General features: G+C 40.3%; 4 pseudogenes; 1 reads left to right on the forward strand and 3 right to left on the reverse strand.

Moving 5' to 3' along the window:
* Positions 1 to 5,604: 5,604 nt before the first annotated feature.
* LOC118631543 lies at positions 5,605 to 7,219 on the forward strand (annotated as a pseudogene).
* A 13,481-nt stretch (positions 7,220 to 20,700) lies between these two features.
* On the reverse strand, positions 20,701 to 35,332 carry LOC118631867 (annotated as a pseudogene).
* Positions 35,333 to 51,707: 16,375 nt separating this feature from the next.
* Positions 51,708 to 52,316, reverse strand: LOC118631785 (annotated as a pseudogene).
* Positions 52,317 to 52,569: 253 nt separating this feature from the next.
* LOC118631749 lies at positions 52,570 to 53,909 on the reverse strand (annotated as a pseudogene).
* Positions 53,910 to 72,089: the final 18,180 nt, after the last annotated feature.

Below are 72,089 nucleotides of genomic sequence, written 5' to 3' on the forward strand. Positions count from 1 at the left end.
TGGCTGTGACACATTTGTAAGGAATTGTACAAACGAAAGTCTGATACAATTCCTACACCATGGGCTTACCATCAAAAAGAAACATTGGGGAAACATTCAGTAAGACCGAAAAGAAAGAGGTAAAGAAAAGACCCAGGGAGAAAAGAACTTCAAGAAGGAAATCTAGGCCAGGGAGGAAAGGGGCATTGAAATGTGCATTGCTATTTGGGGCTAAAATCACCATCAGGTATTAGAAAACTGCTCCAATGCTTCAGGGAATATAATATTCCAGTGGATCAGACGGAAAAGGGGGCAATAAAGGGAACTGTAAGTCCCTTCAAGTCAAAGGCTATGGTTTATTCCTCTTTTTTTCCCCTCACAGTTCCTAGCAAAGAGTAGGAACACAAAACACATAGTAGGCTCACATTAATTGTTAATAGAAGAATAAATGAAATCATTATTTAAATCAGTGTGGCTTAAAGGTTTTGGGGGGCACACTGTGACAGCTAGGCAATGTACACAAAAGGTTTTGTGTCAACTAAATTCACCAATGCTAATATCACTTACACGATGCAAATGGCCCGTGAATAAAACTCCTTGAGGAAAACATAGGGAAACAGATTCTTGACATTGGTCTTGGCAATGATTTCTTGGATAAAACACCAAAGCACAGGCAACAAAAGCTAAAATAAGCAAATAAGGCTACCTCAAACTAAAGAGCTTCTGCATAGCAAAGGAAACAATCAATAAATTGAAAAAGCAACCTATATGATAGGAAAATAAATTTTCAAACCATATGTCAAATAAATGGTTAATATTCAAAATATATTTTTAAAAATCATACGAATCAATTATTTGCAAAAAAAAGTAAATAATCGAATTTTTAAATGAACAAAGGAACTGAATAAACATTTATCAAAGGGGACATACAAATGGCCACCAAGTGCATGAAAAGAAGTTCAGCATCACTAATCATCAAGGAGATGTAAACAAAATCCACAATGAGGTACCACCTTATACTTGTGAGGATGGCTATTATCAAAAAGATAACATATAATTGTTGGTGATAATGTGGAGAAATGGGAATCCTTATACATTACTGGTGGCAATTTAAATTGGTACAGCCATTATGGTGATTCCTCAGAAAATTAAAAATTAAACTATCATAAGATCCAGCAATCCCACTCCTGGGCACATATCCAGGGAACAGGAACCTGTGTCTGCCTGTACTCTCTTGCTCGGTGCAGCACCATTCACCACAGCAACATACACAGAGGTATGTGAAATAGAGTTCATTCTTATGTTATTATTTATTGTATTTTTTTCCCATGCAGACAACTGTAAACCTACTTTTGCCCCACCCTGTATGCATATATACAATAGAATACTATTCAGCCATAGAAGGAGGAGGAGGAGGAGGAGGAGGAGGAGGAGGAGGAGGAGGAGGAGGAGGAGGAGGAGGAGGAAACCCTGCCAGTTGCAACAACATGGGTAGGCTTTGAGGGCATTATGCTAAGTGTAATAAGCTACTCAGAGAAAGACAAATGCTGTATGGTATTGCTGCTTATACATAGAATCTTTTTTTCTAAGCCTCTTTATAGAAACAGAGAACAGATTGGTGGTTGATGAAGGCTGGGGTAGGGACAAATGAGTGACGTGGATTAAAAATAAAAATTTTTGGTTATAAGACATTTTGTCCTACCCCTTGCTTTAATCTCCCCTCCTGCTCCTTATACTTTTTTTCCTAGCTCAGAAAATGGCACACAACCATTCTGAGGATCTAAAGTACAGCGTGGCAATTATAGAAAAAGAAGTTAACCATGGATGTGTCCATTATGTTGCTCTTGGTGACCATTTCACCATGTGTACATATGGCAAATCACCACATTGTACACTTGATATATAGACAACTGTATATCAATTATTCCTCGATAAAATTTAAATAATGAAATAAACATTCAGAGAAGTCCAGTAATAAAGAGAAGATTTAAGTATTATTAATACTATTTTTCTCAACTCATATAACCTCAGAAGAGAAGTATAAGAAATTGTTGAAAAAAACTATTGACTCCAAGAGTTCAGGGATTGTGTCTTTTGACTTAATGGCTGTATCTTCTCCAGAGCCTACGAGAATGACCAGACACTGAGAGTGCTCAGTGAATATTTGACAAATGAGTGAATGGAGACAAAAGGAGAAAAGACTAGGATCATTTTTTAACTTCATGAATCTTGGTTCTGGATCCAGGATAAAGGAGATAATAAGTCCATTATTTGACAGGTTGAGGATGAGGTAGATCTCATAAAATCCAGATGGAAATTTCCAGTTGGATAGCTGGGATCAATCAAACTCAAAATTTGGGATGGAGCTAATGTTTTAGGAGTCATCAATGTAGAATCAGTTTCTAAAGCTTTAGGATAGATGAGATCACCCAGAAGAAAAGAGAAAAACATCAAAGAGACATGATTGAAAAAAAAAATTTAGTTAGATGCTAAGAAGTACTTAATGCCATAGGAAGGGATCCATCCATTGTCTTCCCACTTTTTGTTCTACCCCTTGCTTTAATCTCCCCTCCTGCTCCTTATACTTTTTTTCCTAGCTCAGACAATGGCACACAACCATTCTGTCCAATAGTGCAGACACCTGTGAATCATTCTCACTTACAAGGTCTCCCTCATCAACACTTCTAGACTCCAGCCAGAAATCTGTTTGACATTGAATGAATAGCACCACCTGATAGAATAAGTAACACCAATGACAAGATTTTTCTGCCTTTGCATAAAACTCTACAGCATATTTTTAAAGATACTACCTATTTAATTCTCACAACAACCCTGTAACTCACAGCATCATCTTCCAGAGAAGAAAACTGAAGATAAGTAACAACACTCAGATTACACACCAATAAGAAGATCTAGAAATGGAAATAAAAAGACAATTAGCTGATCTTTCACATCAATCCACCGATATCTCTTTAGTACTTCTATCATAGACATCAAAGAAATGAAAGAAGTGTAATCAAAGAAATAGAAATAAAATATATGTAAGTCCTAACAAACTCCAAATGCTGGACCCCTGAAAATATCAACAAGCCAACCTGAAGACAGGCAAATAAAGATGATGTGGCAGACCACCACCGTGACAAAGTGTTAGTAGCATCTTGGAGGGGACAGGCAAACAGCATATTTAGGAGGTTTTGGAATCTAGTTTAGGACAGATCTTTCCATGTGGGAGCTTGCCAGGGATTATGTTAAGATCATGATATAATGGTTTAGGATTGGTGGACAAAGCAAGGAGAGGACATTGATGCCCAAGGAGAAGAGTCTTGGGAAAGCTATCTCTTCAAAATGTTATTTGCATTTGAATAGCGCTTTCCACAAAGTTCCAGGTGTGAACAATAAACTTATTTTTATCTTCCTGGACAAGAGTTTCCTGGGCTATAAAGTCATGTTGATGAAAACAGTAGGATAATAAAGTTCAGTGAAAAGAACCAAATCATGGAGTTATGTCTATATTGATGGCAAGCTGTAAGAATATACATGGCTTTGGCTCTCACGCCAAAGTTGTATTGTATAATGAGTGGCAACACAAATACTGTGGAGTGATCCAGATTTAGGTTTAGAAAAACACTTGCTACATATGAACTCTGTGGGCTCAGCCAAGTTACTTAACCTCTTTGAATACCATCACACAATAAAATCTTAAGATGGTTTTTTAAAAAAATGCAATCCATCAGAATTCAGGAAAGAAAGAAAATAACAAGAACCAGGAGTACTTTGAAAGAAAGACAAAATGCTGAAGTAGATCTAATTGCACACTTTGGTGAAGAAAGCACAATAAAGGAAAATATCTTTCTCAAAGAGCTACAAATCTCCTAGATACCCATGCTTTAACTTCTGTTCCATTTGAGTCCCATTTTTGATGGAATGGGATGAGAAATAACCCTTTAACTATCATCAAATGGAAGAAGGGAAAGGGTGAAGTAATAATCACAATTTATTGATAAATAATTTTTACCCCTGTTACTAAGAAGAATATTTTAAATCAAACATTGGAGTTAATTATAATCATAATAAGCACCACTTAAGTTCTGTTAGTGTACTGACCCTCTACTGTTGAAATGTCAGCTAGTCCCAGGCATTCAAGAATACGTGCTAACTCCATCTCCTTTAAAATGTTAACTGAGTTAAAACAAAATGTCCTTATTCATAAGTACAGATTTTCTTATTGCTTTAATTGTGGATAATACATGGCAGATCAAACAGAGATGCCATGACCACCAGCTTAAACATGAGAAAAAATATTACGTGAACAATTTTTTTTTTATCCTCACCCGAGGACAGTTTTTTGTTTGTTTGTTTTTTATCCTCACCCGAGGACATTTTCCCATTTTTTTGTTCAGGTAGAGTGGGAGAGAGAGAGAGGAACAGAGAGAGAGAGAGAAACATCGATGTGAAAGGAACACATCGAGTGGCTGCCACCCGCACAACCGACCAGGGCCGGGGACAAACTGCAAATGAGGTATGTGCCCTTAGTGGGAACCGAACCCGGGTCTCTCAGGACCACAGGTCGATGCTCTAACCGCTGAGCCAAACTGGCCAGGGCCCGAGGACAGTTTTTGATATTTTGTTCAGATATAGTGGGAGGTAGAGAGAGAGAGAAACATCAATGTGAAAGGGACACATCGAGTGGTTGCCATCTACACCACCCAACCAGGGCCGGGGACAAACTGCAACCGAGATAAGCACCCTTAGCTATAGCATGAACAATTTAATGAAGTGTGCAAAATAAATGAGAAGGCATTTCCTTTTTAAGTGACAAAACTTTATAAAAAACATATAACATGGCTAGTTATTTGATCATTGAAAAGGTATATACCTTGTCACACACACACAAATATTTTGAACCAAACAGTCCTGTCATATTTGGTGAGAAAAGAAAAGACAATAAATAAAGTGGTTTTGTGCTGGGCGGCAGCCTGACACCAGACCTGAGTCAGAGAGCAATTGGGAATAGGGACTTCAGAAAATGAAGCTCTCATTCCATTGGGAAAACCAAAAGGTTTTAGACACAGAGATTCACTGGACTGGTTTTGGCAAAACTCACATACTTTGTCACAGAAATCAGGTTATTAAAATTGGAGCTGAAATTGGAATTGAAATAGTGCAGACACCAAGAACCAGAAAAACATTCCAGAACTAAGGAGCCAAACGTTCCCCTAAAGGAAATGGAATTGAAAATCACTGCTGTAATGAAACACGAAGAGATGATATTTGGAAATACGTCAAAGAATCTTTTATATTTTAAAAAATTAAGACTGTTTAGTAAAATAAAAATATCAATTTACTGGAAAGACATTCTCCCTGGATAACTAGAACATGTTTTTCATGGCAATCAAGTGTTGATTGGGTGTAAGGAGGAAGAAGTGCACATGTGAAATGCCAATCTGAATGAAGTGTTTTAAAAATTAAGTTTCAAGAGACGTGAGGGCATTAACTCACTTCACACACTGGGCTGATTAAAAGAAATGGAACCAGTCTGTCCCAGTCTTGCGTTTCCCTGGCGCTGGGGCCGCTACCTTGCGTCTGGAGAAGGGGGAGGAAGGGGAGGAGGATGGGAAGCTGGTGCAGCTGCGGGTGCTGCTGAGGAAGGAAGTCCCCAGACCGCAGGGTCCTGTTCCACAGTTACACGTACCTGGAACCAGTGGCCGGTTACTGTGAAAACTACAAGCAGTCAGCAGATAAGCACCCAGCCCTAGGAGAAACCAAAGCCTGCACCGCCCCGTCCTTACTAAGTGCTGCCTGTCTGATGAATACCTGGACAAAAACCTACAACAGATGCTAGATACCCAGGTATCCCAGCTACAGTTGTCACTCATATTTCACAAACCTTTGATGTTCATAAAGAGAAAGTTGCAAGGAGAGAAATGGCATTTGACTACCAATAAAAACACTTCAAGGATACGCAGGATTATTGCTCCAGCCAACCTTGAACAGCCAGTTCATTAGTTATATTAGAAAACCTATTGACTGTACAATGCTAGATGATATTGGACATGGAGCAAAGGTGAGTACCCAGATTATGAAGATGGGTGGGCTTCCAGGACCAACACCTCCAGCTTAGAGACCCCCCATTCCCTCTATGACAGGAAGAGACACTTGGGTGCCACTCCCCCTACCGCACACTGAGGCCAGTGCATGTTCCAGGGGTACCAAATAATTACTACCTAGCCTGACCCCACATGGCTCCCTCGCAGCAGAGCCCTGTGAGGACAACTTCTGTGAATCAAAAAATCTGAACTTACAGTGGCGGAACAGTGGAGGAAGCCACCCAAGTACTGTAGTGGGAGCGGCAGTCAGGAGAGCAGTGAAGTGGGCGTGTAGGAGTCCCCATTGCTGTTCCTACCCCGCCTCCCGGTGTCTTTCCAGGTCATCCTGTTCAGTTCTGCAGCGTGAATAGCCCTGCTTCTCGCCATACTCCCCCAACAGTAGGGGTGCATTGCCCTATAAATGCCCTTCTTCCACAACTTCACAGAAAAGCCTTCAGAGTCAAATAAATAAAGGACCTTTTTACAGCCAGAATCCAGTATCTCTAGCTCCTCCTTCTCCCTCCATCCTACAGGTAACTCCTCAGTGACCTTTAATGGGATCTGTGGCCATTGTCCAAGAAAATATTTCCGATGTAGCACCACCACCACCAGCTGTGGAAGAACCAGTGTCTGGTGAATCCGCCCTCCACTTCTTCGCCTAGAAGATGATGAAGAGGAGCAGTCAGCATGGCTAATAGTGATCATTATGCTGAAGAGAGCCCACTGTGAGCTCCAAGGTCTTATTTGGACATGTTGTGGCAATTTATGATCGATTATGCAAAAGGCAAGAAAGGTGAGCTGTCTTTTCAGGAAGGAGCCATTATTTATGTGAAAAGAACGACGATTTGTGAGGGAGTTAGAAATGGGGTGATGGGCGTTGTCCTGGGAGTTATGCTGCGTCTATCTTGCAGTGATCTGAGTCCAGCTCTGCAGGGCTTTCCCTCGTGGGAATAGTCAGAAGGTCCCAGACTTCCACAAGGCCCTGGATTCCCCTCCAGGGAAATGAATGAAGGATACAAATGATTAAAAATCACTTAGGTTTTTTTTATTTTATTTTCGGTTTATTCCTCAGTATTAAAACAAAAAAGCAAGCTGAGTGTGAACAAATGGATCTTTCTAACAGGGTTTGCACTGTGCTGAGCTGCCTGGACTGAAATAAAGTGACCATTTCTGAAAATAAATAAATAAAATAAAGTCATTTCCTCCATTGAATTTGTTGTGTTTGGGGCCGTCCCTATAGTCACAGAATTGCTGCCCAACTATATGATCTGATCCAAAGAAATACCAAAATCCACCTGGCAAAATATAGCCCTACTCATCCGCCTACACCTTACTCTCCATCCTCTTTGGTCCACAATTACTTCCCTGAGGTTCACAGCATAAACTCATTGACCTTCTGTCTTTGGGGGTACATCTGAGATCACCTTATATAAGTAATTCCAGCAAAATAGTTGAATACAGAAACTGAGGAATGTTGAAAATAAGACCAATTATCTTAATATGTAGCAGCTCTCATCTACGTGGTTAAAAATCTGAGTATTTTATGTCTTGGAGTAAAGTATTCTGTCCTTCTCTGCCTTTGCCATGTTATTGGTCTCCCACACTCCAGCCATCTCTCCTGTCTGAGGGGACCATGTCCCACTCTCCCCTTTTCCTCATGTCCACAGCACAGAACATGCCTCAGAGCATTTCTAGATTTTTTTTAAATGGTTGTGTTTTGGTTCTAATGTGATGAAAAATATGATTCCAGCAAATTTACACAATTCTGTTTGACTACCACCATTTTGTCATCAAATAATGGCAATGTTTTATAGTCCCCCTGGAAAAGGTGATTTGCAAGAACTCTGATCCTGTTATTTAGGAGGTAGAGTCTCCGCAGTGGTTTTAACAAATGCACCACTTTCACTGGCCTATCTAGAAATGGTTTGAAGGTCACAGGCTGACAGCAAGGAACACAATGGTAAGCAGAGATCTCAGACATCACTGTAGACTTAGGGTGAAAACTTAGGTCACCTCTTAGGATGTAATCACAATACATTTACTTCAATATAAGAATCATCTGAGAATTGGTTATAGTAAATAAAATCTGTAACATCACATTGTAGGGACTACTAATATTAAATAAATCTCCAAATCTTTAATTAGAGCAAAGTATGGATTATTTAAAATTGCCATTTCTCTGGCAAGATTTTTAAATTAAAGACAGGTGCAAGAATATTTATATATATATATATGAAAGCATAGATGTGCCAAGAGAAACTATTTTCTTGGCAACTGAACATAAAGAATTCATTCTAAAAATTATATCTGTAGAAAGTAAAATTGTGTCTGATGTACATAGCATAAGTGAAATCGTGTGAATCGCTTTCTAATTGTAACATGGAAAAATGAAGGGGACAGGCATAGGATTATTTCCTAGCAAGTTAAATGTACAAACATTAGGAATAAATGAGGATAGGAATAGAAATACAGTACATAAGTACATGCAATAAAGCCATAATAAAAATAGGTTTAAGAAAATCAGATTATATGGTTATAAAATAGAATTCTAAAAGTTTACTCCTCACCCTGGCTGGTTTGGCTCAGTGGTTAGAGTGTTGGCCTGCCATCCAGAGAGACCCGGGTTTGGTTGCCGCTAAGGGCACGTACCTCGGTTGCAGTTTGTCCCCGGCCCTGGTTGGGTTGTGTGGGTGGCAGCCACTCGATGTGTCCCTTTCATGTCGATGTCTCTCTCTCTCTCTCTCTCTCTCTCTCTCTCTCTCTCTCTTTCCCACTCTATCTGAACAAAAAATGGAAAAATGTCCTAGGGTGAGGATAAAAAAAAGTTTTCTCCTAAATTGGTAGCAATAAATTCAAGAATAAGTAGAAGAAAGTCCAAGTGAAAGTACCTAAAGCCAGACCTCTGAAAAGTAAATGATTTTCTTTTTAATTAAACATATGTAGTATTTATTGACTAGTCCCAATTCTAGGCATTTGGGAAGAGAAAAAGAACATACTATTTTAAAGTACAGGTTTCCAACCTTCAAGGACTTTATCCACATGAAAATACTTGGAATTGGCTTTACTTATTTTCACCTTTATTTCTAATTTATCCTTAAGCTGTTCCTTTCTGCCATATTGAGAAATTTCTAGAAAAAAACCTACTGACAATGTTAACAGGTCAGCATTCCAAACATCTCATCTTTGATGCTTTTCATAATGTGTAGCCAATCACTATGTCCTGGCCAACACTACTACACCAATATTCGCTACAGCACCATCTGAGAAACTGTAGCATAGACCCAGGAGCTGCCTTGGTACCACGTCATCACCATGTGCGTGTTAGACAACAGAGGCAAAGTCCATGGCTTCACTTCCATGAAGCTATCGCATGCCTTTTCTGTAGAAATGTCAGCAACTATCACACACAACGTAGTTTCTTTACTCTAAGATGGAGGGAACTTTTCTTTTCAAATTGTAAGTTTTGTGATGTTACTTATTCTTTGGTATTCTCTTCATTAGACTGCACGTCAGCGAAAGTGTAAAACTTAAAAGCAAGAACACAAAGTTGGCACTGTGAAACCACTGGCCAGTTACATGGATACTTGATGAAGACCGGATATTAATGCAGAGCTGTCTGTATGGTTGCTGTGAAACAACGAATTAGAAGTGAAAAATTAAAAATAAACAAAGAAAACTTTCCACTGCTGTTCTTATTCACATCCAGGGTGAAGGTCAATTAGGTAAATGGACCATTGTTTTTCTCTGCCTCTGGAAATAGCCTCCCGGGACCCAGCAGAGAAAGAGACACTCATGGAGCAACTGATGATTCTTACAGCTCATAGTAAGCTCCATCCTAGCCCAGGCAATGAGACATCTCAGACTTTTTGGATAAGTTTCACTGAGCAGGGAACCAATAACAGCAAATGAGAGGGACCTGGAGACAAATACTGAGTGTTAGCCCACCACTAAACAAATGAATGCTGAAGCAACAGCTAGTTCAGATAGGAAGCAATTCACCCAAACAAGATGAAAAAGATGAGTAAGCAACATACATGAACGTCATTTTTATAATAGACTGATAAGCACCCATGAGAGAATTTATACCTTTGTGCAAAGCAGCAAAGGAATTCTTTCCATAAGGGAATGAGAGATATTAAAAGAGATACTACCCACAGCATTAGCAAGAGAAAAATAACATGTGACCAGATCAGATACAATAATACATGAAAGCATTTATTAATATCACCTAAGACCTTGTAGATAATTAGCATATATTATTAACTCTCTCTACACCAAAATAAAAGATATACAGTAATCCCTCAGTTCTTATCCATGGTGGATACTTTTCAAGACCCCAGTGGATGACTGAAACCACAGATTGTACCAAACCCTATATATACTATGTTTTTTTCTATACATACATGACTACAATAAAGTTAAATGTATAAATTAGGTACAGTAAGAGACTAACAATAACTAGTAACAAAATAGAAAATTTGTAACAGTATACTATAATAAATTGTGTGAATATCCTCTCTTTCTGTCCAGTGATTTTCATATTTTTCAGTCCAAACCTATTCCTGAATTTGAGTAACCATCTCTTACTTGCAGTGAATAGCTTGGTGTTGTTCATTTCAGTAGGTCCCTTGCTGAAGTCTTCTAGGCTTAATGCTTTCTGGTGCAACATATACCACCAATTGAAACATGTTTTCTGTTTATGCCTTCCACCAACAGATTTAATGCCTTTTCCACCTTAGCAAAGCCCTTACTGTGTACCGTGGCCATACCTTCTGCAGTTTAAGGCACAGCAGCAAAACTAGCACAGATTTCCTCTTCCTTCTTCACAATTTCATAGATAGATTTATTCTTACCATAGATCTTAGCACCCTAAGCATGCAATTTTACTCTTTCCTTATTAAATCGAGAACTTTCACCTTTTCACTTAAAGGAAGCACTTTACAGCCTCTCTTTGGCATATCCGAATTGGCCAGCATCACTACTCCTGAACTTTGGGATCACTGTCAAGTAAAATAAGGGTGACTTGAACGCAAGCATTGCGATACCACCACAGTCTAATAACCCAGAGGGCTCCTACGTGTCTAACGTGAGGGAGGGGCCACCGCATGGAGACGCTGGACAAAGGCATGATTCACACCCTGGGAGGGAGGAAGCAAGATAACGGGAGATTTCATCATACTACTGGGAAGGGTGCTCAACTTAAAATTTATAATTGTATATTTCTGGAATTTTCTATGTAGTGTTTTGGACCATGATTGACCCCAGATAACTGTAACCGAGATAAGTGAAACCACAAATAAGATGAAACTATAGCAATTAAAAGTTGACATGAGCTGAAGGATAATTTTTCAACCCTTACTCATTTGTTATTACTGTTCATCCATCTAAACCTTGCTTTTTTAAACAAAATCCTAGAAGAAATACGTGCTTCCCTCATAACTCTTTTACGTTTCAATTTGCATCAGATTAAAAATCCATTGTCAAGTATGATGAAGTTATAAATAGCAACTACTGATGATGATACAAGCCGGCTGCGACTATGGATTATTGTTGATGTAACATTATGATGATGTCTATTCATTTGCTCATTCATTCATTCATTCATTAGCATACATATATTGCATACTCATGACAGGCTGGTGGAATCGGAAAAGTAGGGACATGGAGATAATATGTAAAATTCCTTTGAAAAGTATAAAGCACCATAGAAATAACAAAGATGCTGATGCTGATAATGCTGATGCAATCATAGCCTATTGGGGAAAAGACAAAATAGTTTCTTTAAATAAAGGAAAACTTTATCTGTCTACTAAGTATAGGAGAGGGATCATTTATTCTCATTATTTATTTATTTATTTATTTAGATTCTGTATAAAGTTCATTTTTCTGGTTCAGATCAGTTAACATAGGATTATGGGGAATGCTTTGTTTGAGTGAGAAACATGTTTTTTCTTCTACAGACAAGGATTAATTAAAACCATCATTTGTAACAGTTTTATTTCACTCAGAAGATTTCAGAATGAACTTTTCCTGTTTATAGACAACTCTCCATTTCTGGGCAACTAAATATCAAGCTAGCTGATTTCTATTAGATCCCTGACACTGTGGCATAAAAATTGACAAATCAGTTTAATTATCAGGAATGAAAGGGAACATGTAAGGTGAAAATCAGGCAACAATAGTTTTGAGAGGATGGGTTCCTGTGAAAAACAGAAAAGAACCTGTTGTGGCATTATTGTCACTGCCCATTTGCACATGAATTTGGTCAGGGTTGTTCATATTGTCCTTTCTTCCACTGAATCATGTACATTGTTGTTTTGACAGGTGTTGTCAACATGTTTTAAAATGTTTTTGGTTTGCCATCAAAGGAAAGGTTATTGTGACTCAGAAAGATATGGAAACAAAGCAAGGGTGCTGGGCTTGATATTAGGGAAACAAATATTTCTTGTTTGAGGAATGACTACAATGTTTTCTTTGAAAAGCAACAACTAAATGCATTTTGCCACAGAAGATGCTCACAAGTGGTGGAAGCTGGGATGTGTTTTGTTCCTGAGCAACATGCAAAAGCTGGCTTATCACACACCAGGGAATGCTAGGAAGGGCAGAAAATATTATGCAATCTCTTCAAACATAAGAAAGAAATTTGAATGCAAAAATAGGCTGAGGAGGCCTAATTTTGCATTCTCCAGAGTTATTAATAAGACATTGACTCATCTTTTAATTGCCAGCTCTTTTCCTCTCTTGGGAAAATAATGGTATGTCTTAAAATCATAGTGTATTAGATCCAATAAATACAGCTGGTGAATATTTGAGGAGACAGCATGTAAAATGTGTTGCAAATGTGCAGAGAAAGGGCCAAAGCAGGTGGGGTGGAGGCTGCAGGGGATGAACTAGCAAAGGTGACGTGTATCTAGCCATGCAGGGCAACATGGGAGATTTGTTCAAGAGCAAGGGAACATGAAATGTTTCTGGTGGGGATGGGATTAGGGCAGCGATAGAGGAACAGACTGACATTTTGAAGCTCACTCTGGCTGCAGCGTGGAGCAGTGGTCCCCGTGGGCCTGAAGAGAATGGCTCAGGTGCTGGGCAGAAGTCAGGTATGGAGCTCCAAGCCGGAGACAGAAAAGCTACGACATGGGAGGTGACGGTAACATGAGAAATAGATATTATCAGGAGATATTTACAAGCATTTTAATAAGTGCATGTGGCTGAGGTTATTAAACTTCTGTCTTGACTCAGTTTTGAGTCCCAGAATGCTCAGTTCTACTCCTTGGCAGCTAAGTCCACTCCCCCCACCCCTTTATAGGGCTCTCACTCTCCGGGCCACTAATACCCCAGACCGAATCTCTCCAAGGCAGGCCAGACGATCAGGGACAGCCCCTGTGCCCCGGAGCCCACGGAGATGAATCAAGCCAGCCAATCCTCAGCCCGCTCCCTGCCTCGCCTGCTCCTTCCTGCGGACACCACGGTACAAAGCCTCTCCGCCTGGCCCTCCTCCTCCCTCCGCCTCCCGACTGACCTCGGTGCTCCCCCTGGTGGCCCTGCCCGGTGTGCTGCGTTCTCCCCAGGGAGCTGTGAGCTCAGCAAACTGGAAAACTGCTTCCAGTTTCTCTCCTTCCATCTGGCCTCCCCATACTCACTCAAGGCAATACGGTTAAAACGGTATAACCTGTTAAAGTCTAAAGGTCAGTTTGAATTTCGGTAAGTCTCAGTCAGTCAAAATAGTAGTTAATGAGGTGGGAAGGATAGTAGAAATCTACGTGTTACTCAAACACTTAGTGACTCAGAGACCAAACTTATGGAAAACTCATAAGAAGAGACACCCTCCCCACCCCACCCCCAAAACAATATTCTTTCTACCAAATTTTCACACAAATAGCAGAATTACTTGGCATTTCATGTTATTTACTTGTAATTTCATGTTATTTCTCATGTCCATCATCTGCAGAGATGTTAAGAACAATGAATAATTATGTGTTCAAAAAACAAGCAGAGAGGCAGAGAAGAGGAGTAAAAAGCCTGTGTAACCTTACACGTAGGTAAGTAATATTTGAATAATCATGCTTCACTAGAATAACTTAGCTCCTGTCCATAACAGAATATTGATAAATGTTTGCTTGAGTGAATAAAAGAACTGCCAAGATTATTTAGTTGCATAAGGCCATTACATTAACATTAAGTACAGAATGAAAAGCTCATGAAACATATAACTCAAAAATGTATTACACTGAAGAAAATAAGACCTGTTCCTTTGACATGTGTTCATCTGCTAAAAATCCCAGAGTTGTGTTCACAGTTTAACCCAACTACATATATACATATTCATGTATGTGAATAATTTTGCACATATTCAGTTTGGGATGTATTTATTCAGCCTGATCATAAGGCAAAGTCTGAGTTATTTGATGAGTATAAACCCAACAACAGCCATGGAGGATGAAGCCCACATTTCTAAATCTGTTCGCAATTCTAAGAAATTCTGGTTAGTTCACAAGAGTTCCTCTTGTTGACAAGGATCCAACTGGGGATTCAGATATTATGACATATACACTCTTAACAGATAAAAGCAGGAAGAAAGACAGCAGAGCTAAATAAGAATGTCAGGATGAATTGCACACCATTCTTTAGGATAGAATTTGGTCTTGCCGGTGGGGAATCATCTCTAATGTACAAGGCAAGAGAGATATAATTTAAGATTTAAACTAGAGTCTCTGTACATAGAGAAAATAAAGTAAAACATGAAGTTTCTCCTGCTTTAAAGGGAACTCAGAAATGGCACAATTAACTAAATTTCTTTGGTACCCAGAGTGCTGGCACAGGGGTCACTCATGACCCTACCACATCTGGTTTTAAAGCCTACTTTTCACTGTACTATGAAAGTTAAGATGATGCAGTCCTGCTGGCTGATATTCCAGGTGTCCATCTCCAGCTAGCTCAGCTGAATAGATTCCTTGTGCTGTTAATAACATCCACGTGGCAGATCTCTTCTTCTTAAGCACTTAGCCTTGCTTTGTCCTTGCCTTGACTACAGCCATCCTACAGGCATCCCATAAGCTAGACTGGCTAAAGAATATGGATAACAACTCTACCAGCCAATTATAAAAGCAGATCAGAGTGTGTGCCTACTGATAACAATGGCATGACTTGCGTGTGGAAAGCTCAGCCCCAGCGCCCACTCTTGCCATCCACCCCCCACCCCCAGGAAACTTTTCCAAAGACAAATCTGATCAATCCCTGCTTTAATTCGCTGAATGATTTCCCATTGCTCTTCAGATGAGGACGGGGGAAAGAACCACAGTTCTTCTCACGACATATGCGCCTTGCACATTGTGCCCTTCAGCCTCATTTTCTGCCATTTCTTCCTGATTCCATTCGAACCCACTCCCCTACTTCCCTTCCTGCTCCTGTTCCCCCAGCTCAGCCACGCGGGTCTCTCTATGCTCCTAAACACATGAAGCCCGACTCTTTGTCTTCACTGTCCTTTCTCCTTCACCTACTCACAGGTAAACACTCTGCATGATTTGGGGTTTAATGTTAGTGTCCCAGAGTAGCCTGTAACTCCATGAGCGTAGGGACAACGCCGTATCTGTGGCTGCTGATATAATACTATAACAACACTCAAAAGAATTGTTAATAGAGATAGATGTATAGTTATCTTGGGAGATGTTGGGGAAGGCTTTCATTTTGAGGTCTGCTGAGTTGTTTAGGTTAAAGTCGTTAGCATGAAAGGATTCAGCATTAACAGGAAAAGGAGGTATGTTATAGGGAATACAAGTGACAGCTCAAGCCCTGGCAATAGGAAAACCAGCCTTCTTTCCTTATTTAAAATTGGTTCTATCTTAGACGTTCCCAGTACTTCTGTCCTTCCTGCCACTTACTAAACTGGAAAATAGAAACTTCATAACAAGTCAAAAATAAAAAATCACAAGCAATAATAATGTCTAAATAAATCTAAAGGTGATTGGTGTTAACTAAACTAATTGTGGTAATCATTTTAGAAGATATACATATATCAAATCTATGTTGAATGCCTTAAACTTACAAACTGTTACATGTCTATTATGTCTCAATAAAACTGGAGAAAAATATAAAGTCTTGCTAGCAGCAATAAAATAGTAAAGGGAGTAGAATACAATAAAAATAGTTCTTAAAATAATAATACCATTAAAGAGTAAAACAAAATTTAAAGTGCTTATAAGTTTAAATAAAGATTAATTTAAAAATAGGTAGCATAAAATAAGAAAATAAGTACAGTACAGATGCTATTAGCTGCCTGGACCAGCATTCTTCTCCCTTTTCTACTTAGTCCCAGAGCCCCGACTTTTACTAGGTACACTGTCCCCCTAGAACATACGACTACACTTACCAGCCAACCTTGCAGCCAGGTGCAACCAAGTAACCACATGCTGACCAATGAGGGTAAGTGCAAGAGCTCTGTGGGACTTCTGTAAGGCTCTTCAACTGGTTAATCAAAGGGGAGGGGCCCCTTTTGACCTTCCGATTGTTTTCCTTTTCCAGGCTGCAGCTGCGGCAGCCATGTTGGACTAGCAGACCAGGAGTTTGGAAAGCATACAAAGTCATTACAATATCATTGACTATATTCCCTGTCCTGTACATTATATCCCCATGACTTATTTTATAACTTGAAGTTTGTACCTCTTATTCTGCTGTACCTTTTTCAGCCAAAATTCTTTTAAAAGGATCTCTGTTAATCAAGGTTCCCATAGATAAGCTCAAAGCAAAAGTTTGTTATATAGCTTCATGCAACTGATGAGCAAGCTGTTCCATCCCCCTCTGGGCACAGTCTTTCACTGCCTGTGAGGTAAGGGGATGTGGTCATAAAAACAACGGCTCCAACCAGGAACATATGAGTACAAGAAACTCATATCTCATAAAAATATATATATACTTTTGATAAAGTAAAAAAACGTTTTTAATGGGGGGGGGGAGAAACACATCTCTAACCAATAGCCATGGGGCAAGAATAAAGGAAGACTTTCAGGCACATATTGAAAATTATTTCCACATTTTCTTTCATGAAGACTAATAATAACAGATGTAATGTTTTAATATTAAACATGATGCCTGCTGAACTAAGAAACTCACAATTCAATTTTTTTCTTTATTTGGAAGCAGAATAATAAAAAGAATAGCTTTGTTTAGGGTCTCAGATAACCCAGCCTTTTTCTAGCCTTTGTTTGGAAACTTGGGGTTTAAGAAAATGTTTAAGGAAGATGCGGCCTTTTTTTCAATTCTAAAGTCTATAGACTGCAAGATTTTAGACAAAATCGCCTTTTCGTGGAGTTAAGAAGTAGACGGATTCGAAGCAGCCTGAGCTGGAAGTTGTCGGAGAGGACTGACGAGTACACCTGGGCGCAGGGCTCACAGCCAGCAGGTCCAGCTTCCTCCTCCACCCCCAGGGCACAGGACGGACATTTTCAAAACAATTCAGGCTTTAGTAAGTTATGCAGTTTTTCTTCTCTAAGTCTCTCAGATATACAATACAAAGAACAACTATGTCACCAAATTTGGCAGATTCACTATTTCAAATCAAGATGATCGTTTGTAGAAAAATACACAATACTGTATGTGTACTGACTCTCTTATTTAAGGCTATCATAGGAATTTTCCCAGCAGTTCATTATTAACTGTGCATGCCCATCCCGGTGGTTGAAAATAAAAATGTGCCCTGGCCGGTTTGGCTCAGCGGTTAGAGCGTCGGCCTGCAGTCCTGAGAGACCCGGGTTCGGTTCCCGCTAAGGGCATGTACCTCGGTTGCAGTTTGTCCCCGGCCCTGGTTGGTCGTGCGGGTGGCAGCCACTCGATGTGTCCCTTTCACATCGATGTTTCTCTCTCTCTTCCTCTCTCCCCCTCCCACTCTACCTGAACAAAAAATAGAAAAATGTCCTCAGGTGAGGATAAAAAAAAAAAATAAAATAAAAATGTAATGATGTGAACATAAGATTTTTTACCGACCCTCCAACCTCTCAATTCAACCTTTAAGTTATACAATATGAATGATGCTAAAGACTTATTATTTCTGAAGAGAGAAAATAAAGCCATAAAATAAAAATACCAATATTTGTTTAAGCTATTAGAAGACTTAACCCATTGTCTTAGTTTCTGCTCTCGCTGGCTTTCTCCACTGCACTTTCCCCTTGCTGGTCCCTCCCACTGCCTCACTGGGCTAGCTGTCTGGAGAATCACACGTGCTAGAGCACATCTCATCCCATGCATCAAACCATCATAACACAGAGTAGTGGCCCCTTGCACCAACACATCTGTGCAGACAGCAGCTGCAGACCCTGCCAGGTGTCTGAAATACAAAGGGCAAGGTAAATGGAATCCCATAGCACAAACAAGGGGCAGCAAGAAGTACAGAGAATCATTAGCAACTTTGCAAATTGAAAATCAAAGTAGTTTAATCCCCAAGATAAATGGGAAGATAAATGGAGCTGATCCCACTGGAATGCTCAAGATCCAGCAATCGCATGTCCTTGTATGAGTAGAGATTGATGTGTGCAGGTTGTGTATGTGCAGGTGCACGCACTTGTCTTTTACAGAGCGGTTTCTCCTAAATAAGTAACTTTCCCAAATAACTCAAGTTCTACATATTTAGCAACAAATGTTTTTTAACTGTTAGCCACTTATGATTAAACCCGTTTATAAATGTATTGCACTTTACCCGTTTAAACAAAGCACATTGAAATACAACCCCATCTCTTGAGCGTGTGGGGCAATCATTATCAGTAAAACTTTTATGGAATATACCCTTTGTGATATTAATAGAACCGCACAGTTTGCCATCTAACACGCCCACGTGCACGGGGCCCAGCCTGTTGTGCCTCCGCCATCCCCCTGGTCTCCCAGCCACTGGGCTCTGCTCTTACATTAGCTTGACGGCTGCCATTCGACTCTAATTACATGCTTGAATCTACATCCCTGGTTCTGGGGATGATTCCTCACCTGATAAGAAGGAAGAACAGGTGATTCTGACAGGTGTTTCTCACTGTTTTCAGCTTCCCCTCTTGCTTCTGGGACTACTGTTGTACTCAAGAGACTTGGAGCTGATGAAATTCCCAGTGCTCCAGGTAAGTTCTTCTATGAGCTGCGGCAGTTCTACTTTACACACCACTAAGAATTTGGTTTTAATTTAGGGTAATAAAAGTAGCCTGTTGTCTAAAAATATTTTTCCAGAAGCCTAAAAATCCATCCTTAGGGACACTCATTTGGGTTAACGCATTGTCTTGTTTCAGCTTCTTAGTTCAGAGGCCTTCCCACCGCCAGGGAACAGAGTTCTGAAGGAGAGGAAACAGGACTGCTGAATTTCGGTGGAAGGGCCAGCAATATTCTGGAACAAAGAAAACAGACTAAGAGGGAGAAGCTGAATGGGAGCCTTTAGGGGGTCAAAGGTGAGTGGGGGAAGCACCGACGTCTTGGAGAAAGCTCAAGGTGACAGGCAACAGGAATCACCGGGGTTACCTCTCCCAGTGTCCGTGCACCCGTGTGGGGCTAGTCCTGGTTCAGGGCAGACCTGGGGAGGGGATGTTAAAGAGGGAGCCAGACCATACCTCACACAGAGGCTCCAACATATTGGAGCATTGAGATATTCTTTTGTGAAAAACAGGCAAAAGTACCAAAAATGGGTTAAAAATGATGAAGTTGTGTAAGCCTGTGCCTGTGTTACCCCTGATGGACCAGCGTCAGGTGCAATAAGAACTTAATAGCTGAAAAGATCACTATCTAATAGTTCTCCTTAGAATGAATTATTGTTTAATTTCAACCACAGTTTATTACAAAAAAATTCAATTCGCTTACGATGTATAAAGTCATATTTTTGGCCTTGTAAAGCAGAATGGTAAATGTTGGGGAGTGCTGGCAGCAAGAACCTACCCTCAGCATTCTGACTCGTTCCGCTTGGCTTGGCAAAATTGCCCACGTTAAATAGAGCAATGCCTTCAGAGTGACTTGCAATTGCTCTGCCATTATATTGGACCCTCAAACCTGCAGATTTTACCAAATAAATGTTTTAAAGAGATCATCATTAGATCTTAATTTTATTCCTAATAAATTATGTGAGTGTACTGCTGTGACTACACCTCTAAAAATATCACATGGCTAGAATCCATAAGCAATATAGTGGTTTTTGGACTCTCTGAGTAGACATTTTCCCCTGAAGATCACACAGGGTAATTCAAGCAGACATGAAATACAACTATTCTAGAATGAAAATTGGGGATTTATATATTTTTAAATAAGCACAGATATGGGAGTAAGCCAGTTAGAAGCAGAATAATATTAAAATCTTATAGATAAACAAGTAGAATAAAGATAACATTTGGGAATATGAGAGAAAGCCTATCCTCATAAAATTCTACACATAGTTTCTTCTCTTTTCATAGTCTCTCAATGAAGAATATACAAACTATCGGAGTATTCAGTTATCAATCGCTGTGTAACAAACCACCCCAAAATGCAGCAGCTTAAGACAATGAATGATGACTGACTGAACTTGATTCTGTGGGTAGCCTGTGTTTCTTGCCTCCGTGTGATATAGGCTGGCATCAGGCTTGGGCTGGGAGGTCCAAGAAGTCTGGGGTCATCTCTACTTTGTGTCTTTTCCTTCATAGCCTCTTCAAGTGGCCTCTCCTTCCAGCAGAGTAGTCTGAGCATTCTTGCGGTATGGCAGCGGGGTTCCTGAAAGACAGAAGCAGAAGATTTTAGGCCTTTAAAGGGATAGGTCCAGAACTGCACAGCATCATTTCTGCCACAATATGGAACTTCCAGATTAAAATGCAGACGAATTGAGAAATTAAAAATGCATTATTAAGAAAAAACTTCCTTGCTCTGGCCAGTTTTGCTCAGTGGTTAGAGCATTGGCCCACGGACCAGGGAGACTCGGGTTCGGTTTCCACTAAGGGCATGTATCTCGGCTGCAGTTTGTCCTTGGCCCTGGTTGGAGTCGTATGGGTGGCAACCAGCCGATGTGTCTCTCTCACATCAATGTTTCGCTCTCTCTCTTTCTCCTGCTCTATCTGAAGATAAATGCAAAAATGTCCTTGGGTGAGGATAAAAAATAAATAAAAACAGAAAGATCTTCCTCACCCAGCCAGTGTAGCTCAGTGGATTAAGCATCATCCCATGGACTGAGAGGTCCTAGTTCAATTCCCAGTCAGGGCATGTGCCTGGGCTGCATGCTTGATCCCCAGTAGGGGGCATGCAGTGTGTGGCCGATAGGTATATATCTCTCACATCAATGTTTCTATCTTTCTCTCCCTTCCTCTCTCTCTAAAAAATCAATAAATTTAGAAAAATAAATAAATAAAAATAAAATAAACTTCCTTTTATTACCTTAGAAAGGATAGAATAGGAAGTAAGAATCAACAATAATACCAAAAACCAAGGGTAAGCAATGAGCTCACCTCAAAACCGAAGAATGGCTACAGAATGTGAAAGAAGATTCAACGGCTGATGTGCATTCTATCTTCTGAGTTAAAATAACGATAAAAGAAAATGAGAGAAATAAACTTTTAGTGCCAACCCCTAATATGGGGACAAGAAAGCTTCACTAACCAAGAAATAATAATTACAATAACAAAAAGAGGTAGCAAAGTGGCACATTTTTTAAAAATTAAAGACTATGTTTTTGTTTCCAACTGTCTTTCTCTGCGCCAAATTTTTATGATTAATTACTCCTTGCAAAGATGGTGTTCTGAACCTTTCTAGTAACAACTCCCATTAAATGTAAATTGTTCTTGTATTTTTTTTTTTAAACCAGAAAGTCGGGGCAGATATCTCATTTAAAGAAATAATGCTTAATGTCTGGCCTGTGTGGTTCACTGGTTGAACATTGACCCATGCACCAAGAAGTCACTGGTTCAATTCCCGGTCAAGGCACATGTGCACGTTGTGGGTCTGATCCCCAGTGGGGGCATGCAGGAGGCGACCACTCAATGTTCTCACTCATCGATGTTTCTATCTCTGTCTCCGTCTCTCTTCCTTTCTCTCTAATATCAATAAATAAAAAAGATTTAAAAAGAAATAATGGCTGAGCCCCGGCTGGTGTGCCTCCGTGGTTAGAGCATCAGCCTGCATACTGAATGGTCACAAGTTTAATTCCTGGTCAAGGGTGTGTACCTGGGTTGCAGGTTCAATTCCTAGCCCTGGTCAGGGTGCATGTGGGAGGCAATCAATCAATGTCTCTCTCACATACATCTGTCTCTGTCTCTCTCTATGCCCCCACCCCATTCCTTCTACTCTCTTTAAAAATCAGTAGAAAAAAATATCCTCAGGTGAGGATTAAATTTTCTTTATTTTAAAGAAAAAAAAAAAGAAAGAAAGAAAGAATGTCTGAAAATTTACCTACCTTGGGAAAGGAAACAGACATCCAGATCCAGAGAGTCCAGAAATTTTCAAATAAGATGAATCCAAAGAGACCCACACCAAGACACACTGTAGTTAAAAATGTCAAAAGTCAAAGACAAGGAGAGAATATTAAATGCATCAAGAGAAAACAAAAAAACTTATTACATACAAGGACCCCCATCAGCCATCAGATTTTCCAGCACAAATTTTACAGGCCTCCAGAAGAAAATGACACAATATATGTTAAAAGAAAAGAAAACCTTCCAACCAAAAATACTCTATCCAGCAAAGATATTCAGAATTGAAGGTGATAGTTTTCCAGACAATCAAAAACAAAGTTCAGCCCATTAAACTCGCTTTACAAGAAATATTAAAGTGATTTCTATAAGCTAAAAAGAAAGGGTGCTAACTAATAATAGAAACACATCTGAAAGAATAAACCTCATTGAAAAAAATAAATATATAGGAAAGGTACTGGATTAATTACTTATAAAGCTAGTATAAAGGTTAAAAAAGCCCAGCCAGTGTGGGTCAGTGGTTGAGCATCAACCAATGCACCAAGAGGCTGCCAGTTCAATTCCTGGTCAAGGCATATGCCCATGTTGTGGACCAAATCCCTAGTGAGGGCATGCAGGAGGCAGCCAATTAATATTCTCTCTCATCAATGTTTCTATCTCTCTCTCTCCCTCTAAAATAAATTTTTTAAAATTTTTAAGCAAAAGTACTAAAAATAACTATGATTACAATAGTTAGTTAAGGGATACACATGATTAAAAGATGTGAAATGTGACATCAAAAACATAAAACATGGGATGTGAAAATGGAGGCAGAGTGAATGTAAGCTACACAGACGATCTCCCAGGATGAAACGGGAATTACAACTAAAATAAAGACAAATCCTCAGAAAAAATGCAACAGTAAAGCAGCAGGACAAAACCATATAAACAGGGACACTGGAAGGATCCATGGAGGCACGAGAGGGTGGCAGGCTGGGAGTCCACAGACAGCAGCAGTCTTAGCTGTGAGCAGCACCCTTGGGGAATAAATACCAAGCCTGCTCCACAGTGCAGAAAGCTGGACAGAGCGCTAATATAGCCAGAGCCACTCACCTGGGGGCTACAGAAGAGGGAGGACAGACTGGGCTGGAACTGAGTGGGGACACCTGGGATTTGGAGGGCACTCAGAGGTTTTGCTGAGTTGTGACCACAAAGGTAGGTGGCCAGTGTTCACCTTCCCCAAGCTGTGAGGAAAAGCAGCACCACCACCCCCGCCTCGAAGATTCAGCCTTTCTCAGGTGAGGACAAAGAAATGAAAATTGAGGCTGATTAATAACCAGCATATATCCCACCCTCTGCAAATCCTCTTATGCAGAACACCAGGGCTACATTCCAAGGCACTGAGTAACTGAGAATACTAACCTCCAGGAAAAAGCTAGAGGATAACTGAACCTTTCCTGGGCTTAAAAATCTACCCATGAAACTAAGACTTGACAGTAGTGTTTAATGTGGACCCACCCAGGCTCATACAAAGCCAGTAGAGGGAGGCACAAATAGCAGAACACCAACACCTACAGGGAAAATTTGGCAGGCTCCAAAAACCCACTGAGATAGCCAAAATGGTGAAACAAAGAAACAAATTCCAAATGAAAGAACGAGAGAACTCTATTGAACATGAGATAAATAAAATGCAGCTAAGCAAATTATCAGAGGTAGAGTTCAGAGCCATGATCTTGAGGAAGCTCAACAGCATGAGTAAGGACATCAGCACCATGAGTAAAGATTTAGAAACACTGAAAACTAACCAAGTGGAAATTAAGAATGACATAGCAGAAATTAAGAACACATTGGAAGAACTAACCAGCAGAGTAGAGGAAGCTGAGGACCAGATCAGTGAATTAGAAGACAGGGCAGGAAAAAATCAACAAATCAGAAAACCAAAAGGAAAAAACAATTAAAAAAGAGGAAGATAGCATAAGAGAACTGTGGGACAACTGAAAATTTAATAACATTCATATCATAGGAGTCCCCAAAGAGAAAGAAAATGGGCAAAGGTTAAAGAACTTATTTGAAAAAATAGTGACAGAAAACTTTCTTAACTTGGTGAAGGAAGAAGGCATTCAAGTTCAAGAAGCACAGAGAGTCCCAAGTAAATAGAACCCAAACAGGCCCATATCAAGACACATAGTAATTAAAATGCCAAAAATTAAAGACAAAGAGAGAATCCTAAAGGCAGCAAGAGAGAAGCAACAGCTAACCTACAAAGGAACCCCATAAGGCTCTCAGCTGACTTCTCAACAGAAACACTACAGGCCAGAAGGGTGTGGCATGAAGTAATCAAGGTCATGAAAAACAAGGATCTGAATCCAAGACTACTCTATCATTCAAAATAGAAGGTCAAATAAAGAGCTTCTCAGACAAAAAAAAAAAAAAGGCTAAGGGTATATATTAACACCAAACTGCACTGCAAGATATGCTGAAAGGGCTGCTGTAATTAGTAGAAGAAATAGGAAGAAAAATAAATCCACACTAAACAAAAATGGCAATAAATAAGTGCATATCAATTATCACCTTAAATGTGAATGATTTGAATGCTCTGATAAAAAGACACAGAGTATCTGACTGGATAAGCAAGCATGACTCACATATATGTTGTTTATAAGAGACCCACCTCACAACAAAATACACACATAGGTTCAAAGTGAAGAGATGGAATAAAATCTTTCGGCAAACAGAAAGGAAAAACAATCTAGGGTAGCAATACTCATATCTGATAAAGTAGATTTCAAAATGAAGACCATAACTAGAGACAAAGAAGGCCACTACATAATATTGAAAGGATCTGTCCAACAGGAAGATATAGCCTTGGTAAACATATATACCCCCAAAATAGGACACCAACATATATTAAAAATCTTCTGGAGGACTTCAAAGGAGAAATCAACAGTAATACAATCATAGCAGGAGACTTCAACACCCCACTGACATCACTGGATAAAAAATTAATAAGGAAACCCAGACTCTAAATGAAGCACTAGACCAAATGGATTTAATAGATATCTACAGAGAATTACACCCCAACACTGCAGAATTCACATTCTTCTCAAGTGCACATGGGACATTCTCAAAGATAGACTACATACATGTTAGGGCACAAACTAAGTCACTACACATTCAAGAAGATTGAAATCATATTAAGCATCTTCTCAGATCACAATGGCATGCAACTACAAATCAATTGTAACAAGAACATGCAAAGACATTTGAACACATGGAGGTTAAACAGCATGTTTTTGAACAATGAATGGGTTACCATGGAAATAAAGGGAGAAATTAAGCACTTCCTGGAAACCAATGAAAATGAACACACAACACAAAATCTATGGGATACAGTGAGAGGGAAGTTCATAGCACTACAGGCCTACCTCAAGAAACAAGAAAAATTTCTAATAGACTATCTAACCTCACAACTTAAAGAACTAGAAAGCAAACAAAAAGAAAACCGTAGAGCAAGTAGAAGGAAGGAAATAGTAAAGATCAGAGCAGAAATAAATGACATGGAGACCAAAGAAAAAACCAATTCAAAGGATCAATGAAACAAAGAGTGGTTCTTTGAAGAGATAAACAAGATTGATGGACCCTTAGCTAGACTCACCAAGAAACAAAGAGAGAGAACCCAAATATATAAAATCAGAAATGAAAGAGGAGAAATAATAACTGACACCAAAGAAATACAAAGGATCATTAACAAATATTATGAACAATTATACAGCAACAAATTCGACAATCTAAGAAAAATGGACAAATTTCTAGAAACACATAGTATTCCAAAACTGAACCGGGAAGAGATAGAAAACTTGAACAAACCAATAACAACAAAAGAAATTGAAGATGTCATCAAGACTCTCCCAGCAAATGAAAGCCCAGGCCCAGATGGCTTCATGTGGGAATTTTACCGAACATTTAAAGAAGAACTAATACCCATTCTCCTCAAACTATTTCAAAAAAGTCAAGGAGAAGGAAGACTTCCAAACTCATTTTATGAGGCCAGCATAATTCTAATTCCAAAACTAGAAAAAGACACTGCAAAGAAAGAAAACTACAGGCCAATATCCCTGATGAACATAGATGCCAAAACAAAATACTAGCAAATCAAATCCAGCAATACATCAAAAAAATTATTCACCATGACCAAGTGGGATTCATCTCAGGGATGCAAGGCTGGTACAATATTCACAAATCAATAAATGTGATACACCACATAAACAAAATGAAATATAAAAATCATATGATCTTATCAATAGATGATGAAAAAGCATTCAACAAAATCCAGCACCCATTTCTGATAAAAAAAAAAAAAAAAAGCTCAGCAATGTGTGAATAGAGGGTTCATATCTCGACATAATAAAGGCCATATATGAAAGACCTACAGCCAACATCATACTCAATGCACAAAAACTAAAAACATTTCCCTTAAGAACAGGAACAAGACAGGGATGCCCACTTTTGCCACTCTTATTTAACATAGTACTGGTAGTCTTAGCCACAGCAATCAGACAGGAAGAAAAAATAAAAGGCATCCAAATTGGAAAGGAGGAAGTGAAACTGTCATTATTTGCAGATGACAGGATACTACACGTAGAAAACCCCAAAGACTCAATCAAAAATTTACTAGACTTAATAAATGAATTCGGCAAAGTAGCAGGACACAAAATCAATGTCAAGAAATTGATACCATTCTTATACACCAATGATGAACTCACAGAAAGAGAAATTAAAAAATCAATCCCATTTACCATTGCGGCAAAAAAATTAAGATACCTAGGAATAAACTTAACCAAAGAAATACAGGACCTATTCACAGAAAACTACAGGTCATTGAAAAAAGAAATAGAGGAAGATATAAAAAAGTGGAAGCACATACCTTGTTCATGGATTAGAAGAATTAAGATCATTAAAATGTCCATACTACCCAAAGCAGTCTATAGATTCAATGCAATCTCTATCAAAATACCAACGACATACTTCACAGAACTAGAACAAATACTTCAAAAGTTCATATGGAACCAAAAAAGACCTCAAATAGCCACAAGAATCTTGAAAAAGAACAAAATTGGAGGAATCACATTACCAGATTTCAGGTTATATTACAAAGCCACCGTAATCCAATCAGCCTCGTACTGGCACAGGAACAGGTAGATCAATGGAAGAGAATAGAGAACCCAGAAATTGATCCAAGGCAATATGCTCAATTAATATTTGACAAAGGTGGCAAAAGCATACAGTGGAGTAAAAACAGCCTCTTTAATAAATGGTGTTCGGAAAATTGGACAGCTACATGCAAAAAAATGAAACTAGACCATCAACTTACACCATACACAAGAATAAACTCAAAATGGATAAAAGACTTAAATGTGACTTATGAATCCATAAAAATTCTAGAAGAAAATGTAGTCAACAAAATTTCAGACATCATACGCAGCAGAATTTTCACTGATACATCACCTAAGGCTACAGAAACAAAGGAGAAAATGAACACATGGGACTACATCAAATTCAAAAGCTTCTGCACAGCAAAAGATACAATCATCAAAATGGAAAGGCTACTCACTGTATGGGAGAGCATAATTGCCAATGATATATCAGATAAGGGATTAATTTCCAATATATATAGAGTGCTCATACAATTCAACAAAAGGAAGACAAAGAACCTAATTAAAAAAATGTGCAGAGGAACTAAATAGACACCTCTCCAAATAGGACATACAAATGGCTAAGAGACATATGAAGAAATGCTCAACATCACTAATCATCAGAGAGGTGCAAATTAAAACAACAATGAGGTATCACCTCACACCTGTCACAATGGTTGCCATCAACAAATCATTGAACAACAATTGTTGGCGAGGGTGTGGAGAAAAGGGGACTCTAGTGCACTGCTGGTGGGAATGCAGACTGGTGCAGCCACTATGGAAAACAATATGGTGTTACCTCAAAAAATTAAAAATTTAATTGCTATTTGGCCCAATGATCCCACTTCTAGGAATATACCCTAAAAGGCCTGAAACACCAATCATAAAAAACATAATGTACCCCAATGTTCATAGCAGTACTATTTACAATAGCTAAGATCTGGAAACAGGCCAAATATCCATCAGTAGATGAATGGATAAAAAAGATGTGGTACATATACACAATGGAGTACTATGCAGCTGTAAGAAAGAAAGATCTCTTACCCTTTTGAGATTACATGGAGGGACCTGGAAAGTATTATCCTAAGCAAAGCAAGCCAAACAGAGAAAGACGAGTATCATATGATCTCACTTACTTGTGGAATATAATAAACATAACAGTCTGAGGAATGGGGTAGTCCCAGAGACGGAAGTGGGTTACAAACTGACAACCCCCAGAAGAGGGGGTGGTGGGAGAGAGATAAACCACAGAACTCGTATGCATGTACGCATGAACAATGGACATGGACAACAAAGCGGGGTCACGGCAGAGAGGGAGTGGAGAGGGGGGAATCCGTGAAGGAAAAAGGAGAAAATCTGTAACAAAGATGAATAAATTAATTTTTAAAAATTATATATATATATATGTATATACATATATATATAAAACAATACCCTTGACCCAATTAAAATTAATATTTCAAAAAGTAAGCAGAGAACACATGGTTTATCAAATGAATGACTCAATAGAAATGCATGAAATAGATCTGAATAAAAAGTTTCAAAGGTTGTTTTAAAAATTGTTTAAAAAATGTTAAAGTTTATAAAGGAAAAAAATTACAATAAGTTAAGGTTGATTTATTATTAAAGAAAATATTTGTTATAATTAGGTGCAGCCCAAGTGTACCATGTTTATAAAATGTGCAGTAGCGTTCATGCTCATTGATGTTGCAGGCCTCCCGTTCACTCACACTCACTCTGACTCACTCAGAGCAACTTCCAGTCCTGCAAGCTCCATTCACCGTAAGTGCCCTGTACAGGTGTAGCATTGTTTATCTTTTATGCCATATTATTACCAAATTATGTTTAGATACATAAATACTTATATTGTGTTACGAATGCCTACAGTATTCAGTACAGTAACATACTATACAGGTTTGTAGCCTAGCAGCAATAGGCCATAAGCCTAGGTGTGCAGTAGGCTGTACCATCTTTGTTTATGTAAGTGCACTCTATGATATTTGTCCAAGGATGAAATCACCTAACAACGCATTCCTCAGAACATATCCTTGTCATTAAGTAATCCAAGACTGTATACGTATTATAAAATGGTATAGGAAAGAGAAGGCACTACATGAGCTCATATTTTTAATCAATCCAAAGGGGGCTTTCAAAGTTATTTTCTGACAGAAAAGATAAAATGGAAGGAAGGGATCAATGGGGGGAAAAGGGGAGACATGTGTAATATTTTCAACAATAAATATAAAAAATAAATAAAAATCAGTTTAAAAAAAGAAAGACCTTTAGCTTGGCATTGCTTACACAATGATAATAACTGAAAGCTCTAAAGACAAATTTATCAACTGCTCCTTAACTTTCAAAGAAAATGAGCTTCAAGTTAAATAAGTAAATAAATGGATGGATGGATGGATGGATGGATGGATGGATGGATGGATGGATGGATGGATGATTGATAGATAAATAGATATATAGATGACACAGAACAAACATTGATAAGATGAAATTGGAGTCAAGTTTTTAAAAGAAGTAAAAATGTTATAATGAGATCGAGGTACTGAGATCCCTAAAATATGATCAGGAAACTTGGAGAATGCATGAAGATTGGAAAAGGGTATGTAAGCAATTTTTAAGAAGTGCAAGAAGTAAATTTATATAAATAAATAGATGTGAGTTTGATACAGATTTGGATCCACAGTTTAGAACTAACAAGTTAAAAGTTGTTTTGTGAGCATTTAGAAAGGGAAAAATGGATCTAAGGTGATACTAGATTGTATCCTTAAAGGCACCAATTTTTCAGAGTGATAATCTGGATGTCATTTAAAATAGAAAATCAGAATAGTGGGTGGGTTCAAAGCAACATGTACAAGAAGAAATAGTTGGATGAAATTATAGTAGTGTAATTTTTAAGATTGTTATTTTTAAAAATGCATTTCTATATGATTTATATTTTAGAACTAAACATTCATGGAAATCAGTAATGTCTTCTATTGGAAAAATATTTTTAACAGTTTCCAGATATAATTCATATGTCCTATAGTTCATCCATATAAAGAATGGCAAAAAATACTTCCAAATGACATATCCAATAAGAGGTTTACCAGATACATATGTGTGTGTGTGTGTGTGTGTGTGTGTGTGTATCTTCACATGACTCAATAGAAAAACAAACAAACAATCTGATTAAAATATATGCAGACATTTTTCCAAGGACATAGAAATGGCCAAGAGGTACATGAAAAGGCACTCAACATCACTAAAGATAAAGGAAATACAAATAAAAACCACAATGAGATATCTCCTTACACCTGTTAGAGTGATAAATTGTTAATATTGCCCCTCATTTCTGTAAAGCTTTTGTTTCATATATTTTGATTCTTTGTTATTTGGAGCACACATATTTATAACTGTTCTATTATTTTGATAAATTGATTCTTTTATTATTATGAATTTTATCATTAAAAAGATACTCTCCTTATCTCCAGTTTAAAAAACCAAACAAACAAAGAAAAAAAAAAAAAAACATAAAACATGGGCCGTGGCTTATTAAGTGTCATCCCATGCACTGTGAGGTCACTGGTTCAATTCCCAGTCAGGGTACATGCTCTGGTTGTAGGCTCAACTCCCGGTAGAGGGCATACAGGAGGCAGCCAATTGATGGTTCCCTCTTATTAGTGTTTCCCTTTCTCTCCCTCTCCCCTCTCTAGAATCAATAAAACATATACAATGAACAACAACAAAAAAAAAAAACATAAAACATGGAAGGGAAGAGTAAAAATGTTAAGCTTCAGAACAGGATCAAATTTAAGCTGTTGTCAACTTAAAATAGACTGTTATAAGTTGTTTTAGGTAAGTACAAAGCAAAACCTATAGTAAATACACACAAAAATAAAGAAAAAGGAATATAAGCATACCACTTAAAAAAAGTTCAAACCACAAAGAGAAGAAAAGAACAGAGAGAAATTATTTAAAAAAAACAAAAATACAAAAGCAGCTAGCAAACAATTAACAAATGTCAATAAGCACTTACCTATCAATAATTACTTTAAATGTAAATGGACTAAATTATCCAATCAAAAGATACAGAACAGTTTAATGGATTGAATAAACAAGGCCCATCTATATGCTGCCTACAAGAGACACACTTTAGATGTAAATGACTGAAAGTGAAAAGATGGAAAATGATATTCAGTGCAAATGTAACCCCCCCCCCCCCGAAAAAACCTGGAGTGGCTATAAACTTATATCAGCAAAATAAACTTTATTTATTTATTTATTTATTTATTTATTTATTTATTCGTTTATTTATTTATTGGGCATATGACATTTGTTATTGTAAGTTATTTGAAAAGCAATGTCCATCTAAGTGAGTGACCGTAACTGATATCATGTAGAAACGAGGGGGTGACAGACAGAGTGTGGGAGAGCTGTGGGAGTCCAGCCTGGGCGTTGTGGGCCTGGGAGGAGCTACTTACCCGGAGGCAGCGGTCTCTGCTGCAGAGGGCGCCTTCCCTGCTCCGCTGCCGCCGAGCCCCCTGGGAGGAGCAGCTTGCCCCGCAGGAGCACCTAGTCCTGGAACTCGGGCACTTTCAGCAGGTTCGTGCAGGTGCTGGCAGTGGGCAGCCGCTCCAGGCCGGGGCGGCTGTCGTGGATGCACAAGGCGGGGTGCAGCTCCTTGAACCCCAGGAGAGGGGAGCAGGAGTAGCTGGTGACGAACTTGAGCAGCTTGCGCTTCTCCTCGTCCGAGAACCCGTCCACGACTCTCCAGGAGACCCTGATCACGGGGTGGTCCGCAGAATAGCCTCCTGGGTAGTTCGTGAAGGACCTCAGGTCCTCTAGACTTACGGAACTTGCGCACCAGAAACCAGCTCCTGGGTCTCCTGCTGGTCGAACATGCGCAGCCACTCAAGGTTGAGCACGGTGGCCAGGCCCTGGCGGAAGGCCAGGCAGTACTGGCGGACCTGTCTGCCCAGCCTGTAGTCGGCCACCAGGTGGATGTATGCGATGCGGTTCGCGCTGGTGACGGGGATGTCCTTTCCACCACACTTGAGTTCAACTACCTGAGCCTCCCCGAGGTCCTTGTCCACCACAGTGAAGTTCAGCCCCAGCTCCTCCACGTCGCCCCCGTAGCTCTTGAGGAACAGCAGGTTCCTGTACACCTGCGGGTCCAGGGAAGCCAGGCGGTGGATGTCCAGTCGGCGCTGGTGCCCAGCAGCTCGGACAGGAAAAAGCCGGCGGAGGGCAGCTCCACCAGCACGTTTTCGTAGAGAGCCCTTCCAAGCATTGTGCCCAGGAATAGTAATGTCTGGCGAAGGAGTCTCCCACGAGCATCTGCGCAGCTGGGTTGGGGTACAGGAGCCCCTCGTTCTCGTCTTGAAGAAGCCCTGGTTGGGGTTGAAGCCCGACTTCAGCAGCTCATTCAGGAATCCCTGAAGATGCCGCCGCCATCGATGCGGCTTGGTCCGGGCGGTGCGCCTCGAGCAGGTGGACGCGGATGCGCTTCCTCAGGTCGGGCTCATTTTCTGGGGAAAGCTTGTCATAAGCATCTTCATAAATATAGTTTCTTCTTATTGTGACATTGATTCCATCCAGAAAGGGGCCGTCTCCTTGAACTTCTTGCTTATGTGCATAGCTCAGCCTCTGAAAGATCTTCACTGGCTCCTGGAACAGAACCACGGAGGGCAGTCCCGTCAGGATGGCGAGCTGTCTTTCCTGAGACACGGACAGCGGCGGCGACCCCAAACCCACGTCCAGGGTGGACTGCAGGGCACCGATCCTCCCCATCCACCAGAACCTCCACATGTGTCTGGCAGCCGGCACGTACAGCTGGGTGACCTTATCCTCTCGGATATCCCGCTCCGACGGCTAGTGATTTGGGGGCAGAAGTTTCTCCTCGTGTCTCTGGACTTCAGCATCTTCCCTAGGTTGGTGATGACCTTGAACAGCTGGACCCACCGCTTCTGCTCCGTGTGCATGCACTGCTGCCCTGGGCGCTCGCCGCCCCCCTGCTCGGGAATGCTGTCGCGTACTCTTCGCGGACCTCCGGCTTCGTCTCCGGGTAGGCCAGCTTAATGATCCCCAGGCAGGCGTCCCGGAGGCATCGGGACAGCACCACCAGCTCTTCCAAATGAAAGGCATCAGGGATGATGGTCTCTGCCCTTCGGCTTCTATGGGGTCACCGAAGAACTCGTTATCATGTATGGAGATCAGCGAGTGGCTGAACAAGGAGCTGAACGGTAGAAGAGTGGGATGATGCGACTGGAATCTTCCACCGACATGGGAGAGCCCCTCGATATGACCTGCAGCAACGGCACCACAGACCCTGTGATCATCCGCGTGGTCATGGAAGAGATGAGAATCCAAAGGTGCCGCAGGAACCTGGCATTAAGGGCTAAGCTGTAGAGGAGCCGGACTCGGGGCACCATCAGCCGCTGCTGCACCATGAGCGCGTGGCAGATGCAGGCCGAGCGTGAAGGCCTCCTGGCTCGCGAGTTCCTCCACACCAGGCTGAGCAGCGTGTTGGTCTGCTGCTTCGTATCCAGCTTTTTCAGACCCTCCTCCGTGATGTATGGTAAGGACAGTCTGCCGTCCACCGGCTGCTCCTCCCCGTGTCGGCCTCCGCGCTCTCGTCTTCAGGGTCGCTGGCGAAGTCCAGCAGCTGGCGCTGGCAGGGGACGCTGGCAGCTGGGACAAGGTCTGCAGCACTCGCAGCTACACCAGCAGGCCCTCTTCAGACAGGGTCCCCAGCTAGTTTTCGCCGACAGTTAAGACGAACAAGAGCCACGGTGCGACCCCACCGAGCCCCTGCAGTCCACCAACAGCAGCACATCCAGGACCGGCTCGAAAGGGAAAGCGGTCTGGGCGTCCGCCAGCGCCGGGACGACGAAGTGGAACACCCGGTCTGTGAAGGGCGCCGCCAAGCATTCCTCTGTGAAGGCCGCAGACACCTGCTGCCTTGCGCCTTCCGGACAGGACTTGTAAGTGCAGTGCAATGGTGTTAGAACATTCTCTAACTGTACTTTTGCTATAGGAACTCGAGGTAAATCAGAATACTCAATATTTGATGGAAGCTTGCTGTTAATTAACAAATAGATCTATAATACCCATTCTGAACCATGTAGAACAAAACTTGCGCAGTCACTGACACCACACTGCCAGCATCTTGTAAAACAGGCTAGTACGTCTTCTCAGACGAAAACACCTCAAGCATCCTCATTGAAAGAGCGACGTTCAAACTGTCATCGTCACAGTTCTGCAGCAACCTGCAACAGAGGCTCATCAGCCACTTTATCTGAAATAAGCATGTGAGTCTGCTGGATCCATCCAACTGCTGGACAACAGAGAGCTGTGCTTAGTGAGGCTCTGATACATCCATATCAAGCGTCTTGAGTCCATTCTGTTTGTAAAAGAACCGAAGCTGCCTCACCAAGAGGGTGAGGTTGGGGCCACTAGCCAAGGAAAAGGTGCCCCCAGACTGGGTGGGACAAGTTCGCACAGCGATCAAACGCAGCTCTTTGGATGGAATATTCCTGTTTTCTGTCTCAATAGCCTGGAATAAATGACTGAAAAATTACTGCATTTTTCAGTCTCCGCCTTTCTTCCTCTCTCTTCTTTCTTCCTGAGTACGGTGTAAAAGAGAAGACTTTTTTTTCTTCCTGCTTGTGCCTCCGAGGGACACCTTGGGCCTCGTCTTGAACTCCCCTTCGAAGCTGAACATCTTGACAGCTTATCCCATCCAGGAGGGGGCGGGAGAGGCCGGGGGGAGGGTCCTGGCGGGGAGGACAAGGACGCTGCAGGGAGTGACCTTGAGCCCAGCCTGGGGGCTCTGTCCCCCCCCCCCTGCACCTGCCCTCGAGCAAGACACTGGGGGGAGGCTCCTCCTCACCTTCCCCCTCATCCACGCCTCCCCGCTGCCTGGACCCAGGCCCAGGGTGCCACAGGGAAGCTGACCGCACTTGCAAAATAAACTTTAAAACAAAAGCTGTAATAAGAGACAAGGAAGGGCATTACATAATGATAAAGGGGTCAATCCAAGAAGAGGATTTAACATTTGTAAATATTTAAGCACCCAACATAGGAGCACCTACATATATAAAGCAAATATTAATAGACCTAAAGTGAGAAATAGACAGCAATACAATAATAGTAGGGGATTTTAAAACCCACTTACATCAGTGGATAGATTATCCAGACAGAAAATCAATAAGTAAACATCAGCTTTAAATAACAACTTAGACTACATGGGCTTAACAGATATTTACAGAACATCTCTTCTAAAAGCAACCAAACACACATTCTTCTGAGGTCTATGTAGAATGTTTTCCAAGATAGACAAGTATTAGGCCACACACACAAAAAACTCAATAAATTTAAGAACATTGAAATCATATCAAGAATCTTCTCTTACCTCAATCATATGAAACTAAAAATTAATTACAGAAAGAAAACTGGAAAATGTCCAAATAGCTGGAGACTGAATGACATGCTACTGATCAACTGGTCAAAGAAGAAATCAAAAAACACCGAGACAAACTAAATTGGAAAAATAATATACCAAAATTTATGGGATACAGCAAAAGCAATTCTAAGAGGAAAATTCATGTCACTAAATGCTTACCTCAAGAAATACAAGTCTCTTATATAAACAACCTAAATTTACACCTCAAAGAACTAGAAAAAGGAGAGCAAATCCCATGCATGAGGGCTCCCGCTTCGTGGCCTCCTGTTACCATCACATTGGGCATTAGGATTGCAACATATGAACTAGAGGGCAACACAAACATTTCAACCATAGCACCAGCTGAATGTTAATTTTAAAATATAAAAATTGTTGAACCATATCTTAGAAGCAAGATTGCAATATGCCTAAATTTAAGTGATGTTTTAAAAGAAGAAGCTCTATTAAGTCAAATTAATGATAGGAATTTATATTTTTGATTAGTTGAATAGACACCAATGTCAATGTGTGGGAAATACTTGTTAAAACTTGTTCGTGTATTATTTTTATTCATGTCAGTGTGGCATGTGGTGCAATTAACCTTTTGAATTTATCTTGAGCATTTTTTTTAAGCGGAAAGTAAAGCCCTTGGCATATCAAAATATAATTAAAATAAAAAGGGCAACAGGTTATTTGAGCAAAATGTTTTGAGTCAATATCACAGACCCAGAGAAAAAATATATTTACATAAAGAACTCATACAAAGGCCTGAAGTCCTAGCATGGCTAGAATAGAATAAGTAAAACCTGTACCTAACAATCGCACCAGGAAACAATATCAAATATAGGGGAAAACTGCATATATAAAAATTAATAAAAATGTTATTTATAATATCAAAAGATTTATTTTATTTTTTTATTTATTAATTTGTTTTTGTTACAGATGTTTCTCACTTTTTCCCATTGACACCCTCCTCCTGTTCCCCACTGCCCCATCCCCAGCTTTGATGTCTATGTACATTGGTCATGCATACATGCATGTAAGTTCTGTGGTTTATCTCTTCCCCCACAAACTCCCCCTCCTCTGAGTCTTGTCAGTCTGTACTCCATTCTTTGTCTCTGGGTTAATTTTGTTCAGCAGTTTGTTTAGGTCGTTATATTCTACAAATAAGTGAGATCATGTGATACTTGTCTTTCTCTGCTTGGCTTGTTTCACTTAGCATAATACTCTCCAGGTCCTTCCATGCCACCTCAAAGGATAAGAGATCTTTCTTTCTTATAGCTGCATAGTATTCCATTGTGTACATGTACTACAGCTCTTTAATCTACTCATCTATTGATGGACACTTGGGTTGTTTCCAGATCTTAGCTATTGTAAATAGTACTGTTATGAACATAGGGGTACGTATATTCTTTCTGATTGGTGTTTCAGGTTTCTTAGGGTATATTTCTAAAAGTGGTATCACTGAGTCAAATGGCAGTTCAATTTTTAACTTTTTGAGGTAACACCATAGTGTTTCCATAGTGGCTGCACCAGTCTACATTCCCACCAGCAGTGTACTAGAGTCCCCTTTTCTCCACACCTTCACCAACATTTGTTTGATGATTTGTTGATGGTGGCCATTCTGACAGGTGTGAAGTGATACCTCATAGTTGTTTTAATTCCAAAAGATTTTTTAAAGATTAAATATTCAACAACAGAGTAATAGCTAAGGAAACTGTTATGTTCATTCAATTATGCTGATATAACTATTATGCTGATATAACAAGGGATAAATTACAAACAGAAGAGCATTGGAAAGTTTTTACTGGGTCAAAAAAGAGTACCATAAAAATCTAGAGAATGTTTATAATCAGCAACATAATTTATGTGTGAAAAATATTGAAACATAGGTATATCCAAATACCATAATAGTTTTGGAGTTTATTAAAAAGAATATGAATAATATTTTTGGACTAAATTTCTCTATTCTTCAAAGTTATTAAATGAAACTTTCACTTTTTTAAATAAGTATTTTATAAATACACATATATATTTATATATTTATAGCCTGCCCTCAATGGCCTCCATTTCTATTCAGTTTAAGATGTGTCACAATATGTCAGAAGCTTCCTTTCCAGCCTTAATATCAACTATTTGCCAACAAGGAATCTCTGCTACAGAGACCCAAATCTTCCTGTTTTTTTCCTAAATCCAACTCTGCTTTTTCCTTTTACTCCTTGCTCACATTGTTTTCCATCTCTAGAACTGTGCTTGCCCTCAGCTTGTTTTTGCTTACATGTGCTGTTGAAGGTTTAACTCAAAAGTCACCATAATTATAAAGCCCTTCCTGATTCCCTCTCCTGGTTGTGCCCACCTTACTTTCACTTACTTTTACCTTAGCAGAATTATCTGTGCTGTGGTGATGGTAAGAACCGAGATAAAGTTTGCCTTGAAGCAAGTGGCATTCTTCAGTGTCACTAGGTTTTTTGTTTGGTTGGCTGGAGTTTTATTTTGCAACCTCAGTACGAATTTCTGCCTTAGTCATAATCTTTCCCAGCTAATAATTTGTTTGTATTAAGATAAATGTTTTGCAACATTTTTATCACTTTATTCACAATTTACTTTTAAATTTATCTCCTTTGCTTATAGGTGACCACACACACTATTACTACACTCCATTCAGGGGTCACCAGAGGTCGGCACCTGTAGTTCCCCGTATCCATGGCAGACATCCGTCCTCAACTCTCCCTGCAATGCATCCCTGACGGAGCTCTGATCACAATACCTTGTGAGGGCCATACCCCTTGTCTGCATCCCTCTAAACTTGGGATACGGAATTTTCTCATTCATTGAAGTATCCCCAGCATGTATGTATAAGATAAATACTTGTTAAATGGAAAAACGAGTTTATGACCACAATAAAAGCATAACTGAGTTCAGATTATTTGAAGCAATGGGTCACATGCTTGATCTAACTCTCAATAACCCAGGTTTGCAAAACCTATGGGATGCAAGAGTTGCTCTCCTCATGAAGTGATGCTGGGGGAATGTTACTTACTTCATAATCATTTTTAGTTTTTTAAAAAATGACAATATTGGCCCTAACCAGGTGGTTCAGTTGGTTGGAGTGTCATCCTGTGCACCAAGGTTGCGGGTTCCATCCCTGGTCGGGGTGCATGTTTCACTCTCTTTCTCTCCCTTCCTCTCTCTCAAAATCAATAAACATATCCTAGGGTGAGGATTAAAAAAAATAAAATTAAATAATAACTACATTTTTAAAATTAAAATGTCCATTTCAATACATTGTTTTAATAAAATGTCCCCCAAAATACAATTTCTGACCCTAAAATCCATGTTTACCTATGCTGTATGGTTTTTGTAAACTGCACCTGTTTAAATTAAACACAAAGCAAGAACACGTTCATGTAGAAAGGGAAGTGCTCCGCACTCTCCAGTCCCTCTGGAGGGCACTGGCTCCCTTGGGGGCTGCGGTCCTTTGCAGTAGCACACACACAGGGAAAGCCCTGAGGAGTGGTAGAGCCACCTGTAAGGTGGGAAAGCTGCCGCTCTGTCTTGCCTAACTTAACTCCTTCATCGACTGCCCCCTCCTCCACACTCCCTTTTCACTGCTTTCTCATCTCTTATTGTTCAGCACAAGGGCTGTGCATGAGTGTCTAGTTTATGCTGCCTACACCTAGAAGGCACTCAATGTGTGTTGAATGAATATGTAATAACCTAAACTAGGTATAGATCACTTGCAAATTCCAACTCTTAGCAAAGTAGAACTCTTAAAAGTAGGCATCTGCTAAGACAGTGACTAACATGCCTATGCTGAAATCAGAAGTTTAACTTCCAATATGTTATTATATATTTGCCCAAGATATCACACAGATCTTTTTCAAGGTGCACAATTCTAAATATATTCTTTGGTCAAAGATCCTTCATCCACTTCCTTTGTTCCCTTTTTTGGGGATTCTCAGTGAAGTGAAAAGGATTCTACAAATAATCAGGAGCCCCAGAAACACTGCCCTCTACAAGTTGGTCACAGGGAAAGCCCCTATTTCTCTAAAAGAGCCCCACTGCACAGGAGTAAGGCTGTGATGCAGTGTCTCAGCGAATCCAACTCTCCCAACACAATCAGTCCTTTCAGGATTTTCAAAAAAATCTCAGGGATATAAATGTCTGTCATGTACTTTGGGCAATGAAATAAAACATATTTTTAATATTTGGCCAAGACTTAAGTCTTCGAGAGCCAAGATTCAAAGCAAATATTCCCACATTCATTGAAAAAATTGTTGTCCAACGTATTTCATGGTTTATTCATGCAGAGCAGCGCTTCCGGTCTTCTACCATTCATTCCAATGATTTCACAGAGAAGCCAGAGGCTATTTTCAAAATTGGGGTGACATTTAAAATCAGGGAGACATTGTTTTTCTCACAAGCAAAAATAATGATTTCTTCTTTTATGCTAAATGTCTTCTTCACTGGGTGGTTTTGCTGATAATAATCTTTCCTGTCTAGCTCACAGGTTAGTTATGAGGATCCAAAAAGAGATAGCACATTCCAATCTGCTACACAAACTGTAAGGGGTTTTATAAATATTGTAGATTATTACCATGATCATTGTTATCCATTCAAAGTAAGACTCAGGCATCAAGGACCTAAGGGGATATGGAACCCCACTGCGGGAATTCATTTTGAAAGGTACACAGAGAGGAGAGAGAGAGACAGCCTTCTGATGAAGGTGCTGTTCTGGACTAAGATCACCTGTGTGTGGTTCTGCCTCCGCCCATTACTAGCTGTGCCAGTCACTTAACTGATCTAAGACACATTTTTAATTTATAAAACTAGGATAAATGAGAGTATTTTATCAGATTTCTATATTAATAATCAGACTTTTGTGAAGTACCGACTCCATATTATATGTTTATTTCTATTATTAGTTCACTAGAATATAAGCACCACAGTGACTCATGAATCTATAAAAATCCTAGAAGAAAATCTAGGCAACAAAATTTCAGACATCATACGCAGCAGAATTTTCACTGATATATCACCTAAGGCAAGGGAAACAAAGGGGAAAATGAACACATGGGACCACATCAAACTAAAAAGCTCCTTTACAGCAGAAGAAACAAGCATCAAAATGGAAATGGAACCCACTGTATGGGAGAGCATAATTGACAACAATACATCAGATAAGGGGTTAATTTCCAAAATATATAGAGTGCTCATACAACTCAACAAAATGAAGGCAAATAATCTAATTAAAAATGGGCAGAGGGTCTAAATAGACACCTCTCCAAACAGGACATACAAATGGCCAAGAGACATATGAAGAAATTCTCAACATCACTAATCATCAGAAAGCTGCAAATTAAAACAACAATGAGGTATCACCTCATACCTGTCAGAATGGCTGACATCAACAAATCATCACACAACAAGTACTGGCAAGGGTGTGGAGAAAAGGGACTCTTGTACACTGCTGGTGGGGATGCAGACTGGTGCAGCCACTATAAAAAACACTATGGTGTTGACTTCCGGTCAAGATGGCGACGTAGGGAAACGCAGTATCGCGTTCTCCCACAACCACATCCAAGTTACAACAAAACTACAGAACAACCATCATCCAAAACCGCCTGAAATCAAGCTGAATGGAAGTCCTACAACTACGGAATTTTAAAAAAAGGCAGCTACATCCAGACTGGTAGGAGGGGCGGCGGCGCGAGGGGTGGCGGCAGCTGCACGGCGGCGGCGCGACGGGCTGGTCCCACACCCAAGTGTGGCGGATAAAAATCAGGAGGCTCCCGAGGCTGGGAAGGTCCTTCCTGAGGACTGAGGGGTCCCCGTCCCACACCAGGTGCCCCGCTCAGGTTTCCAGTACCAGGAAGAGAAGTCCCCATAACTTCTGGCTGGAAAAACCAGCAGAAACTGAGGCTCAGGGAAGCTGACCTGGCTGGAGCCACAGGCAGCTCCCTAAAGGGCCCGCGCACAGACTGGTCGGACTCTCTCCCTCTAAGCTCGGAGGGGAGGCAGCTCCAGGGGCACCAGAGAAATACAGGGAGGAACTGAGCTGTTTGGCACTGGAGCGAGGGCTGGAGAGGGGGCTTTCTCGGGGACAAACGTGCTGTCAGAGGCCTTTGTTCCTTTGGTGAGCCCTTCCCTGGAGCGGCAGACAGTCGCCATATCTGGGACTCCAGCAACCTGGCTCACACTGGTAGCCCCGCCCTGCTGACTCCCTGAGGCCCCGCCCCACCCAACTTTCAGGCCCACCCAAGCTGTTGCTACTTGCTTAACCATAGGATTGGCCTGTCTTGGATCCTGCTTCAGGTTTTTCCTAAATTCTTTCAAACGAGCAGCATCGGGTCTCAGCGAGCCCCATACCTCTCATTAAGTAATACACAGAAACAAACACAGGGAGGCAGCAAAATGAGGAGACAAAGAAACAGGTCCCAAATGAAAGAACAGAACAAAACCCCAAGAAAAGAACTAAGCGAAATGGAGATAAGCAACCTAACAGATGCTGAGTTCAAAATACTGCTTATAAGGATGCTCAATGAACTCAGTGAGGGCCTCAAGAGCATAAAAAAGTACCAGTCAGAAACGATCGCTGCACAGTTAGAAACGAAGGAGGCTTTAACTGAAATAAAGAATAATTTACATAGCTTCAATAATAGAGTACGTAAATCCAAGGAGCAAACCATCGATTTGGAATATAAGGAAGCAAAAAACGCCCAACCAGAACAGCAAAAAGAAAAAAGAATCCAAAAAAATGAGGATAGTGTAAGGAGCCTCTGGGACAACTTCAAGCGTGCCAACATTCGCATCTTGGGGGTGCCGGAAGGAGAAGAGAGAGAACAAGAAATCGAAAACCTGTTTGAAACAATAATGGCAGAAAACTTTCCTAACTTGGTGAAGGAAACAGACATACAAGTCCAGGAAGCACAGAGAGTCCCAAACAAGATGAACCCCAAGAGGCCCACACCAAGACACATCATCATCAAAATGCAAAAGGTTCAAGACAAAGAGAGAATCCTAAAAGCAGCAAGAGAAAGGCAGCTAGTTACCTACAAGGGAGTTCCCATTAGGCTGTCAGCTGATTTCTCAAAAGAAACTTTGCAGGCCAGAAGGGAGTGGCAAGAAATATTCAGAGTGATGAAAACCAAGAACCTACAACCAAAATTACTCTATCCTGCAAAGCTGTCATTTAGAATCGATGGACATATAAAAACTTTCCCAGACAAGAAAAAATTAAAGGAGTTCATCACTACCAAACCGTTATTATATGAAATGATGAAGGGTCTTTTTAAAGAAAAAGATAAAATGTAGGAACAAACAAAATGGCAAGAATTCATATCTATCAACAATGGAATCTACAAACAAAATGAACAGGAAGAACAGGAACATTCTCATAGATACAGAGAATATTTTGTTGGTTGCCAGTTGGGAAAGGGGTTGGGGGAATGGATGAAAAAGGTGAAGGGATTAAGAAGCACAAATTCATTGCTAGACTGACAAACCTCAAAGGGAAAGGGGTTGGGGGGGTGGGAAGAAATAAACCAAAGAACTTATATGCATAACCAATGGACACGGACAATAGTATGGGAAAAGGTGGGAGGGGGGCGGGAGTGGGGAGGAGGGGGTCAATGGGGTAAAAATGTGGAACATCTGTAATACATTTTACATCCAACAATAAAGATGTGGGAAAAAAAAAAAAAAAAAAACACTATGGTGTTACCTCAAAAAGTTAAAAATTGAACTGCCATTTGACCCAGTGATTCCACTTCTAGGAATATATATCCTAAGAGGCCTGAAACACCAATCAGAAAGAATATATGCACTCCTATGATCATAGCAGCACTATTTCAGTTGCTAAGATCTGGAAGCAGCCCAAGTGTCCATCAATAGATGAGCGGATAAAAAAGCTGTGGTACATGTACACAATAGAATACTATGCAGCTGTAAGAAAGAAAGATCTCTTATCCTTTGAGACAACATGGAGGGACCTGGAGAGTATTATGCTAAGCAAAATAAGCCAATCAGAGAAAGACAAATACCACATGATCTCACTTATTTGTGGAATATAATGAACAGAAAAAACTGATGAACAAAACAGACCCAGAGACGTAGAATGGAGTACAGTTCAGACTGACAAACCTCAAGAGGAGAGGGGTAGGAGGGAGGGTTGAGATAAACCAAAGAACTTGTATGCATGTCTGCGTAACCAATGGACATAGACAACAATGCTTGGAGGAGGGTGGGATAGGGAGAAGGGTGTCTGTGGGAAAAAGGAGAAATAGCTGTAACAAAAATAAATTAATAAAAAGAAAAGTGAAGTCCTACTTTTAAAAAAAGGAAATTAAATTTCTTTTAAAAAATAATAGAAGCACCACAAAATTAGGACTAGATTTTTCATGCACTCATTTATTCATTCTTTAAACAAATGTTGATTACCAGGTTCTGTTCTAGACACTGAGTATACAGCAGTGAAGACAGACAAGGTCCTTGCTACAGACAGTAAACAAGCAATCAAAGCCATTTCAAGGAGTGATAAATACTGTAAAGAAGCTAATGCAGATTAATCACACAGAGCTGCAAGAGGGTGGAGCTGAAAGCAGGTGCCTTAAACAGGTGTCAAGAAAGCCATCCAAGAGGATCACATTGTCCTCCCCCCTCCTCATCATTCAGGTGCTAGGTCACATGTGCTAGCCGTGCAAAGATCTAATGGAAGAGCACTTCAGCCTGGGGAAATAACATCTGCAACATGTCTGGGACAAAAATGAGCTTGTTGTGTTCAGAAGTCATAATGGCCCCAGTCTGTTGAGTTGACATGAATGAGAGGAAGAGTTGATGAGCAGAAGATAGCGAAACAGAGTGGTCACGTCATATGGGGCAGGAGAGGCCATATTTAAAAGCTGAATTGCGTTCCACTTGGAATCTTGTAGCCCTTGCATGCATATATATATATATATATATATATATATATATATATATATATATATATTTTAACAATGTAACTAATATATACACAAAGAATTTTTTACAATAATTATCCTAAGAAAGCATTTAGGATACTTAGAGACCTTGAGACTCTTAAGAGACGCCTTCTCTCAAGGAAAAATCAGAAATTAGCCAGGCTTTCCATCTTTAAAACAGTGGTATCTATCCAATGTGGCAGTGATTCCTAGTACAACATTTCTCCTTTCTTTATCACATGCAATAAAAATGGCTATTCTGACCAGGCTTCATTAGACAAAGGTAAGACATTGCTTTTAACCTGGAGCAAAAGATCATCATATTTTATATTATAATCCAGATGGTTTATATCTGTGATGATGTAAATGTTCTGTCTGCACTATCCAAAATGTTACTATTGAACCCTTAATCTGTGGCTACAGTGACTGAGAAACTAAATCTTTCATATTAACTCGTAATTTAAATAGCCCTATGTGGTTTGTGGATACTGTATTAAATACTGCAGATTATTTTTCTTGTTTTTGCCATTTAACTTCTTGAAGTGGCTCATCAGCTCCCTTATCCCATCCCCACTGGTACGTCCTTCCTCTCACTCCCCACATGTGCTGCAGCCCATTGGCTGAACTGTTGCAAATCCTAGTCATAGGTAAGATTCCTGTGTAAGCTCATCACACTCACTCCGTTCCTCGGTCTTGACTCTATCCCAATCCACAGCCATCTCTTGCACCTGCAGTGAGATAATGAAAAGAAACTCGTGCAACCACACAGATGCAGAAAGCATATCCATGTCCATCTCTGCTGTTCAGTGAGTAACCCTGAACTGATGACTAAGAGGTATTCCCCTTGTCTGCCAAGAGTTGCTTCACACATCTAAGAGAATTGCCCATGCAATCGCTTTTCCAGGTGTAAAAGGCACATCTATTTCAGATGAGAGATGTTCCAGAATTAGCCTAGGCTTAGTTACTCCAAAATTCAAGAGATTCTTATATTCTTTACAATTTATAAAACTTGCGAATCTGCCATATTCTCAATATCGATACCAGAATATCAATACTAGTGAAACTACTAAATAATCATTTTTTAAAAGAAATAAAACAGCAGTTTGAATTCACCTTTAAACACAGCAGTCCACTGTATCTGCAGTGAGGAGGCAGGAAGAGAAAGCAGGTTTTATTTCTACTCCAGTGTGCCTCTCTCCAAGGAGTAAGTCAGTCACAGAGATGATGGTGAGTGACCTCACAGCAGATGATCAGAGCACTATTTATGGGGCCTCGGACTGGCTCATTTATGTCTTTTGTGTGTGTTGCAAACATGATTTCCAGGCTTAAACATTCCTTATAAATTTTATTTAGGTTTCTGAGACATCAAAGAACACTTTAAAAACAGATATTAATAAGTCAGGTGTAAATAAATCAGAAGCATGCAGATTAAATGTCTATGAGGAGAAAACTCTGGGAGAAATGGGCTTGAGAAAAAATTCAATCAAGATCATTTTGAAACCAGACTATTTTTTTTTTTTTTAGTTTATTTTTCAAAATTCATCTAACATAGGATCTAAAATAAAAGCTTCTTTAGGTACTCAGACAACAGATTCTGTTTTTCCCCTGAATCACATTTAATAATCTCAAGGTTCCCTATGTGGCAAAGTTCTCTTTGACATGTAGAAAACCCCTAGTGCCTGAGTCAATAACACAGTCTTCCAGGATTTCCATGGCAGCTGTGATTACTTCATTCAACAACACTAACAACAGCGAATCTCAATAACAGCATCTCACAGCATCTATGGTATTCACAGTGCATGTTCTTTTAATTAATTATTTCCCTAACAGAGAAACAAGTGGATTAGCGGTCCTCTAACCTAAGAGGATTGTGGAGTTCTTGCAGGTGTTCTATTCCAGAGTGATATTTTTTTTAATTCAGATATCTATGACCCAAGAAAGGCAATGATATCAGTATAAAAAAGCAAGTGTTGTCTCAAAAGTAAATAAAATCACAGACCCTAAACTACATGGAAATGCTCAATTATAATGTGGTTTTCTAAAAGATGCAAAATCTCCTTACTTTTTTTTTGGGGGGGGGCTTATATTTTAAGTATCTTTATAATACAAATACAAAATAAGAAATGCTCTTAGAGGAACATTGAACCATAGAAAAGAGAACAAGAACTCTACTTTAAGAAACACTATTCCAGAAACTACATATTAGTCAGTTACAATTTATGAAACTCTGCCTTACTTTAGATGTATCTCCAGAATATAAACTCATCACTGCTGTGTTTTCCTTAGTTATCATAAAGAAATAGTAATAATTTTTGTCCACCTAAACTAGTAAATTAAAGAGGGAATTAATTTCCAACTACAGTTAGAAATAAATTCATTGAAGGTCTGTCCATCATTCACCACATTGAAATGCTACAGTAATCTAATCATCACTTAGTTCTTAGCACTGAACATGATGTGCTCACTAAGCTATCTAAGTTATGAATATGTCCATGATGTCCTCCTGTTGACTGATAAACACAGACAATGTTAATATATTAGAAAATGTTTTGACCAAGAGCAGATATTGTCAGAATCCAGGTCTATGTGGTCCAATTTAGTTCTTCACAATTTTCATCACTGAAATTAATACATTGACCCTGAGATCAACTAGAAAGCTGTTGACAGAATAAATAGGCTCAGATATTTGTGGAAAGTTGCTTTTCAGCCAATGTTTCAAGGTAGGACAATGAATACATTCAATAAACATTTGTTGTGTGTCTATTATGTGCCAAGAGACATAAATAGGTACTTGAGGGATATGAATATATATGCAACAGCACATATCCACAAGAAACTTACTACATAATCATGGATGGATAGAATTTTAGGCTAATAGATGGACAAAATACCTTCAGAACATCTTCCAGATGTCTGTTGGTAAATTTGTGACCTCTGGAATAAGTAACTCTATAATTCTAAAGTTTACACTTGATTGAGAACTTTGCAGAGAAAAAATAAATTATATCAAACATAATGTCCAAGATGCTTTCTTTAAACAGAATAGTTTTCCTTTTGCTCAGTCCTGCAGTATAAACCTCATATTAAGACACTTCATTAGCAGCTAGCATTCTACTTCATTTTGGGTTATTACTGTCAGCTTTATGCTGTTGAATAATGCTGCTCCATAATGACACAGATACTGTAAAACTCTTAACAGTTGATGCTGTAGTCTTATAGAAGCTACTTTATCCAGAAATAACTATTAACCAAGACTCATGTACTTGTACAGTACAATAAAAATTTGTTTACAATCATGCTCTGAAGGCACCTGGAGATCTCAGAATGCTCTTTTAAAAATCTCATCTAAAGCACAAAGCAATTAATGTCAATCGATCATCAAATATGTATTAGTCTCTATTACTATAAATAAAGAAAATACAATAATGTGTTAAGATAGGGTTCTGCTCTCAAGAAGCTTACAACTATGGGGAGATTTAGAACACACCAATGAATCCTTAATAAAGATCATAGGAATTGGTAAAAAGGGAAACTTTTGCCTCCATCCCAAAGTCCTTTCCTAACTCTCCTGCCCTCAAATGAAGAGATGTTACTATTGGCCCAAACATGGGACCATTACTGGGCTTTGTCTTCCAGATGGGAGGACCCAGCACCCCTGCTCAGGGGCCAAGCTTCCCTTTCTGCCTCCATGTATAAACAGATTTCTCAGACCCAATCATCCTGGATTCAGAAGAGAGGTTTCACGCTTGAGCCACGTTCTCCTGTGCAGATGTTACCAAAAAGACTGGATTGAAACATATGGGAAGACTGTTGGCTATTAATATGTTGGTATTTTGCTAAGAATTGCTATATATAAGTCTCTTTGCATGAAGCCTTGAAGGAAAAAAGAATGAGTAATAAGTTTGCCAAAATCCCATGTTAAACTGCTCATGTGGTAGTTGACCAGAAAGTAAAAACTAAGTTTATATTTACTTGGGTCACCGCAAAGTTACTGTCAAAAGATAAACTAAGGCACATTAACATTTAAGAGTTTATCTGAGCAAAAATTGGTTAGATCAGGCAGCAATGAACTGGAAATGGTTAAAAGCATTCCACTAATAGGAGCTGGGGAAAGACTTTTATAGAAAAATGCAGATGCAAAGCAAAGCAGTTATTATTTTTTAATTTATTTTTTTATTATTGACAGTGTTACGGATGTCTCCCATTTTCTCCCCTTTTCTCCCTCCACCAAGCCCCCACCCCACTTCAGGCCTTCACCACATTATTGTCTGTGTCCATGGGCTATGCATAGATGTATACAAATTCCTTGCTTTCCCTCTTCCCATCCCACACCCCTCCCTCCGAGATCTGTCAGTCTGCCCCGTGCATCCATGCCTCTGGACCTGTTTGTTCCTCAGTTTATTTTGTTCATTAGATTCCACATACAAGTGAGACCATGTGATACTTGTCTTTCTCTGACTGGCTGATTTCACACAGCATAATACTCTCCAGGGCCACCTATGCTGTCACAAAGCCTACTTGGCTGTAAGTGGCTGTCCTTAGGTTTGGATTTTGTCACCTTGAAGAATTTACAGGTTTGGATTTTCGTTTCCTTACATAGGCCACCAGGACATTAGAGCCACCTCAGTCTCATGGCCCCCTTGTTTAATTAATTTAACTTATTATATGCACTAAATTATTTTCAGGCTTTATTGAAATGCAGTGGACCTGTAACCTTGTGTACGTTTAAGATGTACTTATTGCTCTGATACACCTATACATTGCCATATGGTTACACCATGCCTTTGGCGAACACCTCCATCACGTCATATAACTGCCATTTCTTTTTTGTGGTGAAAACACTCAAGATTTACTCTCTGAGCAACTTTCAAATATAGAATACAGTACTGTCAACTACAGTCACATGCTATACACTAGATCCCTATACTGATTTCTCTCAGCTGGATGTTTGCACCCTTTGACCAACATCTTCCCTACATGCATTTTAATCTAACTTTAGTTGGAAAAGGTGATTTTCATAAATTCTCTTTATAAACAATATTTACATTTGCCTTTATATATGCCTTTTCTTAACTTATGTATCCTTTAAGAGAAACTGCTAGAAAATGGAAAGAGGGTTGCATGACACAAACATGAATGAATTGGGTGAATTCTTCCATGACTAAGGTTCTCAACTAACCCTGTCTCCTTCATTCTCTCTTTGACTATAGGTACTAGGAAGGCAAATTGTGACACTTTAGAACTTAACTCAGTGGCTGACGCTTAGTAGGGCTTAAAAATGCTTGTTGAGTGAATGAGTGCGTGAATTTCTAACAAGCATTTGAAAAAAAATTGCTTAAGATGCTACCTAATATCCACTGCCTACGGAATCCAGCTTGCAGGACTTTTCGATGAGCTAAGATATAATCTCTGAGGTGTCTGGTCTATGAATGCATCTGTTCTCTCTTTTCATCAGTAAGTGGAAGATGCTACTGGAGTGCAAGAGGTTTCTGATAGAGCAGCCTTTGTGGTACAAACATGACCTAATGCACATCTAATTCATTCTCTCTCTCTCTCTCTCCCTTCCCCCATGTGTGTATATCACAGTTATCAAAATCAAGAATTTCAGAGTTACTATTGTCTCATTGATAGTCTGTGTTCAAATGTTCCCAGTTGTTGTAATGATGCCCCTTCACAGCTCTGTCTTCCGTGTTGATAACCACACACTGCATTTAACTGTCATGTCTCTCTAGTCTCCTTTAATCTGAAATAGTTCTTTGGTCTTGCTTTGTGTTTCTTGTATTTCATATTTTTGAAGAGAAATTGTACAGGCTGTTATTTTGCAGCATGTCCTAAATTTGGAATATATACATGTTGCCAAAATCCCACTAATTAAACTGTAGCCCATTCTCAAAATTAGCCCCTAAATCTACCTGACATGCACATCCAAAGTCCATGTCTGTTCTTAGATGAAAGACAGACAGAACATTTTGCCAGTTTCTGAAATGTGTTTATTCCACAATTATTTGGACAAATTTGCTTCAGGGACAATTTGGAGCATTGGAAACGGGCCCAAAATGAAGTGTCTCATGCAAGAACACGCAGCCAAATGTATTACCCATAGCAATGATTTCATTGACAGGCCATATTCAAATGTGGCTATTGATGATATTGTTGGTGATTGAGGAAGAGAAATTATACTCTTATCTTCTTCTTTTATCTTGACATTATCTTAAACTTACAGAAGAGTTGCTGGTATATATATTACCTTATCACCTAGACTCACCAACTCTTTGCATTTCACTTCATTTGCTTTATTATATTGTCTCTCTGCAGTGTATGTGTACATTTTTGTATCTTTTCAGCACTATTTTAGAGTAAGTTGTGGACATCATGAAGCTTAAAACTTAACTTCTTCAGTGTACATTTTCTAAGAACAAGGATATTGTCTTATTTAACTATGATGAAGTTATCAAAGTCAAGATTTTTAGAACTGATATAACAAATAGACAGTTCATGTTTAAATTTTGTCAGTTGTTCCAATAATGTAAATTGTAGCTCTTTTTTCGTGTCTATAACCACACATTGCATTTACTTGTTCCGTCTCTTTAGTCTCCTTGAATCTGAAATAGTTCCTCAGCCTTGCTTTGTGTTTCTTCCCCTTGATATTTTTTTGAACATCCAAAAACTTTTTAACAACAAGGTAAGATCTGGGGTTAGTTTTTGCAGTCATGGCTGGCCTGTGGGCCTCTTCTGCACTCAAACTTCCAGCCCTTGGACTGTACAGAGGGTTTGGTGTGGCTGAGAGGGTTCCTGGGGCCTTGACAAAATACCTGCACACCTCCGGGCTCTTGCTTTGTGTTTCTTGTATTTGATATTTTTGAAGAGAAATTGTACAGGCTATTATTTTGCAAGACAGTGCCACAGCCCTTGGGGGAGTCCAGAGCCTGCTGATCAAAGGTAAGAATCTTGTCCCCCACCTTGATGATGTAGCTCCAGGCACGGCTGCTCTCAAGAAGTACATATACCTTCAGTTTGGGTGCCTCCTGGACACACACATCATAAGTTATAGTCCCTACTAACCACAGTGGTTCTGCCCTCCCTGCCAGGAAGCTTCATCTTTCGGATCATCTGGGAAAAAGACAGAGGTTGCTGATTGGTGGATCTCCTGAACAACCTCTTCAGCACCACTTGGTTGAAAGTGGAGTTGGTTCATCTGGCCAGAAACCTGGATAGCTTGACCGACAGCCTTAGGTAGTCATCCTGGCTCTTGGGCCCTTGCACCCAACCTTTTGGTCTTTGCTGTGGTAGATGTCAACTCCCATGATGGTGCCTTCTTCTCCACCAGGTCCAAAAAGTGCCCTCAAAATTTTAATTTTAAACACCAAAACAACAGTTGCCTGTTTATTGTTTTTCAAAAAACAAACAAACAAACAAAAAAACCATAATCAAAATGACCCTGTAGTGAGCGCTGAGCTGATGTGGCCGACGAGGACTGTCTCCCAGGTTGTTTCCTGAAACATCAGGGGCACCGAGGTGGTGGGCTCCTGCCCAGCAGAGATGGCAGTGGGGTGGACATCAGAAGAGCTGCAGACTAGTTTTGAGCCTGTGCAGCTGGCCTTGGCTCCAGAGAAGGCCCTCCAAGTTGCTGCTGCTACCGCCACTACCAATGCCACAGCGCAGGCCCAGGGAGCCCATCGTGGATGTGGGGGGTCCCAGGCTCTGCTGTAGCACAGGCTGGTCCAAAAGACACGTGGTATCCTAGTTCTCCAGCAGAAGCTCTGCTGGGTCCTCAGTCTGACCTGGCGTTAGGCCGAAGGGCAAGGTGCCCCACCACACGTCTTACGAGCTCACTTCCCGTGCAGAGCCCCGCAGTGCTCCCTTTTTCTGAGCCAAGGGTCTGGCATTCTCCACAGTGGGGGAATCCTCCTCCAAAGATACCCCCCCCCCTTCATTCTGTCTTCCTCCTCCTCATCTTTATCTTCCTTTTCCTCCCATTTCTCTTGGTCATCATTTTCCTCTTCCTCCTCTTCTACCTGGTCATCCAAGACTTCCTTCTCCTCCTTCTCACCTTCCTTGACATCATTAAGGCTGCCCTTCTCCTCCCGCTGCTGGCTTCTCCTTCAGGCCCAGAGCGGGAGCCAGTGGTCTGAGGCTCCGATCAGGCTGTCCAGGGTGTATGCAGACTTCCCAACGGGGGATGCCTCTGAGCCCTCCTCCAGCAGGTGGTTTGTTCCATTCTGGGTATAAATGGAACAGATGCACAGCAGCTTCTGTTGCTCCTCCTCTGGCAGCCCTGCCCCATGGCTTTGAAGATGAGCTGAAGGAGCTGGGGGCTGGCCCAGCAAGGAGAGCTCAAGCAGGACTCAGCCCCCTGGGGCCAGGCAAGGCAAGCAGAGCAGATGAATAGCCTCCAGCTCTTCCTTGCTTCCCACTGGACTGCAGAAAATCAGCGGGCATTCCGTCCAGTCTTCGTGTTAGCCACGATCAGTTCAACGGTCCATCTGAGGATGTAGGTGGGCCGGATCCCACTTTTCCCCAAGGCCGGCAGCTCTGACAGCTTCCTCTCTAGCAGGGCCTGCATGAAGGTCTGGGAGTGCGGCCTCTGGGCAGAGGTTTCCAGAACTGAGAGAACAGCTTTGGTACCAGGGTATCACTGAAATCCATGTTTTCTTCATACTCTATCTGCAAAGCCGCCAACTGGTCAAATGTGGGGATGAGAAAGCCGTTATCCAGAAAAGCATCCAGCACAGTGTCCCTGTTCTCCCATGTAATGCCCTTGAGTTTTGCCAGGATGCAATCTACAGGTGGGGAGAAGCGATTCCACACCTTAACAGCCTGAGGTAAATACCTAAATTTCTCCAGCACCTTAAACTGCTCCTCTTTGTGTGATACCAGCAGCTCCCGGGCTCCTTCATAAAGCTCTTTCTGTCTCTGAGCCTTTTCCCAATGTGCATCGACCCTGCTGTCTCCTGTGCTGTCTCCATGAGCCCTGACATCCAGGTCTGCACCTTTCCCCTCCTCCTTAGGCTGTGGTTTCTGTTCTGGGATGTCATCAACACTGTTCTTTTTTCTTTTTTTTTTTGGTATATGACCCTAGCAGGAACCGAACCCAGTACTCTCTGGTCCACAGGCCAATGCTCCGACCACTGAGCCAAACTGGCCAGGGCATTAACACTGTTCTTTGATTTCTTTTGGTTGTCTTCATTGGTCTCTTCCTTGTCCTCCTCCAACTCCCAAGTCTCTGTCAGGCTGTTCTCCAGTTGGCGACACCAGTAGGTTTCCCGTAGCCAACCCAGGGCCAAATAGCAGCCTCTGCGTCAGTTATTTATAGAAGGCATTTTCTCATGGGTCAACTCATGGCGAAGTTCAACAAGCCAATCTGGAATGTTCACCTCCTGAGCCAGGAACCCAGAGGGAACCCTGACAGACTTTGTCTTCCTCTCTGAGATGAAATTCACAAACCTGACCAATGCCATGCCATAGAGCAGTCTAAGTTCATCAGTGCCCAAGCCACCAGTTACATCCAAGAGCTCACAGAGTACCAGGTCCACAGTAGAAGCCACTGCCAGGGGGAGCTCATTGACTAACCTGCTCCCCAACGCGTGATGTGGTCCGACATGCACCACTGCAGTTGGCGGTCATCACAGAGCAGGTACACCATCACCTGATCCCACTCGGCCTTCCTGAACCAGGTGACCACAATGTGCTGGTTGGGTGCCTACCCCATGTTCAGGTTTCTATCTCCAGTCCAGAACAGCTGCTCGTGGTCTTGCTGTCACCCAACCAGGAGGAAGGGCCAGTGATGTGCACACGCATCCCTTTCTAGAGACATGAACTGGAGGTATGGCAACATCACTTCAACTGATCCCCCATTGTGTTGAACTTAGTCACAAAGAACACACCAACCTGCAAGAGAGGCTGGGAAATGGGGTCGCTCACAGGTGGCCATCTGACAGTCTCTGGAACAGAAGCTACCCACACATTAGCACTTCCTGATTAGCAAGCAGAATGTCCCATAAAGAGTACAGTATTCAAAGCCCATATTGAGAATGGAGGGTTTAGTGAAAAGCCCAGTTTATAGAAGGCCTGCATAGGCAATACAGCCTATGGAAAAGCGCAAAGGGGATTGCTGATATTGGAGACCTGTTGAAGATCTATTAGATGCCTGGGAAAAAAGACTTCAGTTGCTCATGCCTCTAAACCTTGTCTTATCAATCACTGTTCCATGTACATAATACTCCAGTGGTACCAAATCACTTGTGATTTTCCCAAATACCTACTGCTTCATGCTTTTTCCAACTTAGGTGTTCCTTGTTCCTTTACATGGAACGTCCTTCTTGCTGTCACTTCTATCCCAATGGAAAGACACCTCAACTTTTAGCAGGCATTCAGATCTCAATTTCTCTGAGAAAACTATCTCAACTCCTGGAATATAGTGAGTAATCCCAGACAGCTCACCCTCACAGTACAGCATGTCCCAATATATTGACACATCTGTCATCCACTACTGCACTTTAAGTTCCTTGGGGCACAGACTGTGTCACATGTTTTGGACCGTTGAATTCTGTGGTTCTGAAAGGCAGGCCTATGTTGTATACTTTTTTTAGGATGTTGAGGGTGACCACAAGGAGAAAACTAGGAGATCATAAAATCAATGGAAGGCATCCTGGGACTTAAGAATAACTGATGATTAAGGGAAAGAAGCCAATGAAGAGAGAGAGACCATAGATGTAAAAGAAAAAGAGGAGGCAATAAAAATAAGAACATAGGGCTTTTCAAAGCAGAGTGTCTAGGCTTGGAAATGAGAATGAAGGAAATGACAGTAGAGGAAGTTACAGAGAAGTGCTTCGGTAGAGACAAGGTAAATTGGAGTTATATACACACACACACACACACACACACACACTAAATCAAGAAGTCATGTACTAAATTCCTTTCAAATGTATATGTTTATGTTAAAAATTAGGTTTTAAGTATAACTCCCTACCAAAATACATTTAAACAAAGTAATGTCTGTCCTTACTTTAAGACCTAAACTCTTTTAACTGTAGCATTTTCATTGGAAACTTGACTTTCACATAGGGTTCTGGTAAAATCTAGCAACTCTTAGTTTGCAGTCACTTGTAAGTAACTAACATAATTTTAGGGAATAGATTGAAAAGGGATGTGAAGTGAAAGACTTGATAAATGCATGTGTTTCTAAGTATTAACAGGGTCGGGTATTTTCCTCAGAAGGCTTTGAAAAAAAGGTTTTTTTAGAAAATCGAGCTGGTCATTTATAGTAAATACCACCATCAGAGTCTAATTCGATACCAGACTCACTCTGCAAAGAAGGGAAGTGTTTTTCTATCCTCTCACCCTTCCGCTTGACTCTTCCCTTCACTCCATCAAGGGCTCTGTCATTTCACACATGTTTTTCCTGACATACTTGCTGCTTCAAACCAGCACCTCCTAGGTGATCTCTTTTGTCTTGGGCTGCCCTCACTCACCGTAATAATCCAAGATTTGCTGCTGTCAATGTCACCACTGATAAAAGGATAAAGGGGTGTTAATATCCCTTTGATAAAAATCAGCCTAACCTGAATCATCAGAGAGGTAACAATTAAATGACACAATCAGTGATTCTGTTGAGGTGTGCTCCAGGAAGGACACCAAACAGCCTCTCATGGAACTTTCTTTCCAAATAATTCAGATGACTTTTTGAACTTCCTGAAGATGAAAATTCCTGCTTTCCTTCCAAATCCAGTAAAGTGTGGCTTTAAGTGTGGTCTTTTTAGGGTAAAATTATGGCTGACAAGAAATAAAAATAATAAAATCATAATAGTTGATATTTATTAAATGCCTACCATGGGGCAGCCGTTGGCTACTCACATTACATTTGTCATTTCCTTTCATTCTTACAATCATCCTATGAGCCACTACTGTCCCCTGTTGTCTAGGTGGCCCATGTTCACATAATATACAGAATGAGCAGGAGGTAACCAGTGTGGGAGTAGAACTATATTGTTACACTGCCCCTCAATATTTCTAGGAAGAAGGTATTTACAATTCCTATCAAGTTCTATAGAACTGCAACTATGATTTGACTTGTACTCAAAGTCCACCTGCCTGCTGCAGTCCATGCCTTTAGAGGGTCCAGTTCCTAATTCTTTTTGCTATAAGAATTGTAGCTGTCACTAAGATATATGCAAATTATTTATTTCCCTATGAGAACCTTAAAAAAATAAATTGGAGCCTTATAGTAATAAATATATTGCAGCCCTTTTCACAATAGCCTAAAGTGAAGGTAACCTCCATTGATGGATGATGGACAAAGAAAATGTAGTGTTTACACACAGTGGAATACTGTCATCTTAAATATGGAGGAAATAGATGTTGGATCTAAGATGGCAGTAGAGTAGATGCATGTTACATTCAGCTCCTCCCAGGACCAAACTGGAATTAAAACTAAAATATAGAACAATCACTCTGGATAACCCACTGAAGACTAGCTAAACAGAAGTCTCATAACCAAGGATTGATAGGCTGGGTGGAGGTGCAAAAGGGCTGGTCCTGCTCACATTGGTGGTGGCTGAAATTCTGCAGGGATGTCTCAGCTGCAAGAGTTCCCTCTGAGAAGTGTGGGGCCTAAACCCCAAGTAGGGCTCCCCAGCCCAGAGCACCAGAGCTGGGAAGAGACACCCATATACAATCTGGCTGTGAAAATCATCAGGGATTCTGTAGGCCAGGGAGAGACAAGGGTCTCCTAGAGACACAGGCACCCTCTTAAAGGGCCAATTCACCTAATTTTATTGGCAACCACTCACCCTGGGCTCTGGTGGAGGAAGGGCAGAGCAGACTATAGTCCTGTGAGGAGCCTGACTAACACCTCCTCTTTATGGGAGAACCACTAGCCCTACCCTCCCAACTCCTGGTGGCTCCACTCTGCTGAGATTGGGCTCTGGGAAGAATCTGGGACAGACTGAGTTATGTGGCTCTAGGATGGGTGACCTTTTCCTTGTGCACCTAGACTAGTGCAGAGACCTCCCTTCACACAGTCAAAGCTTGGTCTGTTTGGGCTTAATAAACTCTGCTGACTTCACCCTGGCAACTCTTTGAGACACCCCCCCCCCCCCCACACACACACACACACACAAAGGTATGCAAGCATCCAGCGGATAGTAGCTAGACTTGGTATACACTTGGACATTTGCTGAATGGCTTCAGAGCCAAAACTGGCACCAAGTTTGAACTTTATCAATAGTAAATAGTACTTGTCCTTACCTGGTGATTCACTGAGAACTTATCTCATGCAACTGAAGTACCATCAGATGCTCTTTCAGTGACTGAGGCTAACAGGCAACTGGCAGGTAGAAGGGAATGTCAGGGTGCCTTGGGATTTTTGCTAGCCTGCCTCTGGGCCCAGTGCTGCTAAAAGCCAGGCTTAGTCCTTGTCACACACACTCAGGACCAGCAGAAGCAGCCACTAACTATATATCACTTTGTAGCTCCAAACAGGTTGTACAGGGCTAGTCACAGGCAGTGTCTGACATTGGCCTGTACCAGAGTCCCTCCCAAGAGGCCCCAGAGCCAACACACCAGAGGTATGTTTCAAAAAACATCAGAGCAGAATTCAGTAAGCTTCACAAGCAGCATATCCAAAGGGGAATCATGAGAGGCACCAGACCATAATGAGGCAAATTCTGCTTCATGTGTCAGCACCTGCACAGCAGTTCATACATTGTGGTTGGAGTTGATCCTCAACTCCAGCCTGAGGATCAACCCCATGCACAAAAGGGCCAATAGCAATTAAGCCTCAATTACAAAAGGAGGGCCCACATAAGACACAAAGCACATTCCTAGAGCATCTAGCTTAAGTGATCAAGGAGACTGTGCCACTGGGTCTCACAGTACACCTACTACATAAATCCACCCTACCAATACTGGGAGTCATAGCAAATATACCTAATACATATACACCAACAAAAAGAGGCAGCCAAAGTGGTGAGATAAAGAAACAGGCCCCAAATGAAAGAACAGAAGAAATCTCCAGAAAATGAGCTAAATAAAATTGAGGCAAGCAATTTATTATATATAGTGCTCAAAAAATTATTATAAGGATGCTCAAGGAACCTAGTAAGAACTAAAACAGAATGAAAAATGACATAGAAACCATAAAAAAACTAGTCAGACAACAATACAATATCTGAAATGAAAAATACACTGGAAAGAATAAACAGTAAATTGGATGAAGCAGAGAATTGAATCAGCAATTTGAAAGACCAGGTAACAGAAAACACCCAATCAGAGCATCACAAAGAAAAAATGAATCTAAAAAATGAGGACAGTTTAAGGGACCAGTGGGAAAATATAAAACATAACAACATCCACATCATAGGGGTACAAGAAGGAGAAGAGAGCAAGAGATTGATAACCTATTTGAAGAAATAATGACTGAAAACTTCCCTAACCTAGTGAAGGAAAAAGACACACAAGTCAGGAAGTACAGAGAGTCCCAAACAAGATGAACCCCAAAGGCCCACACCAAGACACATTGTAATTGAAAAGGCAAAAGTTAAAGACAGAGAGAATCTTAAAAACATCAAGAGAGGCAGTTAGTTACCTATAAGGGAACACCCATAAGACCAAGACCACTTTACTCAGCAAGGCTAGCACTTAAAATTGAAAGAGAAATAAAGAACTCCCCAGACAAGAAAAAGCTAAATGAGTTTGTTTCCACCAAAACAGTATTATAAGACATGTTAAAAGGCCTTCTTTAAGAAGAAGGAGAGTGACAAGGTAAAGGAGGAGGAGGAAGAGGAAGAAGAAACAGAGGAACATAGTTAACCAAATAAAAATGGCAATAAATATGTACCTATCAACAATCACTTTAAATGTAAATGGATTAAATGATCCAATCAAAAGACATAGGGTAGCAGAATGAATAAGAAAACAAGACCCATATACATAATGTCTACACAAGGCCAACCAGAGAATAAAGGATACATACACACTAAAAGTAAAGGAATGAAAACAATATTTTATACAAATGGAAAGGGAATAAAAGCTGGGGTAGGAATACTTACATCTGATAAAATAGACTTTAAAACAAAGGCTATAGTAAGAACAAAAAAGAACATTACATATGATAAAAGGAGCAATCCAACAAGAAGTTATAACCCTTGTAAACATATATGCACCCAACATGGAGCACCTAAATATGTAAAGCAAATCTTAATGGATATAAAGGGAGAGACTGACATAGTCATAATAGGGGATTTTTACACTCCATTGACATGAATGGATAGATCTTCCAAACAGAAAAATCAAAAAGGAAACAGAGGCCTTAAATAACACACTAGATAAAATTGATTTATTGGATACTGTCAGAGCATTGTACACCAAAGCAGCAGAATATACATTCTTTTGAAGTGCACAAGGAATATTTTCTAGAATATACCATATGGTAGGACACAAAACAAGTCTCTATATATTTAAGAAGATGGAAATCATATCAAGCATCTTCTCTAACCATAGTAGCATGAAACTAGAAGTCCATTGCAAGAGAAAAATTAAAAAAAAAAAAAAAAATCTCACAAAGACATGGGGGCTTAATAACATATTACTATACAATTAATTGGTTAGCAATGATATAAAGGAAGATATTAAAAGATAATCTAAAGCAAACAAAAATGTGAACACAACAACCCAAAATCTATGAGGGACAGCAAAAGCAGTTCTAAGAGGGAAATTCATAGCATTGCAGACCTATCTCAAGAAACAAGAAAAATCTCAAATGAACCATCTAACTTTATACTTAAAGTAAATAATAAAGATCAGAGCAGAAATAGACAAAATAGAGTCTAGAAAAAATAATGCAGAAGATCAATAAAACTAAGAGCTGGTTCTTTGAAAAGATAAATAAGATTGACAAATCTTTAACCAGACAGAGAGAGAGAGAGAGAGAGAGAGAGAGAGAGAGAGAGAGAGAAGACCCAAATAAATAAAATTGGAATTCAAAGAGGAGAAGTAACAACTGACACCAAAGAAATACAAAGGATAGTAAGAAAATATTATGAATAGAACTATATCCCAACAAATTAGACAATTTGGAAGAAATAGATAAATTCCTAGAAACACAAATCTTTCAAAACTGACCTGGGATGGATTAGAAAATCTTAATAGAAAGATTACAACTACTGAAATTTAAGCAGTAATTTTTTTAAAAAACTAACAAACAAAAGTCCAGATGGCTTCACAAGTAAATTTTACCAAATACTCAAAGAACTAACACCTATTCTTCTCAACCTATTCCAAAAAATTCAAGAGGAGGGCAAACTCCCAAGCTCATTTTATGAGGACAGCATTATCCTTATTCTAAAACTAGATTAAGACACTACAAAGAAAGAAAATTATAGGTCAATATCACTGATGAACATAGATGTCAAAAAACCTCAACAAACCATATGCAGCAACATATTAAAAAAGCACCATGCACTGTGATCAAGTGAGATTTAGCCCATGGATACAAGGTTGGAACAATGTCCACAAATCTATAAACATGATACACCACAAAAACAAAATGAAAGATAAAAACCAAATGCTTATATCAATAGATGCAGGAAACACATTTGCAAAATGCTTATATCAAAAGATGCAGGAAAAATATTTGATAAAATCAAGCACCTATTTATGATAAAAATCTCTCAGCAAAGTGGGACTAGAGAGAATATACCTCAACATTATAAAGACTACATATGATAAGCCCACAGCCAACATCATACTCAATGGAATAAAATTGAAAGTGTTTCCCTTAAGATCAGGAATAAGACAGGGATATCCACTTCCACCACTCTTATTCAACATAGTACTATAAGTCTTAGCCACAGCAATCAGACCAGAAGAAATAAATCATCCAAATGGGAAAGAAAGAATAAAACTGTCATTATTGGCAGATGACATGACATTATATACAGAGAACCCTAAAGGTTTCACCAAAAAACTATTAGAACTAATAAATGAATTCAGTAAAGTAGCAGGATACACAATAAATATCCAGAAACTACTTGCAAATTTATATACCAATAGTGAACTATCTGAAACAGAAACTAAGAAAACAATATCATTTACAATTGTATCAAAAAATAAAATAAAATAAAATAAAATAAAATAAAATAAAATAAAATAAAATAAAATAAAATAAAATAAAATAAAATAAAATAGCACTGACCTGGTAACTCAGTTGGTTAGAGTGTCATCCCAATACACCAAGGTTGCAGGTTCACTCCCTGGTCAGTGCACATATAAGAATCAACCAATGAATGCATAAATAAATGGAACAACAAATCTCTCTCTCTCTCTCCCTCTCTCTCACTCTCTCTCCCTCTCTCTCTCTCTCTCTCTCCTCAATATATTTTTTAAAAAATTTAAAATAATAACCATAGAAAGTAAAATACCTAAGAATAAATTTAACCAAGGATGTAAAAGACCTGTACTTAGAAAATTAAAAGACACTAAATAAAGATATTGAAGAAGATACAAATAAGTGGAAGCACGTACCATGCTCATGGATAGTAAGAATTAACATTATCAAAATGTCCATACTACCCAAAGCAATCTATACATTCAATGCAATTTCTATCAAGATATCAATGGTGTATTTCACAGAACTAGAACAAATATTCCAAAAATTTATATGGAACCACACACACACAAATATCCACATCTATCTTGAGAAAGAAGAACAAAGTTGGAAGAATCAAGCTACCTGAGATCCAACTATACTACAAGGCTATAATAATCAAAACAGCATGATACTGGCATAAAAACAGATATATAAATCAATGGAACAGAATAGAGAACCCAGAAATAAGTCCACACTTTTATGGTCAATTAATATTTGACAAAGGAGGCAAGAATATACAATGTGGTAAAGATAGTCTATTCAACAAACGGTGATGGAAATGTTGAACAGATACATGCAAAAAAATGAAACGAGACCACCTTTTTACACTATACACAAGAATAAACTCAAAATGGATTAAAGACTTAAATGTTAGACTTGAAACTATAAGAACCCTAGAAGAAAACATCAGCAGTAAAATCTTGGACATTTCCTGTAGCAATAATTTTTTCTGATATATCATTTAGGACATGGGAAAATATAAACAAATAGAACTATATCAAATACAAAGATTTTTCACAGCAAAGGAAATCATCAACAAAATTGAAATACAACCCACTCAATGGGAAAACATATTCAGCAATGACACATCTGATAAGGGCTTAATATTAAAAATTAGTAAAGAACTTATACAACTCAACACCAAGAAAATAAAGAATCCAATTCAAAAATGGGCAAACAACCTGACTAGATACTTCTCCAAGGAGGACATACAGATGGCCAATAGACATATGAAAAAATGCTCGATGTCACTAATTATTAGAGAAATGCAAATTAAAACCACAATGAGATAACACCTCACTCCTGTCAGAATGGCTGCCATCAATAAATCCACAAACAACAAGTGTTGGCAAGGATGTTGCTGGGAATGCAGACTGGCGCAGCCACTGTGGAAAGAGTACAAAGCTATCTCAAAAAATTACAAATGGAACTGCCTTATACCCCAGCAATTCCACTGCTGGAAATAATATTTTTTAAACTCAAAACTCTGATTCGAATGAATATGTGCACCTCTATGTTCATTGCAGCATTATTTACAACAGCCAAGATTTGGAAGCAGCCCAAGTGTCCATCAGTAGATGTGAGGATAAAAAAGCTGTAGTACATTTACATAATTGAATACTACTCAGCCATAGAAAAGATGGAAATCTTACCTTTTGTGACAGTATGAACAGACCTGCAGAGTATTATGCTAAGTGAAGTAAGACAGTCAGAGAAAAACAAGTACCATATGATTTTGTTTATACGCAGAATCTAATGAACAAAATAAACTAACAAAATAGAAACAGTCTCAGAGATAGAGAACAGACAGCTGTTGGGGGAGGGTGCTGGGTGAAAAAAGTGAAGGGATTAAGGAAAAAAACCTCATAGACACAGACAACAGTATGATGATTACCAGAGGGGAAGGGGGGTTGGCGAGATAGAAGAGGGTAAATGGGGAATAAATGGTGATGGAAGAATAAAAAAGAAACACATTGCTTGTAACATGAAAAAAATAATGAAGGAAACACTACAATATGTGACATGGATAAACTTTGAGGACAGTATACTATGTGAAATAATCACAGGACAAATATTGCGCGATTCCACTTATATAAGATACATAAAATAGCCACATTCACAGGAGCAGAGAGTATAATAGTGGTTGCCAGGGTCTGAGGGGAGGAGGATATGAGGAGCTGTTAATCAATGGGCATAAATTTCATTTATGTAAATTCTAGAAATCGGCTGAACAATATTGTGTTTATAGCTAACAATCCTGTATTGTATACTTAAAACTATGTTAGGAGGCCCGGCCAGTGTGGCCTCATGGTTAAGCATCAACCCATGCACCAAAGGGTCACTGGTTCGATTCCTGGTCAGGGCACATGCCCAAGTTGTGGGCTCAATCTCCAGTGGGGGACATGCAGGAGGCAGCCAATCAATGTTCTCTCTCATCAATATTTCTATCTCTTTCTCCCTCTCCCTTCCTTTCTCTATAATATCAATAAAGAAAACAAAATTTTTTTAATCTGTTAAGAGGATAGATCTCATGTTAAATATTCTTATCACAATAATAAATAAATATAAAAATTATACCTGTTATTAAAAACAGAGAATATTCTTTAAAATGTGCATTATAAAAAGATAACTAATGTGAATAAAAGATTCCACTTGAAACTTAAAATGTATGTATCATATTAAAGCACATGTCCTTATATATACCCAAAGAAAATGAAAACAAGATTTCAAAGAGATATATTCACCCCCACGTTCTTTGCAGCATTATTCACAATAGTCAAGATATGGAAACAACCCCAGTACCATTGACAGATGAATGGATGAAGATGAGATCTATATACACACACTGAGAAAGAAGGAAATCCTATCATTTGCAACTACATGAATGGACCTTAAGGGCATAATGCTAAGTAAGATAAGTCAGACAGAGAAAGACAAAAGCTGCATGATATCACTTATCTGTGGAACCTAAAAACATCAAACTTGTAAAAATAGAGAGTAGAATGGTGGTTACCAGGGGCCATAGGGTGGGGGAATTGGAGAGGTGTTGTTTAAGGGTACAAATATGCCAGTAGTAGATATGAGTCCTGGAGATCTAATGCACAATACAGTACTACAGAAAGTACTACTGTATTATATACTTGAAAGTTGCTAAGATGGTATATTTTAATTGTTCCCGCTGTTGTAACCCAGGAGATCGACCACACTCAGACTTCATTTTTCAGTTTTTGGGGATGTTTTATTACCTGCGCAGGGACTGCAGCCAACCTACACAGAGGAGAACTGCAGCCCCGAGCTCAGGGGGAGGGTTGCTTTTATAGGGCAGGGGTCATTCAAGAGTTTAGCAGAGCAAGCAAGCTGCTTGTACAGAAGCGGAGGCAGTTAGCCATAAGCAGGAGGGAACGGAGGGGGGAGGGAGCTGAGGCGAAAGGGAACTGGGTGAACTGGGTCAGCATACATCTGTCCTGCTATTCATTCCATTATCCAAGTTTTAAAAACTAACAAATTTGAGACAGATATCAGCGGTCAGTCAGGTGCAATACACACATGTTGAACAGTTACAGTTTTATGGGGTAAAGGGAGCTTCAGTTTCTCCCTATCAGTTTCTTTACAGAGCATGCAGGACACTCTGGCCTTGGGGCCATTTCTGTCCTCCCTTTTCTTGAAGGATGTTGCTTTTCAAATTCCCAGTGAAGGTCAAACTCTAGTTAATTTTTATGGGGCTAAAGCCCTCTATAACATTCCCCATTGTTCATCTTGCTGTCTCTGAGGTTGTTAATTAGGGCAGCTTAAAGACAAGTTGGATTCTAAGGACAGTGAGCTACAACATTCCCCCCTTTTTCTTGAGAGTGGATCAAACCATTGATTCACAATTGTCATGGGGAGACAATTTCTAGTTGGATTGTGCTAAGACCCTAAGTTTTACTGATTAGACTCTCTCTCTGATGAAGGCTAGGAGTCTATTAAATTTAGGATGGGTTTACAAGTTATTCCGATTAATAATAACAGTAGGGGCCCTGCTATAGCTGAAATCAGGGATGTTAGCTATGGTGACTAAATAAGTTTTTATATTAATTATGGGAGACCTGTTCTCCTTCTCTTAGTTTCTTTGTCTTAGAATTTGGATGCTCTGTCTGATTATACCTGAATGGTTGGCATAGAAATAGCAGGTTTCACCTAGGGCTGCATATAGACCCTCTTCTGGTTGACATTTCTTAAAGATTTTTTTTTTTAAATGTTTTATTTCTAAGTATCCAGTTATACTGGGGTCTAGATCTATAAAGATTTCCCTGTACAGTTATAATCAGAAAAATTAGAGTCCCGATAAACGTAAGAGTCTCATTTTAAGGGATCTGGAGAGGTCTGCACCGTTCATTCTGCTTTTTCTGCCTTCAACCAGGAATGATGCAGCTAGACCTGGATGCCGTTGACCTTGATAGCCGTTGGTGAAGGCAGGATGACAGTGTATGGTCCCTTCCAGGCCAGAGTTAGTCCTTGGATGGTGAATTTCTTTATTTGCATCGAGTCCCTGGCTGGAAAGGGTGCACAGAGTCTGAGGTGGGCACAGGCAGGGCATCGCAGATGTGTTTATGGATGGCCTTCTGGGCAGACTGCAGGGCCTGTAAGAACTGTAAGAGAGCAAGGGGAGCAGAGTGTTCCAGTTTTCACCGGTTTCTAAAGTAAATTTGGTTAAGGTTTCCTTTAAGGTCCTGTTCATGCGCTCTACCTGCCTGGAACTCTGTGGGCAGTAAGCACAATGGAGCTTTTAATTTATATTTAATCCCTTAGAGATATCCTGTGATATCTTTGCTATCAAGGTGGGGTCATTGTCTGATCTAAGGGCTAGGAGTAGCCTAAACCTGTTACTCCCTTTATTGCATCCTAGACTATTATAATATTAGTAGGGGCAAGTTCTCCCCTCTCAGTGTCTTATCTTCTTCCTATCTTTTTATTTTTCTGCATAATCCTTCTTCAACTTACATAGACTCTCTGTGACTTTTCCACTCCCTCCCCTGACATGAACCTGAGAGCTTGCTCAATTTATTTGCTGTCTGCATATCCCCTAGCTTTTTTCTTTTCCTCCCTATTTAGACCTGTATATTTTTGTTTCTTTCTATCTTTTTCTTTTCCCTGTGACCTTATTAGACATTATCTGCCTCCCAGGAGTTCAGTAAGCTTGGTGTAACCTAAGAGGGTAGGCTGGTGCAGCTGGTTGACTAAAGTCCGACCTAGAGCCTCAGGGACCAACAATCTCCCAGCAGGCAGTGTCTATTATTCGTTGATTTTCTTTATGACTTGTTTCTGCTCAGTTAAGTCATTTTCTGACCCAGTGTAAGTAGGAGTCAGAGGTGAACTTGGGTTTGGTGTGGTAACTGATATCTGGAGAGGTCCCCACTGGTTTTAGGGCCACATGTTGATCTTCCTTATTTGCAGCATGGTTTCCCCTTGTCTCATCAGAGAGTCTGGATTAGGGCTATGAGTTCAGCCCATCGGGCTGAAGTTCCCCTACTTAATAATATGGTCCAGAGTTACTACTGCTGCCCCGGCATACCTGATATCTTCTTGGACATAGTTGCTCCCATCCGTGAACAATACCTCATCTGATGATGGCAGTGGGTCATCCCTGAGGTCTGGGCGGCCGTCTGCAGTGTCGATTGCCTCCAGGCCGTCCTGCAGAGGTTATTCCGGGTCATCATCTGGAGGCAGGCTGGCAGGATTGAAGGCCAACGTCTTGTGGAACTTGATGCGGGGTCTGGCTTGGAGTGGCAGTGGCCAGCAATTAAATGATCTCTGGAGGAGATCACGTCCGAGTAGGGGGTATGGGCACTCCGGCAGGAACAGAAACAAATGAGTTACAGTATTTTCCCCAAGGTCTATATTCCTCTTTGAAGTCCAGGGGTAGGTTAGGGCCCCATTGGCTCGGTCAAGACTGAGTCTGCTGCACCAGTGTCTATTAGGAAACTAACTAGTTTATCCCCTATTATTTAGTATTATTCTGGGTTTCAGAGGGCTCAGTTGGAAGAAGCCCTAGCCCTGTTATTTTCCTAAATTAAGTATAGCATTTTATTTTGTTTTTCTATATCTGATTTTGTCTTTGTCTTTTTTATTCCTAACTGGGACCTAGGCCTGTGGTCCTGACCCTTCCTTATATTTCCCTTCCTAGGGTGACCTTATTCTATGTGCCCTGTTTCTCTTAAGGCTGCTATTACTACCTTTGCTAATTCAGCCCATTGGGCCAATAGGCCTTACAGGGTAACACGGTGAAAAGTGTTCTAAGGAAGCCCTTCCCCCAACAGTATTTGGGTCCTACCGTGGGCAGAGGAATGGGAACATTTCCTCTGACCCCAGGTTTACAAAAGGACACAGGAAAGGGGAGCAATGTTTTAACATTGTTTACATGGGGCAGAATGTTTTTTTTTTAACTCTCTAAGAGAATTTCGTATCCATGCCTGGGATCCCTAAAGTTCAGAGAAGCCTGTTGGAAACTAGTTGCTGTCAAACCCACTGTGGACGAGCAGCCCGGGCTGGCATTTCAATGGTTAAACAGTTTGCCTGTAAGAATGTTATTAAGCTTTGCAAAGAGGCATTGAGACCTCATCATAAAGAAGCTAGTATATCTGAACACATCTATATCCATTCAGACATTGGGTCCCCCTATATACAGGGGACACAGCAACTGAGGCTCTGAGAAAAGCCTGCCCTGCCGACAAGGCAGGAGAAAGCGGCAAAGAATCATCATTCTTTTTTTTTATTTTTTTATGTCAATTTTATAATTTTCTTTTCATAAAGCCCTTCTCAGGTGGAGACCCAAGTACATTAGAGATATTATTTTATTCATGCTATAGTAACTATAGCTCAGATTTATTTATTTATTTATTTATATGTGAGTACATTATCGTACCATGAAAGAAAAAACTTTTTAGTTAAACTAAAAAGAGCCTGATCTTTAGGCCTTTGGGGCTTAATTATGTTCTTTCTTTAAATAATTCAAGCATGACTTTACAAAATATATTATAAGCCCCTTTAAAGTGAGGACTGTTTGCATAACCCACAGCATTAGTAGAGACCCCCGTATAAGAGGCATCTGTGCATCTGCTAAGTGAACAAATAATCACTCTTAGTAGTGTGTATGCTCTTGCATTTGGAGTGTGTTGTCCTCTTATCTATATTTCAGTGAGGAAACAGATTGTGTTAAGCCATCTGCACTGATTTGATTTCCTTTTATAAGGAGAGAACATAAATCTTTGAGGAATTCCAGGTCTTATTGGAATGACTCAAAACTAATTCCAGGTCAAGAAAAAGTTTCTTAAAATTCGAATCCTGGAAAGGTTGTCAAACATATTTGACCAAAAGATTATATAGTATTATTATATAATTAAATAGTATTCAATTATTTGTTTAAAGTGACAATGACAAATGTTAAACATAAACATAGGTCAGTGAAACTTCAGTTCTTATGATTTAAAAATGGCTCTTTAAGGAATCAAGTACTTGATTAACATAACATAAAATCATTTCAATAACATATATATAACTTTTGCTTTCCAGGCAAATATTGGGGGAAAAAAAATGTTTTCCCCTTTTAACAGGCTGAAAAAGAACCAAATAAATTCTATATTAATTTATTTTATTTATACTTTCTTTTTAAAATTTCTCTTAACAAATCTTTTAACTTTCATAAACCTTTTTATCTAGTCAGAAATAACCAGTTTTAGAACAATTTTAAAAATATATATATTTCTATATCTTATATATATTTTAACCTAATCTGAACTTTTAACTTTTAGACACGTTGAATATTTTTTTTTTGACAAGTATAAGTAATTAACATTTCTCTGATTAGCAAATATATTCATATTTTCAATAGACATTTTTTTGAATCAATAGATCATTAACAGATCATTAACAACTAAATTCATTTTCTAGCTTTTCTGTAATAAGAACCCAAAGTAGGCAAACTCAGTTTAATTGACATTTTAGTATACCTCAAGGGGGTCCTGAAGGATGGGATAGAATTTCCTCGGGGGCTGGGAGGAGTTAACTGTCCTTCAGGACAGGCAGAGGCATTGTTAACAAAACTTTTTTCCTTTCATTTGAACCTCCGGACACTGACATTTCTAATCCAAATATTAATGTATACCTTTGATCAGGGTGGGGAACCCCGTACATAACGGACCTCACAGCAAACAAAAGATTCAAGTCAAAAGACCCTTCGGATGGCTAATTAACTCGGAATGTTGGCCACTCCAACTCACAGAGGGTCCGGAGGACCCCAGGATCGGCTGGTGTTCTGTAGCCTTGGGATCTCCTGGAAAAGTCAGAAAAGTTAGCAAGAATGCATTCAAGGGGGGTACGGGGCATTGACGGTCCTTGTCTCATCCTGCCGAAAGCAAAACAGTTAGAGCAGCAGAGAACACGAAACACAAATAGACAGACAACCGCGGTCAAAACACAAAATACTAATTTCAGAACAGACGCACCCGAAAGTGCCAGATGCACCCGAAAGTGCCAGATGGAAACCCACCGGGTCTCCTGCACCCGAAAGTGCCAGATGGAAACCCACCGGGTCTCCTGCACCCGAAAGTGCCAGACGCACCCGAAAGTGCCAGATGGAAACCCACCGGGTCTCCTGCACCCGAAAGTGCCAGATGGAAACCCACCGGATCTCCTGCACCCGAAAGTGCCAGATGCACCCGAAAGTGCCAGATGGAAACCCACCGGGTCTCCTGCACCCGAAAGTGCCAGATGGAAACCCACCGGGTCTCCTGCACCCGAAAATGCCAGACGCACCCGAAAGTGCCAGATGGAAACCCACCGGGTTTCCTGCACCCGAAAGTGCCAGACGCACCCGAAAGTGCCAGATGCACCCGAAAGTGCCAGATGGAAACCCACCGGGTCTCCTGCACCCGAAAGTGCCAGACGCACCCGAAAGTGCCAGATGGAAACCCACCGGGTTTCCTGCACCCGAAAGTGCCAGACGCACCCGAAAGTGCCAGATGCACCCGAAAGTGCCAGATGGAAACCCACCGGGTCTCCTGCACCCGAAAGTGCCAGATGGAAACCCACCGGGTTTCCTGCACCCAAAAGTGCCAGATGCACCCGAAAGTGCCAGATGGAAAAACCCACGGGGTCTCCTGCACCCGAAAGTGCAGATGGAAACCCACAGGTCTCCTGCACCCGAAAGTGCCAGATGCACCCGAAAGTGCCAGATGGAAACCCACCGGGTCTCCTGCACCCGAAAGTGCCAGATGCACCCGAAAGTGCCAGATGGAAACCCACCGGGTCTCCTGCACCCGAAAGTGCCAGATGCACCCGAAAGTGCCAGATGGAAACCCACGGGTTTCCTGCACCCGAAAGTGCCAGACGCACCCGAAAGTGCCAGATGCACCCGAAAGTGCCAGATGGAAACCCACCGGGTTTCCTGCACCCGAAAGTGCCAGATGGAAACCCACCGGGTTTCCTGCACCCAAAAGTGCCAGATGCACCCGAAAGTGCCAGATGGAAACCCACCGGGTCTCCTGCACCCGAAAATGCCAGACGCCCGGAAGTGCCAGATGGAAACCCACCGGGTTCCGCACCTGCACCCGAAAGTGCCAGATGCACCCGAAAGTGCCAGATGGAAACCCACGGGTCTCCTGCACCCGAAAGTGCCAGACGCACCCGAAAGTGCCAGATGGAAACCCACCGGGTTTCCTGCACCCGAAAGTGCCAGATGTACCCGAAAGTGCCAGATGGAAAGTGCCAGACGCACCCGAAAGTGCCAGACGCACCCGAAAGTGCCAGATTAAAACAGATTGGTACCAATTTCAGAACAGATGGAAACCCACCGGGTTTCCCAGGTCAGGAGTCGGCGTCCCGACCCTGAGGGGGAAGTGCGGTTCAGCGGCATCCCGCCCGCAACAATCCCAGAACGCTCCGGAGCTACCGAACA

The sequence above is a fragment of the Molossus molossus genome, unplaced genomic scaffold (assembly GCF_014108415.1).
Source record: "Molossus molossus isolate mMolMol1 unplaced genomic scaffold, mMolMol1.p scaffold_m16_p_16, whole genome shotgun sequence".
NCBI classification, from domain to species: Eukaryota; Metazoa; Chordata; class Mammalia; order Chiroptera; family Molossidae; genus Molossus; species Molossus molossus.